The sequence below is a fragment of the Telmatherina bonti genome (genome assembly GCF_933228915.1).
Source record: "Telmatherina bonti genome assembly, chromosome: 24".
Classification (NCBI taxonomy): Eukaryota; Metazoa; Chordata; class Actinopteri; order Atheriniformes; family Telmatherinidae; genus Telmatherina; species Telmatherina bonti.
Genome location: NC_136633.1, coordinates 16,145,946 through 16,218,034, shown reverse-complemented (window position 1 = coordinate 16,218,034; position 72,089 = coordinate 16,145,946). Strand labels below are relative to the sequence as shown.

At 39.2% G+C, this 72,089-nt stretch overlaps 1 protein-coding gene across 1 annotated transcript; it reads left to right on the top strand.

Moving 5' to 3' along the window:
• Positions 1 to 32,520: 32,520 nt before the first annotated feature.
• Positions 32,521 to 71,093, top strand: LOC306773774 (prospero homeobox protein 1-like; the record flags this gene model as incomplete). The annotated part of the gene is made up of 6 exons (XM_079263676.1): positions 32,521 to 32,871; positions 33,093 to 33,698; positions 34,653 to 35,861; positions 40,134 to 40,241; positions 49,993 to 50,187; positions 70,908 to 71,093. The coding sequence occupies 6 exons, from the start codon at positions 32,521 to 32,523 to the stop codon at positions 71,091 to 71,093; spliced, it is 2,655 nt and encodes an 884-aa protein (XP_079119802.1).
• Positions 71,094 to 72,089: the final 996 nt, after the last annotated feature.

The following is a 72,089-nucleotide window of genomic DNA, read 5'->3' as shown; positions in this document are numbered from 1 at the left end:
AATGTACTTTAAAGCTGCTTCAACTATTTCTTCTTCTGGGATACAGAGATTGTAGTATAGTTTGTTTCGTAGAGACAAGGATGCAAGAGAATATCCTTAACTCTCACATGTTTATATACTGTGTTAAGACAGCAGAAAGCAAATAAGTGGAGGTCCTTTTAACCTGGGCATGTCAGCGTTCAGAAAAAGATCTGCTCACAGAAAGCTAAACTGTTAGCAGCAAAGTTTTGTTCTTAGTAACTTTAAACATCCAGATGAGGAAGGCTGGCTCTGTCCTGAATGCTCTGGAGATGAATATCTACTGAAGAAAGCTGCACACACTCCTCAACATAACTGACAACTCCTCACACGCACTACAAAACACAGTTCATGTTCAGACAGAGGCTTCTTCAAGTAAACATGACAGAAAGATAACGGCCATACCAAGCGGCAACCTCCAGCGGTTAAAAGTGAAACCTATGCGGAAGTGCATAAAACGGCAGTTCCCCCTTCATCCACTAGGGGCTCCAAAACAGAGCAAATCCCCATAGACTCCCATGTTAAAAAGACCAACTTCACAGCAGAAAAAACATGATTACAACCTGGTTCAAAAATACATTTTCGGTTTATAGGTCAGGTTTACCTTCATGACACCCGGGGGGGGGGGGGGGGGGGGGGGGGGTGTGAATTTTTTTTTCTAACTCGCCCATTTAAAAGTAATTTAAACTCTAAACTTAGTACATTTAGGGGCATGTCCTTTTGATTGACAGGTACCAATCTCCGGCTTCAAGTCAGAAGAACGTAGAACAACCGCGGGTTTTAGACGGTTAACAACGTGACTTAGCTTTAGCCTGCTTACCTCCGTTAGCTGGTTAGCTCCTGTTAGCTCTGAGTTATCACGGTTAGCTCTTAGCTACAGAAAGACGCTCACAGCCCCCACCTCAGCTCCACCTTTGCCCATATTTGTATTTTCTGGGCGACACGATGTGCATGACACTGCCAAGATGGCGATGGTTAGGAACCGCCCACCGAGCTTCAACTCAGCTCTTCAGAAACCTATGAGTGACGTCACGGAGGCTCTGTCCATCTCTTTATATACAGTCTATGGGCCATACCCATCTAGAACAATGTGGTTGACATTTATTTCTTTGAATAAATAACCAAGTAAATCCCTCATCTTCATGGCTGTTCATCAACAATTTGTGGACATATTGTCAAAATTAACATTAGAAAAAACTAACATCTATAAAATATTTTGACTACATATTAGTAAAAGCATCTCGATTGTAAAATCAGACCTGACTGAATCCCATTAAGCTGCTTCAGTTTCAGAATATTTTGCAACCTTCTTCTGGCTTGTTGGGACAAAAGAGCCATTGTTTATATTGTTAGCACGCATGAAACATCAAACCCTGGTATGAACTCCCTCTTCACTGCTTTCTGAGAAGAGATTTTTAAGAAATGTTGTCCCTTATTAGACTGCGTAGGAAAATGACTTCGTCTTTGTAGGAGCACACTGACCTTTCTGAGCTTGAAAAGCAGCGCAACCACGAAATGACAGAACTAATTGTTTCACCCCAGAGTCCATTCTGTCTCCCTCATTCCTCTTTACTTTGACCAGTCCCTTCCATCATTTCTTCTAATTTCTCTCAATTATTGTCTCCTTATGCTCCCTCTCTTTTGTGTGTGTGTGTGTGTGTGCATGTGTGTGTGGGTGACCTTTCTGAACTGTATGGCCATTTATGGAGATTAGATAAAGTTGCCTGACTCATTGGCATGCATTAAGCAAAGTACAACAACAACACACATACATCTAAACACGCACACAAAATGAGGTGCACAAGAAGACCATCTTAAATCAAGGATATAGGACCAAATTAAAGGTAAAAGCGGTCTTGGTTTTCTTCTTTTGTGAGACATCATCTGTTTTATAAAAAGCCATATTCAGCGTCCTTTTCCGTCTCACTAATGGATTTTTGATTTTTACAGAGCATGCAACACAATTAGCTCGTCTTTCTTTTTATTAATGACACATTTACTCTTTTCTTTTCCCTCGCTGTTGCTTATTCTTGCACTAAATTGGGGAGCAAAGAGGCCTTAAAGTGCATTTTGTGTGAGTGCAGCTGTGCGGCTGTATTTGAATAGGCCGTTTTTTATTCTTACTTTTAGAAAGCCTATAAATTCATCAGTGTTTACATTTGGTAAAAGTGGTTAAAACGTTATAAAAGCAAAACAATGGCACAAATTTGAGGAACAGATATTTTTAAAATATAATTTACAATCAAGGCATTTATTTCTTTGAATAAGTTTGAGAGACTGAAGTGCCTACTGAGTGTCTTCATACATGCATTCATCTCTATACATGTGTGATCACATGTGGCATTTGTTCAATGTAAAGTGATCTGTGGTATGATGAAACTTTATCTCATGTATACTATATAAAACACTCATACTATCATTCAAGACATTAGAAAAACATAAATCATTTGATCCATGCAGAGGCACATCATTCATTTTTAGTCAGTCCATATAATTGACAATACTGTTTAAATATCAACATTATTGTTATTGATAACAACACTGTTCAACTTAATTTTTACATCTTGGGCTTTAGCATGGATGATTTCACATCTGGCGAGGAAAAGGAACAAGCTGTTCCAGCTGGAGAGTACCATTTAGCAGTCTACAGATGTTCCTTAAGCTATGCCAGAAAGACGACACAGTGCCTGAGTGTCTTTGCGTGACATGAAAGCTACATTTAATGATGCTGGATTCTGCAGAAAAAACTACTCAGCTGCAGATGAGGTCAGCAACACCATCAGATTGGAACTCTGTGAACCAGAACAGTGGTTTTGGCTACAGGAGTCTGATTCAGGTGCTTAGGCAGATGTATGATCTTCTGCATCAGTCACACAGTATGTGTTGCCTTCATTTGACAAGACCATCTAGAGAGACAACCTCTTCTCCCTGCACATCGACAAAACAACCAGGCTGCGTCCACAATTTTCACAAAACGGCCATAAAACTTTGAAGTAAGCTTTGCAAAACAGGCGAAACGTCTCTGCCAGTTCAGCTGGATGGATTCAGCAACTGAGACTTTGTCTGTTTGCACTGTTTTGTCCCCACACCCCAACCTCATGATGTCTTTTCCGAGTCACATCTTTAGAATTGTGTTTTTACAAGTTGTAAAACTGTTCCCAAGATTGTAAAATTATTTTACATCAGTGGGTACGGTCACATGATGTTTTTCAAATTCAGCATTAATAATTGTGGTTTAAATAATTCTGAATTATTCTCCTACAACTTTACATGGAGATTATAATTCTGAATGGAGGTTTACATGAAACACGTCTTTACGTAATTCAACTTTAGATCAGTGGGTTTACCAGAAGTAAACAAAGTTTGCTTCCTGCTTCCCGTCTTTTTAGTCGTAACACAGAAAACTACATAATAAGTACAAGTTTTGCCATTATTTTGATTATAACTTTGAAATACCAGCTTGACACAAGCATACTATACTTCACTTCTATGAACAACTGAGAAAAAGGAAAATAGACGAAAAAACATGGGAGGCGAAACAACGCTCGGAATACCGGCGTTACCGGGACGGGACAAGGTAAGGAGCATGCACAGAATAATCAGAATAACATAGAGCATAATAAAGGTTTACATGACAGAGTAATTAATCAGCTCAGATTTAAAACGTGAATAAAACAGCCGCCTACCTCGGAATTAAACTTAATTCTGAATTAACTTTCTCATTTGGAATTAGGTGTTTACATGGCAATTTTTCACCAGTTTAAAGCGGATTTAACTTTTATTCGGAATTAAAACGGAATTAAAAGTCCCATGTTAACGTGGTCAATGTAAAGTTGCTTTGATGGTAAAAGAGTTTCATGAAAACACAACTTTGTAAAACTGTTTTGCAGATGCACATGTAAGTTTGCATCAAGGATTGTAAATGCGTTTCACAGTTTTGTGCTGTTGATTCTTTCTGACATGCAAAGTTGTTTTAACATAGTATTGTGGCTTTGTACATGTAAACATGTGTTCTGTAATGTAAATAACAACAATGTAACTGTTTTTTTGGTTTTTTTTATGTATTTGGTCACCGTGGCGTGTATTTATTTTTTTGTTTCCTAAAAAGCAAAAAAAAACAAAAAAAAAAAACAAAACAATAAAAAACAAAACAAAAAATAAACACTATTGTTCAACCTTTTGGAGGATTTTAAGGCCAGCGAGGAATAATAAGAGAATAAGAATAATAGATCTATACTTTTACTTGCTGTCAAATATGGCCAAATTTCAAAATAAGGTGCAGAGAAATTCTGCTATAGAGCTTCAAGTAACTGATCCTACAAAGTATTATACTTTAAGACCTCATATTCATGAAGTTTAATAATACTGCTCATGGTGATGATGTGCTCAGAGTGGGTGAATAGTTAGATCTGCCTGAATAAATACCTCCTCCACTTTAATCAAATATCAAAAAGCTGAAAAAAAAAATCTTAAACTATCAGCTTTTCCTCAAGGTTTCAGCAGCTTCACACGCTCTTTAACACAATACCTCACTTGGTCTTCATATTTAGCCCTTAAAACGCCAGTCTTTTTTTTTTTTACTACTTTTGCCTTGCCTTTCCTGTTTTATGTTCAAATCCATGTAGGAGCTCAAGCAGCTCCAGTTCTAGGATTATGAGGCCAAAGTAATAAATAATTAATCAATAGATGCAGCACCATAAAGGCCAGCCAAAGCGACAAAGCAGTATTATTACTATCTCTTATAGTACTAACGTTACACAGAGCAACACTGTCCAAACCTTTTCTCATCTGCATATAGTTGTCCCAAATCTTGACTTTCAGGATAAAAAATATTGACAGTGAAACAGACACACAACACAAATTATTCACATACCATTAGCCTCGTGGTGTAATTGCTTTTCATAGGGGCATTTAGGGACAGATTACACAATGTAAAACAATGTAAAGTCAAACTGAACATGAAATGAAATGAACAAATAAATACATTTTTAGCAAATTATGACATTTACCTAACAGTTCCTTCCCAAAACTGCTGATTCATCATGTATCATCATTTGTGAAAACTATAACAGTTTAAATCCCAACCTAAGAACAAGTAGAGAGAAAGTCTTTATTTGTCCGTTTAACAAAATATACGGCAGAAGTTTAAGAATTTAACTTCTGGTATGTTTATCATTTATTACTATGAGGGGGCAGTATCATATACAACAGGGTTTTGGGGTAAAGTTTCTACCATAAAATGATGCAAATTGTCTCAGAAACTGTACGTATTAAATATGATATGTTTGCCTTTATAGGTTTAAAATATGACCTCTGCAAATATGCTACGAGGATAAGAATATTACGACTAACGACACCTTCCTGGTGTTTTATTTGTGTATTTGCTATTTACAGTTAGTGATGCCACTATTTATCCATTATCTTCACAAAAAAAAACCTCCAACTCCTCTTTTTTCTGTGTATCAAAAACGTCCTCTTGGCTTTATTCCAGCCACAGAGGACCATAATTTCTATTCTTTTTAAAAGTTTTATACAACTTTATGGTCACTGGTGGATCTTTAGCCGCTTCTGATTGAACATTACCATCAATTTCAGCTATTTAATGGGTGGGAAGTTTGACAAAAAGTGGCTTAATCATAATTTCTAGGTCAAAATAAAGAACTGTTAGCAACATTGTAGTGATGGTTGTCTTTTTTTCCTTTTGAAAATGTGGTCATGTTTACCATATATTCTCTAAATATAGATTATGTTTTGCAGCATGATTGTAAACCTCCTGTATGGGATATAAATGCCTGAAAAAACATCATCACCTAAAGGGTAATCCATCTGTCACAATTAACCCCACAAAGTTCTACGTTATACTTCCTGAGGAACTGTTGATACTGTCAGCCTGGGCACCAAGGTGCTGGCGATCTAGTGAGTTTAAAGGGTTAAGAGTTTACCTTCATCTGCTGACTAGTAAGATTCTTTTGTTTCTGATCAGCTTTTATTCCTTCCTTTTAACATTCAGCCTAGCATTACAAATCCTTTCACTGCCCGATGCACCTGTCATACACAGTAGCTGTGCTACATGGAAATCTCACCGAGATACAGACGCCCAAATGAAATCAAGCAGAGCTTCCCTCTAGGTCCATGTCCCACTTTCTTGCCAGGCACTACATCGCCATACTGCCGCCGTGCAACTGATGGACTTCTGGCACAGACCAGCAGAGTGCGGGACACAAAACCCCTCTCAAGGAGCAGATGCTTGCTTCCTCTTGACATATGCCCCTGAGATGGAGCATGGTGGAAGGGAAATGGAGGGGAAGGCAGGAGACATTAGAAGGGGGGTGGGAAGGAGAAGGGGGAGGGTGTTGATACGGAAGAATAGTGAAAAGAGAATATCAGTATAAGCTAAATGTAAAAATGAAATTATTTAGAGTTGTCTCATAGTATGACTTCATGAAAAAACAAGACTAATTTTCCTTGATTACATCAAAGCCGTTTGAAGACCAGGGAGGATAAAGAGAAACTCTCACTTTCTAACAGCTCAGAGCCAAGGGCACGAGTCCAGGTCACAGTATCAGAGGATGAGTTAAAAAGAGAGAGCAGAAAAGAGCCAGAAAGGAAAGTGAGCTCCTTCTCAGCTCAAGATGAACAGATGGTGTTAAGCCACAGATGAGGAAATACAATGGAAGGAGCAAGTGAGAGAGAAAATAACATGGACGGAGAGGAAATACTGACACGTTTTCATCATCTTCATGATATTTCCACCTTTATATGAGAAAAAAAAAAGACATTAAGGAAAAACCAGAAGCTAAACTGGGGTTTCTTTTTCTTTTTTATTCACCTCAACGTTTAACATTTACAGTGGGAAAATAAAATCATTCTAGTGAGGACCGGTGTCTTGCAGGCTTTCCAAGTGTCCCAGCTGCAACACACCTGATTCAAATCAAGGTGTCTAAGCAGACATGTGCAGAGCTTGTCTGAGTCTGAGTCAGGTGTTATCCACCAGGGACACTTGGAAAATCTGCACGACACCAACCCTCGAGGATCAGACTTGAGGATCCCTGCAGTTAAGTGACTCCTTTGTGGCTCTTCTTTTAATTTGAGAATGTAAAATATAAAGAAATTTTGAAAATAAACCACGCCAGCTTATTAAAAATATTCAGTTTTATCGTCATGATTTCATTTTGTATGGATCCATGCAACTAAACTGGAATATTTGTGGAGCCTCCTAAAGGTAAGAGGAAATGGACTTAATTAGGAATGAACATATGCTAGCATCTGGTTCTTGAGTGCAATGGAAATAGTCACATATCCTCACACATCTCCCGACTGGAGCATCTCCCATGAAGACTGAAACTGCCCTAAGTCACAGGCTAAGAAATAAACATTTGAGACTGATTTTTTTTTCTCATTTACATTTTAGTTTTACCTGCTGTTAAGACAGCTGCTCCCTTGTGTTGTGCTGGAGTTCAGTCAAAAGACGTCCACAGATCAAAGATAAAACTGACGTGGCTACACACTGGGAAAGGCTTTAATCTGCTGAGATTACTGATAAATCTAGCAAACAACAGTACTTTTGGTGTGAAAACGATCCTTGTAAACAGTAATCGATCATTTTGGACCACTGTGTAATGTTTGTGCATAACTATACATTAACAAAAGGACAGGTTTGAAAACTTCTTGAGTTCAGATTGTTTTTGGCATTTTGATGTTTTTTGTTGTTTTTTTCTATGTACATAAGGTAACTTCTCTAAAAAACAATGTGATGTGTAAGCACCTGAAAGCCAGTTCAAAAATAGTGAAACATTTTAATTGGGACTAAACGGAGTATTTCAATGGGCAAGGTTAACATTAGGCATGTGGTCATTAAAATAAATAGTAAATACTAAAATGATGGAAACACTTGTGAGAGAAGCTATGACCTTTTGTCCATTTAGTAATCTGAACCCTGTTCCCTGTATTTCCTTCCTGACTGCATCAGAGAGAAGGATGACTGGAGTCTGATAATGCTCCGTCCTCTGCATGTGAATATCAGGTTGTAGATGTCCGACAGTGAAGACAGCAGGACACATCTGCAGTTCTGATGACTCTGCTCATGCTCCATGTCTCCTCTGCTCCTCTGTTCCAGCAACAGCGTTGAAACATTCAGTTCAGGGGTTTCTGACAGGACGTTAAATACATGTGTAGTTAGAAGACTTTACTTTCTTTTTTTTTTTTTTTATTGTTTCAGGGGAACAGGACTAGTGAAATTTAGATGTCAATGGAAATCATTAACGTAATTATTCATATAAATATTAACAAAAGAATATTCACTGCAAAGCAAGAGCGGTGGGAAAAAACTTAGGTACACCAAAGTATGTTTATGTATACACATCCACATATAGGTTTCATAACTTAGACCAACTTTCAAACAATCTTTTATTTGTGAAATTGTGCTGCTTTTACTCATTCTTTCTGTTATTTGTAATAAACTAACCAAGAAAATGTCACTCTTTCGTCAAATTTGCATGTCCTCTGAAGCTATGAATCAGAACATACTGTAAATGCAGATGTCACCTGCACAAACAAACATCCCATACAACCACTGCTGCTGCAAGATGGAATCTTTTCATTAAAGAAAGTAAACAACAAGAGCATGCTCATACACAAATTCATCCACACACTTTGAATGCAATATAAACAGCAAGTCTTTCATTAATATGCACAAGAATTTAATTAACTGCTATTGATAGGCTTTGCCCGTCTTAAGGACATGTTTGTTTGTCATATGGATATGTGAGTGCGTGTTTGTGCTCGTGTATCTTAAGGACACACTTACTATGCAATTACACAGTTACCTTCTTGATTTGTGGAGCACACAAACATTTGTGTGTGTATCAACAGAATGTGTTGATGGATTAGATGGGAGGTCTTTAATCATTTTAATTAAGTGTAACTGCTATTTGTTAAATATGTCGTACTTATGAGGTTCACAAGGATATAAAAGCGAACTGAAAACTAATCAAAGTCAAAGAAAGCTCTCATTTGATAAGAATCTTTCAAGAAGAAGATTATCCACATTATGAAGGTTCACATGTGTGATTAAAAATCAAAAATGATTTGATGAATTTAAATTATTTCCATGTTAATGGACTTCAAACTATTCCACGTGAAACGTATAGTCGGACGTGGAAATAAAGCTAAAAACTACTAGATGAAACAATCATTACGCCTTGACATGAACGTTCCATAGCAACAATGAATGGAGATGATGAGTGAAAGACTTATTTCGCGTGATCACCATCTTCAAGTAGTTTGTGTCATGTTTACCTGACAGTGGAGAGTGTAATCTAAAAATGAAACATATGCGTATGTATGTCAGACAGTGTGTGTGGATGATTGTCTGCTTCTTCTGTGGCTGCCAAAGACACTTCCTAGAACAGTAATTACAGACTAATCTCTCAGAAAAACAATCCTAGAGCCTGTGCATACACACACACATAGACACACAGACACAGGCTGCTGCCAAAAAAACAACACCCAAGACTCCCTTCCTTGATGAACCTGAGGAGAAAATCACTGTCACCACACACACATATGCACAGCCTTGCACCTGAGTACACTGATGCGCCAGCAAAAGGCCACATCGCCGTCTGTTCCTGCTACACACACACACACACACGCACACACACACACACACACACACACACACACACACACACACCACTTAGGTTGTCCTCCTACTTTTCTTTTTGTTTTGTGCTTCATCATTACTGTGTAAAATAATTTGCAATAATCGTCTTCAATTATGGAAACTCTTGAACCCCTCGCAATTAAAAATGTTCTCAATGTCAAAAATGATTAAGTGTCACGACAAGGTTAACTTATCGGGTTCATTTTAAGTAATTTAAAAGTTTTTCAAGTTAGAATTTTATGTTTTGCTACAGCCGTTTCATCTACATTACAAACACAAACTTCCAGTACTTTCAGGGTTAAATATATATTTAATTTATATAGTTACTTAATGACTATAAACTTTCATAGTTTTAAACAGACTCCATGAAACTCTATTCCTCCAGTGAAATAAACATCTGCAGTAACCTGATGATATGAAATGTAGCAACAACAGTCCAAAAGTGAGTTATTTGATGTTACTAATGAGAGTATATTTTCAAAATGCTCTTCAAGCTTACAGAGTTGATCTCCATATCCTCTTTTTGGAGCTCTAAAACCCAAATACAGGATATGTATATCGTGATTTTTTTCTGCCAATGGAATAAAACTGCACCACTCTTCATCAAGACTCTCCATTTCCCAAATAAATAGTCATGCGAAATCTGTTCATGCAAGACAAACTAGTTTAAAGTTCCATTTAGATAATACGAACTCTAGTGGTCATAAGAAAAATTCCAGATTAAGTGTAAAAAATGTGTAAATAAAGGTAATGTAAAAAGATTTATTCTAACTGTAACCAAAATTTTCCATTGCAACACCAGATTTCAGCTCAAAGTAACCAATTCATTGTAATGTGTTGAATTTCCATGTAACCGAGGTAACCAACAAAATGCCATTCATGAGGGTGACAGTAGTATTACAAAAAGTTGTAACAAAATCCCAAGTATATTTCAGTTTTGTCTAATCAAAAGGGACAAAGGTCTTTCAGTGAAGTTTTTTTTTTAATTATTTATTTTAAATAAGAACATATTTACCTAAATAAGTAAATAAATAAAACTGGTGTCTATTGCTGGCTTTGAACTCCTGTCACCCTCATTTCAAAAGCGCTTCTTACCATAGTTAAATCTACCAATCCCCCTTTCCTGTCAAGTGTTTAAAGCCACATGACTGAACTTTTGGCAAATTTTCACACTTCACTAAATTAAGGTTTTTTTCAGCATCCTTCTTGCATCCTGTCTCTTTTCTGAGCTATCTCAAGCCCATAAAAGTCAATCTGATGTTGAATCTCATCTTATCTCTTGCTCTGACATTTTCTGTTTCTTTTCTCACTTCATCTGATTTGCCTTTGAATTTCTTTGCTAATTCTGACATTGTGCACTTCTAGATGTGTTGATATCTAGTTGCTGGCATCTGCTACTTCAAACATTCAGGATTTAGCCTGACACATTTGTGGTCCAGGCTGGGAAAAAAAGTTATGAAGTGCAGTTACTCAGCCTTGTGATGGCTTCAGGAATGTGCATAATGAATATCCATGTACTAAGTAAAAAATACAGAGTTTTAAGGTACGATTTTTATATAGCGTTGCTTTAAGGAAACACGGCATCAATTATATTGTCTCAAGTTTACAATGAAATGCATTTCCCTTTGTGACTCATTTAGGATGCAAAGGCTATTAAACAGATTTTATGACCAAATAAACTTAATGATTTGTTGCCATATCAAAATAGTAAAGGGTCAAATCCATAAATAATGGTAGATAAATCAAAGAAGGGTCAAATTACCACTTGTTCTAATTCACTGTTGATGTCTCATGCCTTTGTTAAAATTTATTTATTTTAACATAAAACATCTCACTTTGCACATTTAGCTGGTGCTAGCATATTTTTGTCCCATTTTGTTCCTGAATCAACCCAGATTTGCTGCAAAATCATAATGCTCAGAGATTACATTTCTATATATACGTTACCTTAATCTTCTCTGCTAAATTGGGAATATAACCCTTAAAATTGTGTCTAATAATAAGCACTAATAACAGCCTTGAGGTCATGCTAGTAAACATACATTACAGGCAACATCTTAGGGAAGTGTGTTCATATGTAAGTTAATTGTTTCAGGAAGTAAAACATGTCTTCAAGCACATATTTAGCAGGTTGCCACCTTTTCCAGGTGGTCCACACATGCTGTTACACAAACTCACACACACAAACACACTTAACACCTTATAAAAAGGCCTGATGACCCAGAAGAAATCAGAGACAGATTGAAGATAGCAGGAGAGAAGGAGGAGGAGGAGTTGACATGAGGAGGGAGGAAGACACACCTGTTATTAGCTTTTCTCCAGACGGCTGATCAGATGGACGCTGGGATGGATGGATCTGAGGAGGGATGATGCGAAGTACGAGGGGCAACGCGGAAGGAGATCCTTGGAGAGAAAGATAGAGATTGTCTGGCATTAATAATGGATGACAGATCCTTGGAGACTGTGTTCAGACATTAATAATTGATCAGATTCAGCTGGAAGGGGCAGGGGAACACCTCAGTAGAGTTTACCTGAAGAAAGAGGATTGACAAGAAAATATTTGTTGGGTACTTGATTGATAAAAGATGTCAAAAAATCTGTTTTTTGATTAACACGACTGTCAATTTATCCACCAAAGAGGTTATGTTTTTGCCCGTATTTATCTGTCTGTCTTTTTGTGGGCAGCTATACGCAAAACTACCAGAGAGATTTTTGCCATTTCTAAATTGGATTTCAGTAAATTTTGGGAGTGATCTGGAAGGAATTGTGGACATTTTTCCGGAGAATTCTTCACAATTTAAGTGGAAATGAGTTGCTTGGCGGGGGTCTGCACTCTCGAAGTGCTTTTCAATATTTTTATTATGAAGCCTTGATGATATCACTCGTATATCATGTTTGGGGGGTTTACACTGCTGCAAACATTCAGAAAAAAACATCAAATCGAAAGACTGGTAGTCATTTCCATCAGATGCTTAAAATGATAATCATTCTGAATCTCTTACCGAGTCTGATTGTAAATGAGGTGTTTTCACAGACGTGTGATTACGCTGCAACCAACAAGGTAAAGCAAAATTACAGAAAAACATTTCCTGAAAAAGGCCAGAGGTGCAGCTGAAACATTCCCAGTGAGGGTAGTTATCACAGCCTGGAAATTAGACAAACGCACAAGTCAAACATTTTTGCATGAAGGAAGCTTTTGCAAAAATATGTTCAGGCATACAAAGAGACACACACATATACACACACAAAGTCCACACAGTTTGAGTGTTCTGCGACTTTTGATGCTACTTATAGAAATATCTTGTATTACACTGTCCTACTTTCTCTTCGCGTGTTTTATATCATCTCATCTTTCTTTCACACACTCACTGCCTCATTTTGTGTCAACACACAGCTGCACCTAAACACAGACACAAGCTAAATAGTCAACCTGATGGTGAATCGTCATTTAAGCAACAGAGGCCCGAGCTTGTTCCCCCTTCATCCCACTTTCTATTTACCTGTGTGGATTTATTTCTCTCTCTCTTTCTGGTCAGTCTTGGTGTGTTAATTGCTACTGACATGCCCAGACCCACAAAACACAACCACACACACATATAAACACAAAACGTGTCAGCATCTACTATCACATGCATGAAACACACACACCGTTATGGGTGTATAATTACAGTGAGCAGCACTGAGGAATAATTACAGAGGCCGGTTGTTGTTGTTTCCAACAAATAAACCAGTACACAAACAAGATGGAGAAGTGAGCGGCAGGTCAAGCGATATTTGTCATAACTCTGTAATGCACTAACATCTTCCTTATCTTAATGTGCTCATTTCACTGCAGAATCTGGAGACCTTCAAGTCATTCTTCTGCACAGCTTTTAAGAACATGGCACAACTTATCTGCAGAGAAAATACAGCTGCAATACAATAAGAAATCATTGACATTTTTATTTCTTAAAATTTTTTATATATATATATATATATATATATATATATATATATATATATATATATATATATATATATATATATATACTCTCACTTTATTCATATTCCTTGAAGCAACTTGCATGGCCATTCAATAGCAAACAAAGCGTGTTAGAAGGATAAAGGCTGAACTTTGAAGTAAACTTCTGAAATGTTTCTTTATAAATTATATTCATCAGAATTGTTTCCATTGACTGGTTCATGAATGAATCGGTCTACACAGTGTCAGTATATGCTCCGAGGTACAAGCAGCATCAACAGAAGGATGGAATGTCTTTAATATTTCTTTTCAGCTTGGTTGGTTGAATCAAGCTAATTTCACACAAGAATGGACAAAAGCCAAGTTATTCAAGACCAGCTTTTATTTATAAACATTAGCTGCATTTCCATTACATTTTTTTTTTTGCAAAATAAAAGCAATATTTGTAAGTTTCCATAAACAACAAGAGCAATTTGCGGGTGTTTCCATTGAACAGTATTTAGCGCATTAGCCTCAAGCCCCGTAAACTCTTATCTCACGAGATTTTACAAAAATCGTTGTTGATGGAAAGTACTCATGTAGCATTATTTTGGGTTTTGTACTTGCTGCGGAGAATTTGCTACGGCTTTTCAAACCCATTTTACTCATTTTCTTTTTCTAAAACTAGTGTTTCCATTACACTTTTGTGATACGTTTCTACATCAAAACGTCTGAAAAACCACCTAACGGGAGCGTAAAAACTTTTTAGTGTTTCTTTTTTGTTTTTTTTTTCATGAGCATTTTTTTTTAATTTCAGCGCAATTCTAGGTGTAATGGAAACACATCTATGGTCACAGTTCATGTGTCACTTTTGCTACAATATGACAGGAATATACACCATCTTACAAAGTCCACATTTGATTGTTTATTGAAAATGTTAATTTGGTCACAAACAAGCAGAAAGAGAAGGGTTATTTTGGATCATTAGCTGTAAACTCTGGAGATGGCTGTATGTTAAAATCCACTAGATTTCATCTGATGGTCTGAAATGCTCAGACCAGCCTGTCTGGAAACAACAACCATGCCACATTCAATGTCACAAAAATTGTATTTGTATATGTGAGAGTTTGTGTAATTTGTGTGTAAATTTGTAGTTGTCCGTGTATTACACGGTTTGTAAGCGCTATAAATCATTTCGTGTTTAACTTAGGGTACCTGACATGTGTCAGGTCACACTTTGAAAAATCTGGAGAACAAAATCAGATGAAAATTCAGACAACTCAGCTTTCCACCTGCACCTAAATGCACCATTTACCGAAAAGCTATATAGCTCTAAGATACTTTAAAAGTGTGTCACACCCCCCCCTGGCAGTTGTATGTAAACTCATCTGTGCATAATTGCAGTTTTGTCTGTGCACACTAGGCGATTCGCGCACATGTATTTAATGATTTGTATGCACAAGACCCTTTTTGAACACAAACATTGAAATTTGTAAGGCTGAATGTAAATAATATGCATGTAAATTATTATTTGAGTTTTTTTTTTTTTTTTTTTTTTAACTTTGTGCATGTGTAATTTTTGGGTGTGTAATTTTTACAATTTTAGGTACCAAAAGTTACATACAAATACAGTTTGGAAATCATGTATTACACATAGACACATTATATTGAGTTGTTTTTTTTCCCTTACATAAATCCCCTTTCTTCCCAGTTCTGATGCTCAGTTTGAACTTCAGCAAGTTGCTTCACAATGTCTACATGTCAAAATAGAATGACCAATAAACAATTTGTATGAACAAAGAGTTAAACAGTCTAATAAAAAGGCCAGTGAGTGTATATGTATTTGTTGTTTTTAATATTTAAAATTGTGCAAATCTAACGCAGTTTTTTTTTTTTTTAAATTGAGCAAGTCAACTTAAACCACAGGTTTAACCTAAATTATCTGACTTATGTTTTTGATGTGGAATGGAAGTTGGATCATTCTTGCACAACACATATATCCTGTGTGAAAATCGACCTATGTGTTACTCTGGCTAACATTGTCATGATTTAATACCGCAGGAGCCCAAAATTTGTTTAATTGGAAATTTGATGAAAATTGAGGACCCCCTAGATAAATACAAAAAAAGAAATTTCTTGAGATAGCCATTGTAGCGGCTAGACGATGTATTGCGGTTCCATGGAAGTCTGATTCCTTCCCGTCTCTGACCATGTAGTTTATAGAAATGAACAGTTGGCTGCCCTTGGAAAAAAATAACACTGTCTAAGAGTCATATAAAACCTTCGTTAAAATTTGGGAACCTTACTTAAGCTATAACTGTAAAGTAACCGGCCTTAGTATGTGTTTGTGTATTGTGCTTAACGTCAAAGAGATATGGTAACTGAAGGGTTTTTTTGTTTGTTTTTTTGTTGTTGTTGTGTGATTGTTTAGGGGAAATGTAAATAAAAATAAACTTAAAAATCAAATATAATCACAAACAAATAAACTTAAACATTAGACATCCAGGTTTGGCCCAAGTAACAAACCTCTGTTTTTGTACTATGCTTCCAACTCGTCCATACCTGAAAACCATCATGTTTGTTTAAACTTAAACGTCAGTGTTAAAAAAGTAAACTAAAGCCACAAAACACTCCACGATCTAAACGGTCTACTTTGTCTGAGATATTTAAAACCACGAGAAGTAGCGGCTGCTTCTGTTTTACTCTTCCCCTTGATTTTCCTTTTTTCAACAATTTCACTTCCTTCATACTCTCAGAAGTTCTTTAATCCTCATATAAGCATATCCACACACACAAACACACACCTAGTGCCCAGGCAGTCACCTGCACTGAAGGTAAATGGAGTGTGAGGTTTTACCGGTGCTGTGATTATGGGGTACGGCTCAGGAGGAAATAAGTGTTTAGTTTGTTTATATGCTATCAGACAGCAGGTGGCGAAGTCAGCACACCACCTCTCAACTTGTACCGGAGGGAGAGGTGGACCGAGGTGCTGATGGGAGGGAGTCGGTTTGGTGTGTTATAGTAAAACTTATGTCTAAACATAGCCAGAGTAGCTGCTAAGAGATAAATATGGGTATCAGAGTGGTAATACTGACAACTAAGTATATTTGTCACTGTGTGCGCGTGTGTATAATCCATGCATGTGTGTGAAGTTGTAGGTTGTGAAGTTTATCACACTGTGTCAGAGAAAAAAGAGAAAAACAGGTAGGCAGGAAGCTCTCTTGCATGTAGACAAAAAGAAGAGATGAAAAATGGCTGGAAAACGAGTACAGCATGAGTTGGCTTTGTTCTAGTGGAGGGCTGGGTTCACTGGGGGATGAAGAGCGAACTCGCACTGGGAATCACAGCTTGGCGCAGGCCTCTGCCTTTCATTTGTCCCGCCTTTCTTCTTGTTTCGAACTCAGTTTTTGGGGTTTTTTTTTCCATTTTTGGTCACTTTTCCAACATTTTTTCTCACGTTTCCTTTCGTCTCATTTCCTGTATTTATTTCAAACTCATTGTCACTTTTGTCTTCAAAACTCTACTTGTCCCCATCTTGTTTTAACTTTAGCTTTACCTTTCAATCTACACACATTTAGTATGTTCTGCTAAACATACTTTCAAAGCATATACTCTATCCAACACCTTTGTCCCCTCTGTTTTTATATTAAATGCACATATTACAGAGAAATACCTTCTGCCACACCATTTTTTTTCTTTTTTGCGATTCCACCCTGCTCATTGATCTGTCTGTCTCCATCTCCTGCTGAAAATGGCTAAAGTTCGAGCAATCCTTATTAGGGATGCACCAGATCTCATTGATCTTTTAAACCCAACTTTTAATACCTACATTTAAAGTATGTGCTGACACAGACTAAAAACAGAATGTAGTTAAAGCAGTCGTGTAGTATCCACTCCAGGGGTTAAAGGTAAATCATGACAATAATATTGCATCTGAGGGATTACACAGCTGAAACTGGTATTTTCAGTTCATGGTTATGTATGGATGAGTGTATTTATGTATGTATGTATGGATGGATGGATGTATGGATGTACGGATGTACAGATGGATGGATGCATGTATGCATGCATACATGTATGTATGCATGTATCCATGCATGCATGTTTGTATGTACGGATGGATGCATGGATGGATGGATGGAATGATTTCAAATGTGTGCTTTTTGTTACTGAAAACAACAACAAAACGAACAGTAAATATGTGGAAAAACTAAAAATTTAGCACTGGTTCTCACTGATAAAACAGGTGCATTAAGAGGAAAAAGTTAAGATTTAAAATTTTTAGCTATTTTATTTCATTTATTGTTGCCTAATGTCTTAAAGTGGACAGAAAATACTTAAAAGGAGATGCAGTGATCTGCTAATATTTGCATTTGCGAACAGTTTAACACTTTGAGCATGGTATTTTTACACATTTCAAGCGGTTTTGTGTCAAATTACAATACAGAGGGCACATTGTTAAGATAAAAAAAAACAGTGTCAGTTGTTCCCTTTTGGCTTGTCCCTCTGAAGGGGTCACTAATAAATGCACAGGGGAATTGGCACACGTTTAATGCTGGATGTATTTACCCAGGCTTGGGACCGGCCCTCAGAGAGGTTCAAGTCCAGCAGCAGCAGGACTCGAACCGCAGACCACCAGCTCACTGCCACCCCTCCTGAACTACATTGCTGTAAACTGCAAAAAAATCACTTGTAGTACTGCACTTGGCATGCTCTAACTTGTGGCTGTGGGTTACAAGGAGCTGGTGGTTGTGCAGTTTGGAACCATTAAATCTACAATTAAGAGATTTTCCAGGTTTAACAGCAGTCTGTCCCAGTGTGTGTCTGGTACGGTTTGCCATGAAGGTACTTGAAAGGACTGAAAACCTTTCCTTCAGTCCATTCATAGACAACCTGAACTCATAATGTTTTACTCCGTAGGTCCATCATGAAAACTTTGCTTTTCCTAAAGTTTATTTGTTCCAACCTCAGTCTAAATTATAAAAAAGTGTCTCCGGGCCGATTGAGTTTAATGTGACGTGTGTAGTAAAAAAAAAGCTGTTTTTTTTCTTTAAATTTTTTTTATTATTGTGAGTATTACATATGATGCTGCTTTTAGTTACATATAAATTGTCATTCTATTTTTTTTCCTGCTGCTTAAGGTTTCTTTTTTATTGTTTTTATCGTCTTTATATTTATCTTTGTGACAATAGTTGCTTTATCTTTGTGAAGACAGTGAATGAATCAGCACTTGTGCTCAAAATAAATTTCTTCTGGGGACAATAAGGCATCAGAATCTCGTGTTGCATCATGTCATAATGTATTGTGCTGCATCATATTGTGTTGTGTCATATTCTGCCGTATCATATAGTGTCGTATCATGATGTATGTACAATTTATTATAGTATCGTATTGTATAATATTGTAATTCATTGTAATATTCCATATCATGTCATATTGCACCATATTGTCTTGTGATGTTGTATCATCTCATATTCCTTCCTTCTACTTGCTTCCAGAACCTTTGATCTTCACATATAAGGAGGAACAGGAATGCTTTGTTACTTGATATTACATCAAGTAACTAGTTGGTGTGTTTAAATGTGTCGCATTTGACTAATCAGTGATCGACCAGAAAAGATGACTGACAATTCAGATGGTTCTTGGTCTTGATCTGAAGACCACTCAATGTCCAGCTGAATCAGCCTTTGTTCATATGCTGCATGTCGCCAACAGTAAGCAAGAGAGGATTGAGCTGCATAACGATATTTCCAGAAAATCTTCTTTTTTAATGAAACTCTGACAGCAGCTGGATGTGTAAAACTGTCCACTTGGTCCAAATGATTTTTGATCAAAATGCACAACTGTTGTAGATTATTTGAAATACAGGTGTATCATAAATACAGGTTATTTAAAACATCATCTGTCTTGTTCCTCCAAGCACCCAACAGAGAAAATTATAGAAATGCATTTTGTAGCCAAGATTTCTTGCACCAAATAAAAAGATGTAACAACTAAAAGCTGCTTCAATATATGGACATAATGTGTAGTAAACTAAAATGAAAAACAACTTAAGTAAAGCTTCCAAGTAAGCAGCTAGACTTAGAAAAATAAATGAATATGATATGCATTTTATTGTTTCATATTATTTGTTTTGTCATCTGTCATTGTTTGCATTTTGCAATTTTTTTGTTGTTACTTGTGCTGCCATGTTGGCCAGAACAAAAGTTCTTACTTCATATTGTTTGTATCTAGGATAAAAAAAAAATACAGATTAAATATAAATATATAAAGCAACTTCAATAAAGTAGCATCCTTACAATCAGTGCTGCCTTTAGTTATGAGTAATGTTATTGTACATGTTATATTGCGCTTAATAAAATATTGAATGTGTGACACCGTTTTGAATATTAAATTCAGAAAACTAAAAGAAGTATTAATGCTTCAGAAAAATGCACACAAAAATGTCACAGTGACAATCCTTGCAATTATGATATTGAGTGTCAGTATATTTACTTCAGCAAGAGTGAGCTTTACCATTTAATTACCATGTTACTTCAGCTTATATGTGCATTTTATATGTGCATGCATGTCTCTTGGTGTGTGTGGGTGTGTGTGTTATTGTGTTTAATAACCCAAACAACCCTATTACTTGCCATGACTTACCCAAAAGTACTTCATTCAGCCTCAGGCATTCCTTTACATGCTCAGTTTAAGGGACGGGAGGCAAACCTCTGTAATTCTAATTTAATTAAAGGAAAGAAGAAGACGAAGATTTAATTGATTGTTGTGATGCCAAAGCTCTTTGTGTGTTTAACTTTGGGTTACTGCAGGGACGACATGCACAGATGCCCTACTTTCTTCTACCTTGATTTTAAGATTATTTTACTTGTTTATAAATGCCTTAATGGTCTTGGGCCTTCTTATTTATCCGACCTTCTTTTTAATTATGAGCCTTCGTGGACCCTGAGGTCCTCTGGTACTGGCCTTTTAGTGGTTCCTAAAGTCAGAACTAAGACATACGGTGAGACCTCTTTCCATTGTTATGGTCCCCAACCGTGGAACAGCCTGCCAGAGAGCCTCAGGGCCGCGGAGACTGTTGATGTTTTTAAGAAGAGGCTCAAGACACACCTTTTTAGCTTAGCATTTAACTGAATTTTATTTTACTTTATTTACTTATCTTAATTTACTTCATTTATTAATTTATTTTTAAAATGTTTTATTAGATTTCTTATTTTTGATACATTATTGTGAAGTCCTTCTATGTATATATGTATATTTTCTTTTATTGTTGCTCTTATTTCTTACTGCTTCTTAAGGTTATTCATCTTCTGGTTTTAACTCCAGTGTTTTCCTTATGGGGATCCAGCACGCTGGGGGCCCTGCCTGTTTGGTCTGGGGGCTGTTGTCATGATGACCGCTGCTGTTTGGGTGGCGCGGGGTCCACCACTGCAGCTTCACGGCTGCGGGGTGGCCCCGTTGCTGCCTGGGAGTTGTGCGGTTGCTGTGGCAGCGGCCCCTATGAGCATGCGGGGGACTGGCTCCTGGTGTGGATGGATCCTGAGGTATTGTCTCCTCAAATCAGCACCAAGTCAGAATTTTTATCACTTACTTAATGTTTTTAGTTGTTTTATTAACCAGAATTCAGTTAAAGAGACAGTATTCAGGGAATGATGTTTTTCGGGGAATGTGGGTGGGTTCTTTGCTCTATGTCCTTGTGTGTGTGTGTGTGTGTGTGTGTGTGTGTGTGTGTGTGTGTGTGTGTGTGTGTGTGTGTGTGAGTGCGTGGAAATAGCTTGTGTCTATTTTTTTTTTTTTAAATGCCTTTTTATCCACTGTTTTAATCCTTATGACTTGATTTTATCCTGTAAAGCACTTTGTGTTGCCTGAGGCATGAAAAGTGCTCAAGAAATAAAGTTTGATTTGATTTGATTTGATTAGATTCAGCTTAGAATAAAGCGATATATATTCTTAGAAATACAAGAAAACCACAATTAGGCTGTTCTCTTCATAACATCTACAGATTTTATTTCCAATTTTTGGGGAAAAAAAAAAGGGTAAAGGTTATGCATATAAAGTTAAAGAAAACAATCCCAAGTTTAATTAATTTCTGTCCTGTGTGAGTTTCATTAAATAAAAATGTCAACAAAGTCAAATTGTTTGTTTAAGCTACTGTCCCTGTCCAAAGCTTATTCTAATGTGCCAAAGGCTATCATTATAATGCCCCGTGCAAATATGGCAACATTAAAGTGGGTATAGTTTGATCCCCAAAGTGATGGCCACTCAAATACATGCTGCCCCAAATTCTGCCTGTCATTTTGTGTACAAAATGACACGGGTCAGTGAGTATTTGGAAAAAATGGAGGGAAAAAAAAAGAGGAAAAACTCCTTTTACTAAGTTTGTATTTAGTGTTTTTTCTTTTCTTTTTTTTTTTTTGTCTTTTATCCTTTGTTTGTTTGCATTATTTGTGTTGAGCTTTTCTTTTTTTATATATTCAGCATGTCCTCGTCCCTCATCGTGCTTTTTTGGCTCGGCTACAAGGCGTTAATGGAAGCATTTCTAGCAAACATGTTGATTTTTGTTTCCATGGGGATCATGAGGCCTGACAATGTCACAGATGCTTCGGCCAACAGACTGCTGAGAAACACTGTTGCCTTTTCCCCCTCTTTTATTCATATCCCATCCTGCCAATTCTACTAAACTACTCCTTCTGCATGTTACTTCTTCTCATGTTGTCCAACTCTGCTGCATACCAATTTTGCCTTAGCCATTCCTATTTGTTTTCCCCAATCTGTCTTTTCAAGGTTTCCTTCATCTCTATTTCTCTTTGTTTTCTGCCACTTTTCTCTGTTTTCTCCTCTCCTCTGACCCTCTTATTTAGCTTTTGCCTTTTGTTGTGATCTATGTGTGAAGAGCCGTGATAAATAAAGACAAACAGGGCAGTATGTGTTGTGTGTTCTTTTGAGAGATGGACGCCAACTCTCTGATAGCATTGTTAGCCTCTCCACCTCTCCTCACTCCACTGCACATCCAGCTACAGGCTTTCTTCCCTCTTTCCATCGTTCCATCCACCAAGGCCCAGAGCCAGGAAGGCGACTTTGGGGCCAAGTCAGGCCCGTATTGAGGCTCGGTTGTGGGCTGGAGGGAGCATCAGTGCTGGAGGTTGAGGACCAGGGATCCAGGCCAAGCTCAAGACCCAAGACCCTGATCTGGCTTGCCAGCCTGCCCACTGCAGGGCCTTCATGGCTGGGCACAACATCAGGGCAAGAGGGGATGTAAAGGTCTCAGTAGTGGTAATGGCAATGGCTAGATTAAGACCTTCTCTTAGAATCAGCACAATGGAGAAGGTCTACAGCAAAGCTGCATGCATAAACACACACAGGAGGGGCCACATACACACTGCCTCTATTCAACTTCATACATGTTGTCCATCAGAGGCAGAAAAGCATGAATAAATACATGAGCAAAGTGGAGCTTAGGTCTGATTAAAAAAAAAAAACAAAACAAAAAAAAAACCACATGAATTTCTGAAAGAAAGAATGGTAAATTGAAAAAAGGAGCGGATGAATAATTTTGATGTTTTTGTACTACAGTAATTATGGTGGGGGGGTTGGGACGAGAGTAAATTATGAAAATCCTCCATTTCTCTTTTCTCAGAAATTGGAATAATTAGGAATAGTTTAGAAGGAGCCAAATGTGGAAATCAATTGGAAAAAAAAAACTTGCAGGTTGACGAGCTTTTGTAAAAGCTGTGTCAAGGTTTCCACAATAGACACACTCTGGTTGAATTTTAGTAATATCAACATGCTTTGCTTCTTTTTCCAATTCAAACCAAATCTTTATTGTCACTGTTCAACACCATGAAAGATGAAACAAAGAATAAATTAAAACAAGACTGGAATAATATATATATATATATATATATATATATATATATATATATATATATATATATATATAAAGGAGGAATGAAAACGTCCATTTAAACACCTGCAATAATGATTAAATCTTTAATAATACAACCACCTCCTATTTTGCCACATATTTTATCATCCCTGAAACATCTTTGTGAGCTTTTTAACTAATGCAATCAAATTTAAAACCACAACTTTTAAAATCGCCTTTGTACTTTTATTACTGGTAAAGATATCCAAACCACTTGACTTCACCACCACAGTCTAGCCGTTTCCCAACCAGAGCCTATAACGTCGCCCCCAGCATGCCAAGAATTAAACCAGTTAGAGGACATCTAGGCCAAATTCTCAAACCTGGAGGAAAGCTTTTCCATTTTCATTAAAACTGCAGGTTTTATATGAAGTTGTGTTTGGTGCAAAGCTAATTGTGAGTTAGCCAACGAAAAAAAAACATGAAATGGTGCGAAAGATTATGTTATGTTCACTTTAACACAACCACCAGGAGGTTACCATGAACTTCCAATGGTGTTTGGGATGAAGCTCAAACTTGGATGTCGCAAGATTATTACCACTAACCATTCTCAATTTACAAAAATAACTGGCAAAAATTATGCAAATGTAAAAATATAATGCAACACAGAGCTATGCAACAACAGTGCTCTTTATTCTGTGACGTATTGAGCTGAGTGGATCAACGTAACGGCTACACAAGCTGCGCTTCGATTGCATTTTTTCGCAAAATAAAAGTGATATTTGTAATTTGCAGGTGTTTCCATTGAAGAGTGTTTAGCGCATTAGCGTCGGATCTCGTAAAATCTCACTCGTCTCACGAGATTTAACGAGAATTGCGATTTATGCAAAGTTGCAACATAGTGTTATTTTGGGGTTTTCTAGTTGATGTGGAGAACTTCCTACAGCTTTTCAAAGCTTTTCTCCCCCATTTTATTTTCTAAACTCTGAAATTTGCTGTTGTTTGTTCCATACTGTGCCATCTTTACTGGAAATTAACTGGTCATGACCCCCCTACGACACGTCCGGGGACACGTAAATGCAAAAAAGAGTGTTTCCATTACACTTTTGCGATATATTTCTGGATCAAAACGTCTGAAAAACCACCTTGATAAGATCGTAAAAACTTTTTCACGATATATGCGACCTTTTAAAAAAATGTTTCCATTAGTGGCTTTTATTGCGATATTTGGTTTTGCGCAATTCTCGGTGCAATGAAAATGCATCTACAGTGTGAAGTGACTTAAGTTGGCAACTTCAACAGAACAATGACAAAGAAGATTTCTTGCTCTGCGTTAAATGAACGGCTACCAGTCAACAGCCTTTTCTAATTCGTTCAAAGAATATGCTCAATGTTTCTATGTTATGAAGGAAGGAGGATAAAAAGCAAGATCACGAGTATCAAAGGTCACAAAAATAAATAAACATCCAAGGACACGGAGCATGCTCAGTAGAGTGAAGTTTATTTTCCTCTGTGCCAGCCAATGTCCATGTTTTAGGTCAGAGAGGAGCCTCGGCATCTAGTAATGTCTGCAAGCCCACCACCCCCACCTCACCTTTTTTTTTTTTTACTTCTTCTGACCTCTTCACTTTTATCATGTACTTCTGCCATCTAAATGTATGTGTGCTTATGCTCTCAGAGAGGACCCTGGGAACCTCCTCAACAGTGAGAGCTTTTAGCTCTTCCTCGCTAATGTCCTGAATAATGGCATCTTGATGGAGACAGAGCAGACATGAGGAAAAAGAAAAAGAGGGAGAAAGGGACAGACGGAGCAAAAGACAGAATGAGAAACCTGCATCCATGTGTCTTTACCTCCTCACCTCCATCAGTGACAGGCCTGCCATTATTCCCTCTCTCAGCCCTTCTATTTTCATTATTCCCTCTTTGTGTATTTTTTCAGCAGGATGATGAGCCAGAGTTTTTACCTGCTCTTGCAAAACCCATATCTCCGTGTTTCTGTCCATGTGAAAGAGTCCTCACATGAGACACCAGCCTTTTAGCCATGTGAACTTTTGATGACACTGAAGCATTATTTGGAAGAAAAGAGAATATGATGTTTTAGCTAAATTAGCTGAAACTACTCACCAAATCTTATGGCTGTTATGACACCCCAGGCTGTTATGAGCAATGTTGCCAGGTTGCTCACACCCCTCATCTTGCCCTCAAATTGAACTACATGAAAGCCAGTCATGCTTTTCATAATTAAGTGACACTTAAATTTTGTTTCTGAACTGTAGCTCAGACTAATCTCCTCTCCATTGTTTCAGTTGCTAAATGAGGAGATAAAGGAACCATTTCCTAAAACATTTTGAGAACTTGTTCTCCTCAAGGCTGACAGATTCTTTTGAGTCATTTCACTTAGTCAGGAACCTTCCAAGGCATAATCACACCCAGAGTTTTCTTTAAAACAAGAAGTTCAATATTTCCTTCTGTAACCCAAGAGTTAGACATAAAAAAAAGGAGCTCTGATACACCATGTGTGTGTCCTTTTCAGTCTATGGTTGAAACAGAAAAGTGGAACTGGAATAAACTGCTCAAGACATGCAAGATATGCTAGTTCCTGTTTCGTGCAATCTGTTTTATCTGCACCTGAAGTAAATGACTGATCACGCACCATAAGCCAGCTGATCTTGTCAGACTTTTTCTTGTGTGTCTGTGACTCGTTTTGAACACACGATTCCCCTTTGAAGCGCTCCAAACTACTCCTTTTAAAACACCTTCATTTACTCTCATTTGTCTCTAGTCTGTTTGAAATGTAGCTTGTTGTGAGATTTCCCTGCATCGTTGCTGCGAATCACAAATAAAAGCATGAGTCCAGTCTGCAGCAACAATCTGATACATTTGCATCATCCACCTGATTATATATTAATATTGTTTCAGTAAAAGGTGAAAACTCCAGAGAAAATGACTTGAAAATGTTGCTTAAAACTTCAAAGCTTTGTCAAAAGCCTGTTATTTTCATCATTTTCTTCCCTTTTACCTTCTGTACTCTAGTGGAAAAGTGTATTGTGTAGTTTGACCACAGCGTGTTTGTACTTTCTCTTTGGCTAAAATGAGCAGGGGGAAGTCGATTAAAAAAGGGTTTTGTGGTAATCTGGGTTGTAAGGTCACAGTACGTTGGCGTTGAGTTGCACCGAGTAAATTGTAGGCCTGTTCTGGATCACTGATTCTAACTAAAACACACACACTTGCAATCCCACACTTTGCCCTTTACAGATGACACAACTTAAACACACTGACTTTTCGTGCGCAGGTGTTTGTGTGTGTTCACACACCGTCACACGGACCAGACACTGAAAGGGGTCATCGCCACATCAGGTAAGTAAATACAGCGGCCTCACAAAGTTAAACATTAAAGCTTTAATTTTCATTTAAAACTGCAGGTATTTGCAGGATCTCCCCCAGGATTTATATGAAAACACATCATTATGTGATTAATATCATCAAGCACACACTGGAGATTTTCAGGCCATGGCATATTTAGTTATGGCCCTGCTCCATTTAACATCTGTTGTGTTCTTTTTTTTTTATTTTATTATTTCTTTTTATGTTTTCTCTCCAGTTAATTTAAACAATTTTTCTTCTCACATCTAAATCATTTCCATCAGCAAAACCGTGTCAGAAGCACCACAAAGCAAAGTCCCCTCCTCTATGAGGTTATTCCTCCTCCTGTTGTGTGCTCAAATGGGCAATGCATGTTTAATAAATTCTAAATATATCCCACTTTTCCGGTCTCTTCCATTTGTCGTGCGTGGAAAAACATCGGTGTTTATTTGAAAGTTACTGATGTGTATCATTGGAAGTCCCACCGCTTGAACAGGTCAAGGTTTTACATCGCGCGTTATGGAGAAAAGTGGGAGTGTGACGTGGATTGTGGAGGTGCCAAAAACATGAAGGGATAATTAAAAATAGAAATAAAAAATAAATAAATAAATAAAAGAGAGAACAGGGTTTGTCCACGCGTGGCAATCGATAGGAGTGATCGCATCTTCGTCATTTTGATGGAAATATCAGCAGGTTGTTTGTGTTTTACAATGAAGCCACAGCAAGAGTTTAAAGGACTGAAAAAGTTGTTACAGGTATACAGGAAGTAATTCCAGATTAGTTTAAGAACTAAACTACAGAACATCTAGTTTTCTGTGAAATTTAGTTGCAAATTAAGAGAAATAAAAACTATGTCGGGATTTCTGACTTTGCTGACTTTGCATATTTGGCGCAAGATGAAAAGAAACACTTTAAAATCATACACCAATATTAACACACACACACACACACACACACACACACACACACACTTAAACACACGACGACACAATGGCATACCTCCACACTGATTTGTTTGATGTGTTGAGTTTTATTTCCGTTAAAGCTGCCACTGAAAACACCAAAAGAGTTGAGATTATCAGAGTTAAGATTCTGTAACCAGTAATGTGTTTTACTGCTCCGTGAAGTTCCTAATTTGCTGCGCGAATTTCAGTCTCTTTTACACCAATTAACCAATATATAGGCTATAAATATGATTATGTAGAATTCCTTTCGGATATGATGACCTATGGTCCTCATTAAAATAAAGAAATAAAAATAAGCAACATATCGCCAAGTGGGTTCGACAGTGCCGGAACGTGACATTTCCTCTACACAGCAGTGGACCCAAGACACTTCATACCTTTTTTTTTTCAGCTTCATTTAAGAAGTTTAATAAGGTGTGGAAGGAACTGAAGGATTTGGTGAAAAGTTTCAGATTTGGTGAAGAAATTGTTGCTTGATCTTCACGGCGTTTAATTGTGTTTTTAGATTTCAATCCAAATCGTAAATGCCGTTTTCTTATCTATTTAAGCTATTTATTATTTTATTTACAGCACTGTCTGTAGACGGATGGGCTGTGATCTGCTCCGCCAGGTGCAATCCTCCAGCCTGAAACCCGGTTCTGTTGAAGTGTCCTTGAGCAAAGCTTAGCTTCCCGGACTTGTGGAGTTGTCTGACCTCCTGTCTCTGAATATCAGACCCGTTCTTACACGACAAGTACCGTGTTATTTTTTCTAAAGGCCTATAGGTATTGGATCAGTAAAACAGACAGGCACCGTGTCGGGGCGCGTTGTGCCCGTTTCCACACATGCATACTGCACGAAAGCCTTCCTTTAACAATAAATCAATACATTATATTAAAAAAAAACAAAAAAAAAAACTGTTGAACATGCGAAAAAAAACAAAAAAACTGAGGATGAATGACGGCAAGCAAAGTAAATGAACGACAATGTTTATTCAAAAAGGAGTTACAGAGTTATACTGCGTTACTCAGTCATTTTAAACAACTTTTAATACCTAATATAAGTTGGCAAAAACATCAATTTAAGTATTTGTTTAAATTGAGGAACTGTTTGCGTTTTCTTAACACTGTTGTCGGCTAATTGTTTTTTTTTTTTTTTTTTTTTTGCTCATTAGATTCAGGAAACCAATAGAAACCAGTAAGGGGGCCATTATAAGCCTAAAACTCCGGATCCAGTAAAATAAACTTATTCTGTAATGAATTTTGCAGCTGTTACTCAAATAAAGGATTACGGCTAAACTGGCTCTCAGTTTACCGTCTACATCCTCCTCTGGTCCTCTTTCGCTCAAGCAGAGCTCCGTCTTTGGTTGGCTCCTTATAAATAAAATCCACCGTTCCCAGTTCCTCTTCCTTATTGGTTAGCTGGAGCTGTTACCTCACTCCGGGGCCGATGACGCGGCGTCTTCACGTATTCTTCACGTGCGTCTCTTCTTGTTTCTTATATCTTGTAGTCGGTCAGAGGGAGAAAAGAGGGACTCGCGACGCGTGGAGAGTGCGGGACAGAACGGGTGCGCTCGATACTAAACACGTCACATCCCGGGAGCCGAGCGGCGCACAAGAGCACTCTCTCCTCATCTCCGCGCCTCTCCTAATGCTCTCTCTCTCTTTCTCATACGCACTTTCTCTACAGCTTCCCTCTGTGTGTGTGTGTGTGTGTGTGTGTGTGTGTGTGTGTCTCCCTCTCCCTCCCACTCATACACTCACACCCGCGCGCGCGCACGCACGCCTTGCATACGTCTCCACTTCTCCGTAGTATCTACGGCACTGATCTCAAAGACGAGTGCGGATCTGTCTCTCGTGTTCGAGCTTTCTTCGACAAACTGACTTGTGGAAACGCTCGAGAGTGAAGTAAGTACAACTGTTTGTGTCTTCTTCTTTTTTTAATCCCACGGCCATTACTGTTGTTGCTCGTGGGGTAATATTTGACTGCGTGCATCGTGTGTAGTTGGTCCAAGTCAACTTCCACTGTTTCCAGTTTATGGACTTGGTCCATCCTCGTCCCTGATCCAGATGGTTTAGTTGAATCTTGGACTAATTTCCAAACAAGCTCTGCTCTTGTTGGCTTCATCTGTACTTGTTCTAAACTACTTCTGCCGTCTTCAAACTGGACTAGACTGACTAAACTTTACATTTTGTGTGGTGCCGTGCTTTAAATGAAGTCACATCGCCAGTGTTTGGTTTCGCTCCGACTGATGCGCGCACCTGCTCGGCTTTCAGATTTTATGGCAGCTTTGAAATCAGCCAAAGAGTACAACTCATCCAGTACATCGAGGGGGTATCTAAACCCGTTTGTTTTTCCACTTAAAACATACAAAGAACCCCGTTTCTCGCTCCTTTCGCTCCGGTTGTGTTCCACTCTAAAGAAATCTGTGAAACTTCGCATAAATAGAATAAACTGCATATTCACTGTGCCTGTAAGAGGGGTTCTCCAGTTGTGGCGAGGGTGTCGGTGTTTTGTTTCGAGCCTAGGCAGTTTGTTGATTTGAAAATGCCAAAGATTTATCGACGATATGAACCGTCAAGAAAGCAGAGTGTGGAAATAACACGCGGGGACAGCGGTGCTCCGCGCTCAGAGCGCACACAGCGACAAGTAGTCATCAGCTTTCAAACACTTCACATATCCAAGATATAAAACAAGAAAGCAATCCAAATAAACAACATTCAAACTAAAGGAAAAAAGAGACAACTTTTTATCGAAAATTAATAATAAAAAAAAAAAAGTTCATTTTTGTTAAACAAACTAACAGAGAACAAATATTTCTTAAAGTCTCACATTGTTGCCATTGTTGTTCTAGTGTCATTTCAGAAAGAAAAGCCCATTCAGCCACGACTCACCCCACTGACATTCATTTTAAACTTTATTTCCAGCTATAAATCGGGTACTTCCCATTTCAGTTCTGTATTGCAGAGAAAGTTATTCTTGCTTTACTAAATTCAAAACAAAAGTTTCAGTTTTGATCCAAAAACCACACACACACACACACACACACACACTATCGCATCTCCTTTTAACACTCATCTTTAACAGAGGCTCATTACTTCATCCAACGACAGTTAAATTCTCGAGAAGTGGTGAGCGCATTTTGACATACTGCTTCTGCATTAATGCAGCTTTTTGTTTTTACAAATGAATTATTTAAAAACAACTAAAATATCAAGCTTTTTGGGCCTCACAAACCTAAACTCTACATGTGTGAGCGGCAGACCTCTGGACAGAATAATGTTAGGAAAAAGACAGGAACAATGTGTGTATGAATAGTACGTTTGAGTGTGTGTATCTGGGTCACTGCCCAGTCCCGTGCTGAGGGACAGTGTGTTTTTTTTAAACACCTCTCATTTACAACAGTGAAATTCTGCGTCATATTCAAAGTAATCCTTGTAAGTATTTTTCTTGATGACAGTTGTGCCGCAAGAAAACTTTTATTGGCTCTTTTCTGCAAACGTATCTCATTTAGAGTCTATGTGTGTATGTGCGGGAGTGTGTTGACATTTTGTGTCTTTCGGTTTTAAACCCGACTGAAAAAGCCTCTGGTCATTGGACTACAAAACTGTTGCAAAGAGCAGCTTTAATTTGTGAGTTATTTTCCTAGGCTAGACCTTTAAATCCCTTGCAAAACAGATGCAAACATGTATAGCATGTAAAACGGTGCCTGTGTTTCATGTGTTTGCAGAGATTAATGCAAGCAGGTTTTAACTCACAGTATTTATCTGAATGGAAATGACCAGTGTGTGTTTTAATTCACACTTCCTTAAGAATTTAATATTTTCTTTTTTTTTTTTTTTCTCTGGTCTTCAAAATTTGATAGAGAGACACATGATAAAGTAAATTAGAGAACTGTTGAAGTTGTCATTTTAACTGTTGGCTTACAGAAGATGCAAAGCTTTGACAGTGTAGCTTAAAACTGATGGATTTTGGTACTTTTAAGCATTTCAGAACAAATTTGGCTTTTCTACGAAGATGGCAGCAAAAGAAAGCTTAAACATGCAACGAGTGGAAAACTTGGCAAGAGAGAGGATATATAAAAAAAGGCTTTCTTGCCAAAATAAATAAGTCATTAAAATCAAAAGGGAAGGGAAAACGGTTTTTGTCTTCAGAGCGAAGTGAAATGCTTCTGACAATGAAAAAGTCTGACGCTTCTTTACAGCTCCTCACAAGATGCTAAAATCAAGGTTACACCTCAGGAGACTCAGAGGAAATGGAAAATGATTTTGGTTATTACATGCAGGTGTTACTTCTCTATGGGAATATCTCCTTGAACTACTTTAAAGAGTGTGCTCTATCTCACCGTTCGCTTGGCTTTTGCAGTAAAGCAGTTAGTTCTTTTTGGTATTTTCTATTGTGTATGATCAATTAAAAGTTTTACTTCTAAGTTGCGTATTGTTTTTGAGTTGACCAATGCGGTGAGTTTTGTCCACCAGTTATCGTCTACTCCAAATACCTCAGTTTGTAAATGCAGATAAACTGTGGAGGATTATAGTAACTGACAGCAAGTCATTTTTTTCATTTGAATCTGTGTTTTATAATCCAAAACTCCATAGTTTAATAAATAAGTCATTTAGGTTACTAATTGTATTTTTATTTTACTTTTTTGTTGTTGAACAGGCAGCTCTTCTCATCTTGTGTGTCTCTGTGAGGACCCCTGGTCATGCCTGTTTAGCTGCCCTGCGTGATGCCTGATCATGACAGCACCACCCTCCTAACCGGACAGACCAAGCGCCGACGTGTTGACATCGGGGTGAAAAGGACTGTGGGTAGTGCACTATTTACCCGCAACAGGGAGACACTGCTCGACAGAATGAACCAATCGCACGGCCCCGATCAGGATGGAGACTGCTCTTTGGTCAGTCACAGCCATGGGGCGACCAACGGTGATGGAGAGAAGTCAAATGTTCTGAGGAAACTGCTAAAGAGGGCCAACTCCTACGAAGATGCCATGATGCCTTTCCCCGGCGCTACAATCATCTCCCAGCTACTGAAGAATAATATGGGAAAACACGGAGGGATTGACTCAGGTTTCCAGGTACACACCAACACATACAGTTAACGGTTCAAATGTAGTCAGTTAATCACAAGCAGATTTCATTACCAATGATCAACTAATTCATTCAACACTGAGAAGCTATTTCACCAATTTACCAACAATTGAGCCAAGAGTATTCAGTCTTTATTAAAGGATCCATTAACTAGTTCATTTGATAAATTAATGCTTTACAAATCCAGTGCTTTTGTACTTCATCACAGGGAAGTGGAGCTTTGTCGAGTGGAGGCTCCGAGATCCAGGCCGAGGATGCCTGTAGCAACTCCTCTCGTGACAGAGACAGCCCATCTGACTGCCTTTCTCCTGGGCCTCCCCTGCCCCCTACGACCTCTTCCTCCTCCTTCGGGCGGCCCATGCCGCCTTCAAACCACAACTCTCAAGGCCCTATTCAGCCCCTCCCCCTCTCCTCCTTTGACATGGACCGACTGTCGGACGAGCATCTCCGTGCCAAGCGAGCCCGTGTGGAAAACATCATCCGTGGCATGAGTCACTCTCCATTGGTCCGACCCAATGCAAGTGACCACGGCCAAGAAAGTAACCGCGAGAATGAGAACAGCAGCAACAGTAAGGACCACAGAGGAGACAACAGCAGCCACAATGCCAGCAGCCGCAGTGATTGCCCTTCTTCCCTGCTGAGCTCCCCAGGTTCACGGGGCGGGGTGGTCAGTGTTGGGGAGGTTTACAGGGAGAACAAGAGAAAACAGCGTCTGCCACAGCAGCAACAAAGCTTCACCCAACTGGTGTGTTCCAGGCAGGAGCACAGGCAGGAAGAGAGAAGACAGCTCAAACTACAGCTGGAAGACATGCAGGTCAGTAGCAGTGAGCAGTTTTTGACCACAAGCATTAGCCACATCATCCTCTTCAGTACATTTCAACAACTTATATGAGAGTTGATAAAACTGAACTCTGAAGATAACTTCTTTAGCAACCTAAAACTTTGACAATCCACAGAGCCTTTTATGTGAAGGTCGATACGAAGAAACCTTTCAAGAATGCATGTTTGCAATCTGATTGTTTGATTATCCAGAAACAAGGAGTTCATACAGAACTGAGGTGTTTGAAAGCTATAGTTGGGAATCTTGCTCAGACATTGTGGTTTCTCATCCTGATAGTCGTCGATACATTTTTTAATAATGAACAAAAAGAAATGTAGTTAGACACCTCAGTTTACTGTAAATCTGTAAAAACTCGGACCAGTCAAAATGTTCGGACTGAAATGGAGTTGTTAATTTCTTATATTTCGTAAGCTTCTTCTCCTGGCTCCCCTCCTTCCCCTCTTGCAGTGCATACCTGATAGCCACACCCTGCATATAAATAGCGGGTTGGGTTGAAAATACAAAGTAGTGAAGAAGAAACTAAGAAGGCAAACATAACTGAGAAAATGCAGGAAGGATTTCCCCGACCTGGCTCGGTTTATTTGCCTCCTCCAGCTAAATAGCTGAGAAAAAGCCTTGGATCGTGTGTCTCAAATAGATTATTGATTGGAGGGGGAGGAGCCAAGACAGGGTGCCACTTTTAAATCCTGCTAGCTCACCAACAATACTTACCCCAGCTTTAATAGCAGGGCTACAAAACAGCAGAATAGGACAACAGAAATGTGCTGCCTAGCATGAAAGTTAAAAATAATCAATGAACAGCAACCCTTCTCTTCCTTCACCACCTCACCATCCCTCCCCCCAGTTCTCCCCAAATGTTCCTTTGATTGTGTAAGTTAATTTATGCAACTCTTCATAATGGTTCAAGAGTCTCTTTCCTTTGTTCAGAAACAACTGCGGCAACTTCAAGAAAAGTTCTACCAGATCTACGACTCAGAAACAGAGGAAGAGGAAGAAAATGGTGAGTGTGGAGAAGCTGAGCGAAGTGGGGAGAGAGAGGAGGATGGGAACTTGTCAGAGGACAGTATCCGCTCTGACGGTCTGGAGGAGAGGCCCAGAGACAGAGGGCGGCATAACCATGATGACCTATCTGAGCTAGACCCAGGTCTGTTCCTGGACCGGGCTAGAGCTCTCCTCCGTGAGCAGGCCTTGATAGATGGAGAAATGGAAGAGGATGTGGACAGCAGGGAGGAAGATGATAGGAATGGAGAAAGGATGATAAAGAGGAGAGCAGCAGGAGGAGGAAGGCAGCTGGCTGAGACTCTGAAGCAGGAACTGAACTGTGCAGTGTCACAGGTCGTCGACACCGTTGTCAAGGGATTCTCCTCCCCCAAGCAGACTACCAATCACCATCATGGCTGCCAAAGCAGCACACCAGCTGCCCCCTCCTCTTCATCAAACTCATCCACTTCTTGTCCACCACCTTTTGGCCCCCTACCTCCTCTTACCCCAGATTCACGCTTCGGTGGTGGCACCTTGGCACTTAGTCTGAACGGTGATGCTAGTCCGACCCCCAACTACCACTCCTCCAACCAGAGGCTGCACTGCTTTGGAGATGTCATTGTCCCAAGCCCTCTGGATTCATTTGGTGGTTTAAGTGGCAGACTGAGCGGTGTGCCGACACCCAACGATCAAACAGAGGCGTTGCCACTGGTGGTGCGCAAGAGCGGAGGAAGCAGCGGTGAAAACGGCAACCCTTCTCTTCCTCCACCTCCACCACCTCACCATCCTTCTCTCCATCCGTCTCCCCTCACAGCTTCACTTGGGTTTAGCCCTCCGTCATTCCGCCACCCATTCCCTCTTCCCCTCATGGGTTATCCCTTTCAAAGCCCCTTGGGTTCACATGGGGGAGCAGGCTATCCTGTGGGGCCAAAGGACCACCATCGGTCCTCCCCAGATTCCATGGACATAACCCGGGAAAGTGTTAGTATCAGAACCAAAATGGCATCCCTAGGAGGCGGCCATATGGGTCACCATCACCACAGACAGAGTTCTCCAAGCCAACATGGACCAGAGGGCTTGTCACTGTCCCTCATTAAGTCTGAGTGTGGGGATCTGCAAGACATGGCCGACATATCGCCTTACTCAGGCACCACCGTATCCTTAATACTGTAATGTTTACCATCTTTTTGTGTGTTGGAGTGTGTATGAATTTTTTTTTTTTTTTTTAAATTCAAACACTTAAAAGATCAAACAAAAGTACTCACTTAAATATTTATCTAAAAGATGATGCATCAGGTTGTGACTACCATTAGATTCAAGCCAAGTCTGAAATAGATGCTACTTCTTACCTGGTTTTGACTAATCATTGCAACAAAACCAACAATACTCCACTTATTCAATGCTTCTTATTTCCAGTCAGAAGAAACCAACTTTGGAATGTGTACTGTTGTCCCATGGACGTCCCAGGTGAAAAACAAAAATAAGCATAATGTAAAGTTAGTCAATTATAAAACACGCTGTTTCATATTCACTTTGAAGATAATAAAAGTAGTAATGGTAAGTAATACATTACCACGTGTGAGCGAATTTAAGGATAGAACATCTATGCTACAATTCTGATTATTTTACATGGTCCACAAGTCACATTTTTCATACAGTCAAACAGTGAGCCATCAGAGAGGCAGCAGCAGGAGGCAAAGTGACAGAAAGTCTTTAATATCAATTAATCTGCATTAATTGGTTCCTGCTCTAAGGCTCTTGTTTCCTCGGTAAGTGGGGAAGATGAAAAGGGCGCGCCGGGTCTTGCAAGTGGGGGAAGATTAAACAGGTCGCACGCTGTTCTCTCAAGCTCTTTTAAGTTGGTGCAGCAGGTTGTGGCGTTTAAAGGTGCTGAGAAAGGCTCGTGAGCTCCCTCTTTAACACACACACACACACACACACACACACACACACACACACACACTGCTCCCACTGTCTGAGACACTCTTGTGCTGTTAGGTTCTCTTTCATCACAAAGACTTTGTACATAAACGCTCAAAGCAAATCATATTTCACTTTGTCTGTGTGCATGTGTGTGTGAGGTGAGACCTTGTTCACAGGAGCTCAAAGCTAATCATATTTCAAAGCGAACGGTAGAGGAGCAGGCAAATGTTTGGCTTCATTGATGGCAGCTTTCTAAATGTGTGTGTGTATCAGTGCTGCAGGCAAACATGAAGCAAAGTGTCATATCTATAACATACATGGTTTCCTCTTTAACATTTTTAACTCTTCTCTCTCTGCTCACATTTTGGAACACTGCTCACTTTCATTTGTTGGCCTTTGCTCTCAGTTGCTTGGCAGCTGTGTGTGTTTTGCTCCCGTTCGTGATGCACGCACACACACTCATGCTAGCACGCAAAAACTCACACTTCTTTCCACAGTGTGTGCGTTTAGACAGGTGTTTGCAGGTAGCTGTTTATCTTTTCGTTCCTTTCATATGGAGAGGGTTTCTCCCGGCCACTAGACTTTGACTCACACATGCACACAAACGAGTGCACAAAATGTGCACGTTTGAACAACAAAGTGAAAAGAAAAATAAGACTTTGAACCTGACAAACAGGGACTCCTTGCAGCTGCGATGAGTATTTGATCACAGTGTCATCTTCAAAGCCAATTTAGATGTTGCTTTATTTAAAAAACAAGAAATATTTGACACGTCTCTTGATCCCGCTGTTTAATTCCTCAATGCTCCGCCATTTATTTGATATAAACAGAAAAAGATCTTTGAAACCAGACATTAGTATTTCAAAGATAGTGACCACCCATAAAAAACAAAACAAAACATGGAACCCTGTTTTTTTGTAGGAATTAAAGAATAAATGTTCCATTATTACTAAGATAAATAAATCTATGAATTCCCGATTATCTATTAAATAATCTTGCAATTAATAAGAGCAGATGGACCAAAAAAAAATCCTCCATTGCAAATATGTGCTGCTTTTAATAATTTTTCCAATAATTCAGTGAAAAAAACATCACTTAGTCAGAGAAAACAAATTTTAAACACCTGACTTGTACTCCAAAACCCGAAACTAAAAGAATTAACTATTTGTCTTCTCTCAACTTAATGGCCTTTATGTTTTTTCTACATTAGAGAACATCACGGTGCAGCTTCCCAACGTTTACCGCAGGTTAAAGGAGTTTTATTTGTTCAACTACAACACAGTCACTGAATCTACTTCTTAAAATAAAACTAGGTTTTTGATCCATCTGTTTTTAATCTAAAATACTTTGTAACCTCCTGGACTTGGTGCAGTTTTACACGTATCCAGGTTTGTTGAACAAAGACGGAGCCACTTATCGTAGTTTTGCTGGTAAATATTTTAAATGATTCATTAAATTGCACCAAAACTTAAAAAGAGCCAGGTCCGAATGAATTTCACATTAAATTAATGTATTTTTCCTATTTTCTTAGCTTTTTATGAATCTCTATTTTAAAACGCACCTTTTACTGAGATGATGTTAGTAGTGGCTCCAAGGCTTTAAAGAAACCTGGCAACTACAGATGATTTCATTCATTGTTCACCTGACATAGTTTGCTCTCTTTCATACAAACATACACTCAGGTCTGTGTAGCTTTAATCCTTTGTACTGAGCTGAGCAGATGTCCTCCATTTATGAATTTATCCCTCCAATCCCCGTCTTTCCCTCCCAATCCACCCATCCCTTTCACACTCAAGCATACACACACACACACACACACACACACACACACACACACACACACACACACACACACACACACACACACACACACACCTGGTAACAAGGTCAAGTTACAGCTGATACAGTGAGCCCTGCACCACACATTCACAGCCGCTTTGACAGATATGCATTAGTTAGAACATGAGCCAATAGGAATAAGTGAAGGAAGAGGAATGGAAGAAAAAGAACAAAACGTCAGCAGCTGCATCATCTATTCACTGACTCACTTGAGGTACTTTTACACAAAAACAAACATCATTTGCCTTTTATCCATAATGATATTAAGTCGCACGTGTTTACACTGAGTCACGTTTGTGCAGTTTTGTACATTTGTGCTCACAGAAAACAAGACGGGCTGCAAATCCTGAACACAGTGTTTTATCTGACCTAAACACACACACACACACACACACACACACACACACACACACACACACACACACACACAGGTAGTGACAGGTTGGTATGAATGTTAACTAAGCGATGGTGTTATTGTCTGGTGTCCTGATGTTTCTGCTGCTAAATGAATGATGGATGACAGACTAATCGAGCTTAAACATGCTGCTGCATCAAGACAATTTGTACATATTGTTTGATTATGTTTTTTTTTTGTGCTGTGAACGCATTTACATTTTGGACAACAGTAAACATGATTTGAAAAACGTTAAAAGGTGGGTACTGTTTAAGCACATGAAGCCAAAATCTTCTTAGCACTTATATTTAAAATCGAGACAAGGGTGGACGTGAAGCGCTGCAGACTTGATGTGTCTAAATAATTCATCCCAATGTGAAGAAACAATTATCGAGAGAAGAAAAGCTAAACAAACATTTTACATTTCTTCTCCACCCTACGCCCTCAAGCTGCTCCTTCTTTCTTTTTCTTCACACCCAATTGCCGATGCTAGTCTTTCCCTCTTTCCAGCCGTACACGGCCCCTGGGGTTTACTTGTGTGCATGTGTGTGTGTGTGTTACTCTGTGTGCTAATTGACCTTGCAGGGGGCTTCATTGATTGCCTCATCTTCTCTGATAGATTATAGGGCTGTTAATGTGGTGGGGAAATGGCAGCGTGGTGGGGCACAGCTGTTGACACACACACACACTGCTGGACACACACACTTTTTGGCGCCCCTGCATCCGAGGCCTCCACAATCATCATTTTCGTTGCTGAGACAGTGGGACGGTCACTGTGATTCAGGAGGGATTGTGCGATTTGAGCAAAAGCCAGCAGGTGCTTGTATTTGTTTGCGCTTTGGGTAAAAAGCGCCACACCCACCATAAGACTTAATTCATCTATTATCTGTCAGTTTTTTCTCTGGTCTTGCAAGAAACCTAAAGCTTAGATTTAACCAATTAGTAAAGTGCACAACACTGGAAGCTGCGTCTAAACCGAAGCGAGGGATGACCCACTTCACTTTCCAACAAAAGCAAGCACGCAGATCGTAAAGTGATCCATTTGAAATGTCGGAACCACATTTTCCAATTGATAAGATCTAAATGTAGAACTCAGATGGCAAATGTACAGGCACTGATGTGCAATTACTGATTGTTGAAGAGGTGAAGCAAGAGCATTTTTTACTACACATACAGGGTTAAAAAGAGGCTGATAAGCTGGGCTGACTCGGAGAAGTTCCCCTCCCTGCGTCACTCTGAAGGTTTTGGCTCCTTAACATGTTATCACTCAGATTCAGGAGGGCTTGTCTCCAAACCATCTGAAGAAAGCCAAGCTGATGTTCTTCTACACTCGGTACCCTTCCTCCAACATGCTGAAAATGTACTTCTCTGATGTAAAGGTAAGACTGCTTCACTTTTACCCTCCTAGCAGTAACTGTTTCCTTGTAATCCTGTGTCTTTTCCTGTTCTATTTAGATTCCCTTTTCTTATATAATTGAATCATCTCATGAATTTGGGAAGATTTTTAAATAATGAACGATATAGCTGGAGGTGTAATGACACCAGAGCGGAGTAAGAGGTAAATCTGGCTGAAAACGATGTAATGTACAAGAAGTTACTGAAAATTAGAGACAAAAAAGGTCAAGTTTGCATTTTAATCACAATTCTCCCTCATAATGTAAAATCTGCAACAAGGATGTACACACAGGAAAACAACACAGAAAAAGGAAGAAAAAAAAAAAAAAGTAACTCATACCCTGTCTTGAGAGGTCCAGCAATTTAAAATCGTATGATGGTCACAGTGAGTGCAAACATAAAGCAAAGGCCTCTTTAGCATCAGTTCTCTAAAACCACATCAGTATATTTCCATCAGCAGATGGGAAAGATGAACAAACAGGTATGCACTTTTGTGGGAAGCGTTTGGTTACAGCTGGGATTTTACCGCTTATAATTATGGCCAACATTCGCTGCCAGGTCGTGTCGTGCTTATCTGCAACTTTTATGCATTCCATTGTCAGATATTACTCAGTTTTGTTACTTCATTATTCTGTAGATGTGAGAGTTTGTGTGTGTGCGTTTGTGTGTGTATGTGTGATGAAACCCTACAGCGCAGATGGGTGCTCCAGTCTGTCACGTCTTTTTAGCATAATTAGAGTTTCTGGCCTTAATCGGCATGGGGTTGGAAGGGGTGTGTGTGTGTGAGGCGGTGGATAACGCCCACTTTCCCTCTCACATCACATACGGTAAGACTCTCCCTCGACACACACACTCTCCATGACCTGAACCTTTGTGTTTTTTTTGTTTTTTTTTCACCCAGAGCACATGCATGTACATTGATGCGTTCACTGTCACTCTCAGTAATATGAACTAACTTGACAGAAGACAGTTGTTAAAAATCAAATCATCTGGCAGGAAACACAAGTATGAAGAAGAAAAAACGAAGGAAAAAAAAAAAAATGTCAAGAAGTGCCAGAAAAAGTTTAAAACAAAGAGGATGACAAAGTGTGTGCATGTGAATATGTTTGGATAAAGTGGTGGTGGTGGGGGGGATGACAACAGAACAACAGCTTTAAAACAAAGGCACTGATTGTTTTGTGTTTACAGGCTGCTTTGGGTTTTGCAAAGGAGCATACGGCTCCTCGACAGATTCAGGACGCTATATTTAAATGAGCAGCCACACACACACACACACACACACACACACACACACACACACACACACACACACACACACACACACACACACACACACACACACACACACACACACACACACACACACACACACGCAGACACCAGCTGCCCTTTGGCTCATATCTGTGGCGACCACTTCCTCATGGCAGTGCCACATCCTCATTGGCTGCCATGGTAACTAGGGTCGCCAGGACACCAGGTTGCTAGGCAAACACAAGGTTGCTAAGCCTACCTGCTGCCAGTGAGAGAGAGAGAGAGAGAGAGAGAGAGAGAGAGAGAGAGAGAGAGAGAGAGTGTGCATCTGATTTGTTAAGAGTCCATTGTCATTTAAAAAAAAATCCAAATATGCAATAAGAAACTGAAATGAGGAGTTGTGTCCAAAAAAGGTTTCTAAAACAATTTTATAAACTTTTTTTTCAGTCTATACCACACTAAACTGATACAATTCTTTCTAAATGAGAATCGCAGGCATTTCTTGTAATCGACTGGCCTCATGTCTTTTGGCTTTGCTTCAAAAAGAATTTTAAAACTTGTTTTTTTTTTCTGGAAACCTTATGCTATCCAATAAAACATTATATTCTGTAACAAAAAAAAAATAAATAAAATTGATGGCTTAAAAGAAATGTTACATCAGGCCATAATGGGTAAAATCAAGAGACACTGTGAACCACAAAGGAATCATTAAACGTGCCGCCAATTTCTGATTTATAACAAAACATTAGCCATTTTTTTTATGTCAAATTGGTTAAATATCCCTGAAATCTAGTTCAATTGGTTCTTACCAGCAGAAATACTTTGTTTAGCCACTTCATTAGAAAACTCAGGATCAAGTGATGTGTACATTTGTGCTCTTGTAAAGCTCCTCCGTAACGTCTTATAAATTCAACATTATGATGCATATGCACAAATACAATTACTTTGAACAGCCTTAAACAGCTATCAACAAATGACTCATTTACATTTTTTATGAATGTGTTAAAGTTATCAAATTAAATCTCAGAACCTCAACATTGCTACTGATAACCACTCAATTCAGAAGCCACTGTTAGCAGTGAGGGCCCATTTTCACTCCCATATTCTCACTTGCTAAGGGTCTGTGAACTTTAAACACAAGAAGAAAGAAGGAAAAATGACACAGTGTAAAACTGTGAAGATATTTGATAAATCAATTTGTCATAATTAAAATGATTTGCTTCTTTTGGTTATTGTAAGTGTTTTCAAAGTCGTTCCTGGCTTTGAGGTTTAGTTTGGTAAATAAATAAGAGCTAATGAGTAAATGCATGGGCTCAGTTGGTGAGTTTATGTTTTGGAGATTGATATTAGCTTTAAAAATTAATCTTGTCTCCAATCTGTGGGTTTATCCCCAAACAGATATTCAATTAATCTCTTCAATCTCGACAAACATGGATTTAGATTAGGAGACATTTGCAGTGCTTTGGCAGGCCACTTAGCTCAGCAGATGGACGGTGTTGCAGCCTCGATCTGTAAACTGCAGCCAGAACCACAAACGGTGGGATTTACTGGACTGGAAACATCTTTCTACTGGAATTTATGGTCTGAGGTTAAATGCCTGAAGCAATGTAGTGATCAAATGTACTGTCACATTGAATGAAAAAACAATTTAGAAAAAGATTTAATTACTTCAGCTTGTCTTTTTTTTTTCTTTTTGCAGTTTTTTAACATCCTGAAGTTTTGAGATTTCAGTCTTTGAGCAGCAACACTAATAGAGAACTAAACAATTCAGCAGCCCGACGAGCCATTATAGATGTAATATAGTGGAATATTACTCAAGCAGGAGTGGATTACTCATTTTGGATGGAAGTGAATTATGACGAACAGTAGTTTTGCAACATGTTGGACTGATTTTTAACAAACTCAATATGTGTGTTTATGGTTATAAAAACATGTTGGGCAGCATAACTGACTCGTTTGTTTTCAGCATTTTCTAGACAACACAACAGACAATAGTTAGGAGGAGCACTTCATTAAGAACATCCACAGCTTCACCCTTTAAGAAATTAAAGCTTCTTTTTAATTCATGTTTTATGCAAATAATGGTTTATAGTAAATTTTAGTTTTAATTGAGTCATAATCCCATTTAATCCAGCATATTTATGAGTGGGAGGAAGTCTGCAGATATTACTTTGCTTAATACAAAAAAAAAAAAAAAAAAAGATGAAACATGGATAATCCTATTTGTGATGAATGAGGTTGTTCTTTTCAAGGCTTTGCTAATGTGTGTGTTTGTGTGTGTGTAATACTAGAGATGTAGAGCACCCTCTTGCTGTCTGTCTATATGTGTGTCCTGTTTCATTGTCCCACTGCATTCATTAACCTCATCATTACCATATTTCCAAAATCCGGGTCAGTGTCTCTTTCTCTTTTTCTTTCTCTCACCCTCTCTATTACTCTTACCCCCTCCACCTCACCTACCCCTCCTTCCATGGGAACAATAAGTAGCATGTGTTAGCAGGATCAGGGAGATTCACTGTAAGGGAATTAGGCCCTTGAATGGCTTCCCCTAATTGGACTTGAATGGACTTGGTCTATGGGAAACTGGTTCTTAAAGATGAGCCTCTTACACACAATGGTCTCCGCGCTCGGTGTGGGAAGTGGGTTGAGCTGACAACTGTTTTAGGCACAGATGAGCAAGCACACACGTACACATGTAAGGCATCTTAATTGCGCGGTGAAACCTCTTGCCTTCTGACCAGACAATCGTACACGTTAGCACGAGACGCTGAGGTTGCTGATGTCTCGCCTTGAGAGAGTCAGTGAGAGTAATTAAGACCTCATTAAGACTGGAGGAGGATTAATTAGATGCTTGCTGGCTCGGGGAGCTCCTTCTAACTCGCACACACACACTTGCTCGCAAGTTTTTCTGCCAGCTGACGGTTTTTGCTCTCACTCACTGACACAAGCACACATTGAGCGTGGAGCTGCGAGGGGTTTCCGCCTTGAGAGGCTGAAATGACATCTCTATGCAGCCATCTCAGCGGGAATCAATTAGTGTCCAACCCGCCGCACACCTATCTTTTCAATTAGCTACACAATGAGTTACAAAGCCAATTTGGCGTTGTTAGGATATGAACATGTTACAGCTTGTCGATATTGGTTTAACGAGACTGAAGGAATCACCAGGTTTAAGTATTAAAATCTCTCTCAGGGCTTTGGATGTTCAATGTGCACCCGTGCGAGGAAGCACAAAGAAAGAATTTTTTTTTTTTATTACTTAAGCTTTCATGATTAAATCAGGATGAAAGGAATTAGAAAGTCAATATAACCCAATGACTGCGCTTAATTTTTGCTGTCATATTATTGTAGGAATATTAAGCAAAAAACCATTTAGGATGGAAAAGGTTTCTCCTGGTATAAATACATAATTTCACATATTAGGAGGAGATACCGCGCGACCGCAAATGAAGGATTCTGTGTGCCATCACAATCAAGTAAGAGAAATTCCCTAAAGCGTTGTAATGTAGAAGTTAGAGCAGCTATTCCTCCAGGACCCACAGAAACACTTTCAGACACTGTACAACAATTCCTAGATTTCCGTCGATTTTGCACTTTTAAGTTGTCCTCTGGAAAATTTGCAGAGCTGTGACGATTTTAGTTGAAGCGAGCAGATTCTTAAAGGATGCGAGGGTTTGCCCTTCCGATGTGGCCTAGGGGGCTGACAACACCCACCAACAAGAGAAGGAGAGGGGAATCAGGCCACCCTGACACCTTCTGACACTCTCTCTTTCCCCCTTTTCATTGTAAACAGAAAATGGCATTCCTTGAACTCAGCATTTTGCCTCCTCGCCATTTCCATTATCTTTGTCTTTTTTTCTTTTATTTCCCTTTTTGTTTTGTGCTGATGTGATGAGCGCTTTGAGACTAAACGGGACAGGAGGTTGTAGGTGTAGGCATTTATGTCTACGTTCTGTCTTTAGCTAATACCCCTTCTGAGTTTTTAATTTTCCTTCTCTGTTTTTAAAATAGACAGCTAATAAAAGTGAAAAATGCCTCATTTTCTTCAGCAGTGCTGTGCAAGTCTTGAGCCAGCTATAATTTCAATGGGAAATAGATTTAGTTGTTTATTTAAATGTGCAAGCACAGAGGCAGGGCCACAAGGCAAAACAATGATGGTTCGATTCTAATGAGCCTGGAAGTACATTTCTAATGGGATGGTTTGTGGTCAACACAATTATAAGCATTCCTGTCATTTGTAAGTGGTCTTTATGAGAAGCTCTCCAGGCTTCCTGAAGGACTTTTGAAAGCTTTCCTTTAGATATTGGCCAGCTTTTGTTCCGTACTTTTGTCAAGATGATTCCAGACTATTTCAGTAATGTTGAGGTCCAGACTCTGGGGGGTATTCATCACTCCATAAGACCTATTGCCCCTGATTTTCTGTCCAGATCTTGTGTCATTTGGCATTCCTCGGCCTTTTCTCACTGTTTTCCCTCCTTAAGAATGACTTTTTGGCAGTTTACCCACCACAGAGACCATTTCTGATGAGACCTCTCAAGTGTTGTGTCATTACTTTGCTATATATTTTTCCTATTGGTTAAAGACATCATCTGTTGTACTTTTATTTTATCTTTTATACCCAGTACGTCTTTCTTTTGATCTCTACTTGTCCAGTTTTCTCGAATTTTTAAAAACACAATTCATCACTACACTAAGGACACACTGAGTTTTCAACTACTAAACTTATTATGTAAAAATCTGATTCTATATTTATCTTTTATGTTTATTTTTGCAGTGTATTTCTGCAGTATACATGCATCAGACTAAATAAAAACCTCAAAATGACAATAGTTTCGTCTCCATGTTTAAGTCACAGGTGGATGAAACGGTTTTCTTCTTCATGCAGGTCTTGTCTTCTCTTTTGTTAAATACTAGTGCAGCGCCACCTTTGGTTTGGCTCGTTTTACCAAAGAGCAGCATGAATACGATCTCGGTATGCATGGATACACCCCCCTACAACTGAGCCGAGTCTCCAGTCCGACCGAGTGTAGCGGACTATCCTGAAGTGAATGCACCCTTAAGGTTTTTTGCACAGAAGGTCCATCATTCTAGTCGATCTTCTCCATTGTCAGTGGGAGAAGCTGAATAAATAATGATGCCATTTACAACAACTACGACTCTGTGAAGGCTTGCAACTGTATTTCAGTATAGAGTTTTGTGGGGGCTTTTTTGCTTTTGCTTTTTGTTTGTTGGTGCCCACCGAGTCCCATCTGACGGGGGATAAAAGCAAAAAACCTAGGAGTGCTGCTAAGCTTCACAATGCAGTGGTTTAGCCACTTTATGACAATTACTGTTTGCCAAAATCCCGCTGAAGTCATCTTTACGTGATTTAAATCTTGCTAAGATCAGTATTAAATGCTAACGAAAAGTGTTTCATCAGCAGTTCCACAGACGATGTGGGGTATTTATCAGCTCCTTCTCCATACTGCATCAATGGAAACGCAACATCCAATACTCATTCATGCATTCATTCATTATCCTAACCGCTTAGTCCGATTAAAGGTTGTGGGGAAGCTGAAGCCTATCCCAGAAGTCTTTGGGCGAAAGGCAGGGTACACCCTGGACAGCTCGCCAGTCCATCGCAGCATCCAATACTCATTAGATTTTTTACAATTTTCAACATTAGGGCTTCTAGAGGTGGCACACCTGACTTTTCATTAACATTAACAACTGAGCAACAACATATAAATAGATCAGGTCTCATTGATCCGACCTGATATGATCAAGATGCTTATTCAGATATGATGTCATGTGATTTGTTGAAGTCGGAAATGAAAAGCACAGGACATCAGAAGTAAAAAAAGAAAAAAAAAAATTTTAACCTTCTTGCTAGAACCAACTAACTTTCTACATATACATTCTACAAATTACTGCAGGTGAAATGAGCACACGACACGCACTTGGTTTGTAACAGTTGCTGTTTGTTTCATTGATGCGTAGCTGACATCTTGCGTTTGTTAAATGCTGAGTTATCATGTCCCTTTCATGCAACTCTTTTGTGGGTCGCCACCCCCTCCCCAGCTCACACACAAACACTTTCCTCTCCTGCCTCTCCTCTTTGTAAAACCAACCCCAGCAGACACACATATACCCCCCCCCACCTCCAGACCCCGCACTTATGCTCCATTATGTCACCCCTTCCGACTGCTCCTGAAAAAATATCTGTTTTCCTCTCTGTCGCTCATCTCTCCCTCTGTGCATTCCTCTTTCACACTGTCCAGTCCTCTTTCTGCAGCCCTGTCTGCCTTTCTTTCCCCATCTCTCCTCCTCATCCCTTGTTCCTGTGAGACAATGTCTTGTAACAATACCGAGCTTAATCTCCGTGTCAAAGCCGTTTTTCCCCTTCGCTGAGCACACATACAAACACACACATACACTTTCACTGGGCTGGCAGTGAGGACTTTTTTTTTTGTTGTTTTTTTTTGGATGTTTTGTGTCTTCTCAGTGAGGACTGAAAAAACCAAAAGACCATCGAGTTGTCATACATAAACAGCGTACTTACAGTCCTTTGTGTTGTTATGAAAACCTTTAATCATTTATTCAAAATCTGCAGCAATCAAATGCCTTTAAACACTAAGCTTCGTCTTCGTTTGTGTTCTTACAACTCAAAATACACTCCTCAATATATGATAGTTTATAATCTTTGAAAGTGGTCTTGAGTAGCATTTCCTGGTTTCCAGAAAGTTTTTAAATTCTTTTTTTTCCTTTGGGCATTTTTCTGACCTGCCTTTTCACTTGTCTTCAGTCCAGTTCTTATATTTCTCTACTTTAAGAGAAATGTGTTCATAAAAGCTGCTTCACTCTCACTTATGATCCTTTAAACACAAAAGGAAATTAAGGGATAAAACGCTGTGTATCAGTTAATAACGCATTTAAATGTTATCAGTGACCAATTTGCAGAGATAATATTGAGTTGTATTTATGAAAAATGCCAAATACGACACAAAAAAACAGAAAGAAGAAGAAAACTGAGCTTGTCATGAAGGGTGTTCTTAGAAAGTTTTAGAAAACTATTGTGGAGTTACAAGCCTAAAAATGTACAACTTTCAAATGGTTTCCTAAGGAAGTCTAAAGGTTAAAGGACGGTGGTATGTCAAATGGCACAAGAAATGGACTAAAAATGTGTAGCAACAGGTCTGATGGAGTGATGATCCCAGATCTCAACATTATTAAAGCCGAGTGGGATCATCTTGATATGGAGGACTGAACAAAAAGCAGCCGGCATCCAAAGAGCTGTGGGGTGTCCTTTGAAAAGCTTGAAGATCAATTCAAGCTGTCTGTAAAGCGTCTTGAGATGGCATTGCCGTGATTTGACGCTATATAAATAAAGTTGAATTGAATTGAATTGAATCAATTCCTAAAAATTTTATAGAAAAAAATGACAAGAAAGAATTAAGATGCTCATTCAAAACACTTACTTTCAAGTATTCATTGTTGTACATTACAATATTCAAACATCTCTGGAGTGTTGATGTCTTCAGACGAGTTTTTAAAGCAGTAATAAAAAGGTAAATTTAATAAATAATGCATTTAGAAAATAAAAGGTCTGCTAACTAAAATACTTTTTAATTAATAACACATTTTTTCTCCACCTTTTCCTTTTCTAAAGAAGCCATCAAAGTGGAGATGATGTTTAGTGGGTAATGAGGTAGATAAATGTTTTTGTTTTTTTTACCATATATACATTATTTAAACTGTGGATTTATTTTCTGTGGTTCCTGGTACTCTAAATGTGTTATACCAAGTGCAAACCAGTAGATGCTGTTTAGATTTTGTGCGTCTTTTTTCATCCCAGAAACAAACACTTATGAATTAAAGTACAGTAATTAACATAATTTACTTTCACTACAGCATAACCAGTAATAGTATGTATGTGTGCAGCAATTTTTCATTTTATCAGAGCAGAGCTGATTTTTGTTTTTGCGTAAGGAAACAAGAACATGATTTGCATGTAAAATCCATGCTGCAAAACAAAAAGCAAATTCCTTTATGGAAGCTGTGCCATAAACAGTCATACAGAGCCCAGTTCAAGGCAAATCTGATGACATGCTGTCATGCAAATAAACTCCAAAGCAAACATCAGGTTGTGACATGTTACATGATACAGCAGGAAACATTCAGCAGGCTTACTCTGACATTAGAATTTGTTCCTAAGAGATGCCTTTTGATAATCCTGGAAAAAAACTTTCAGTCATGTAATGCCCATCAATTTAATTTAAGATGAAACATTGTAACATTGACCGTCTCTCATGACTCCTATCCTCGATCACATCACAGTCACAGGAGCAAATCAGTATGAAATCATTTTAATGGTTTTGAGAATTTGAGCTGTTCTCTTCAGGAAGTTCTTCAAGCCCTGACAGTGTCTGCAAAAATTCACATGTACATCCATTACATAAGTAAAACTCAGTTTTCAGTGCATGTATTTCTGATGTTCCTCTGCAGTTTAACCGGTGCATCACCTCCCAGCTGATCAAGTGGTTTAGCAACTTCAGGGAGTTCTACTACATTCAGATGGAGAAGTTTGCACGGCAGGCCATCAACGAAGGGGTGACCGCTGCTGAGGAGCTGACGGTGGGAAGAGACGCGGAACTTTTCAGAGCCCTCAACATGCACTACAACAAGGCCAATGACTTTGAGGTAAGCTGGGCAAGAGAGGGAGCTTATAGTTGGGGTATGCAATGTCAATTATCCTCTTTGAATCTTCTCAAAGCATTTTTCTTCATTTTCATACTGTAAGTTTGACTCAACACTTGCATGCTTGTCTTTTACGTTGACCTTTCAGAAGGTTAAGATAAAAGTAAAGATTATTGTAAATACTTAGATTTAAATTAGGACATCTATATTCCCAAATGTTTGTCACTTAGCTGAGCTGAGTCTGAATTAAAACACAACTCTCTCCCATACACACTAACAAAAATGTCCTTTATTAAGTCAGCTGTTCGCAGCGCAACAATCACCTCATGATTCTGCTGAGGTGTGGATGTCGCAGTACATGTGCACGTGTGTGTGTGTGTGTTCGATGAGGCGAAAGAGGACGCTGCTGGAGGCACGGGTGTCCTTGTCAAAGCGATTTGCAGAAGTCACATTCCCTCCTTCACTTTTCCCCTCCCAGTATTGGTCTAAGGGGACCTGAGGGCCCCTAAACTACACAGCCTAACATCAGCAGCATTTAGATGGCGATTAACGCACACCCTCTCGCTGACACACAAACTTGTCTTTTTTGCTTAGGGAGATGAATGTTAAAGCGTAAATGCACAAAGAGTAAGATCCACCGACGCCACACACCCACACAGTTGCAGATACACACATCTTGGTATCTTGGTTTCCTATTTGGAGGAATGGATCGCAAATGCTTTGCATAGTTTGCATATTAAGAGTCAGGTAGCTTTTCACAGGTGTGTATGTAAAAAGCATATACAGGAAATGGGTGCACACACATGCAAATGATTGATGTGTTTATTTTGGCCAGTGATCAGACGGGTTATTTTGAGGGGTGCCATCGGGTTTAGGAATAAACGTGCCGTAAAAGTTACACACACTCTGCAGCCTTTAAACAATGAAAATTCTCACACTTTTGTTCAACTTCATTTCTGTGAGGTATTTCCAGACACCTGTCACCTATTACTTCTCTTTATGCGCTTTTTAAGCCTTACTTTGTTGTACATTTGCAGCTCTGAGTGGGACAAGTGTTCTTTGAGGGCCAGTCCCAAGCCCAGATAAATGCGGGGGTTTGCGTCAGGAAGGGAATCTGTCATAAAACTTGTGCCAAAACACAACAGTCAGCCGATGAATCGCAGTGTTGACCCGAAAGCTGAAAGGGGATCGACAACTTGGTTGCACATTCAGTTGGGAACTTTTGTTGATGGACTATTTCTAGCATTTCATTTCTGAAATTTATGTCAGTCATCTCAAACTTAAACTCCACCTCATCTCTGTAAATGTGTTTTCATTATTCCCCTGGAACAACCTAAAGTTAACAGTTAAATGCAGCATTTGGACTCAGACGTTTATGCAGCTTCCTTCCATGAAGAAGACTTTTTTTTCCACCGCAGTTATGTTAAAACACAAATGCAGAACAAAAGAAATTAGTAACTTGAGGAAACTGAGGAAATACAGTTGAAGTGCACTTCCTGGTTTGACCACTCCATGTAGACCACTGGGACCAGTGACCTCCAGCTGAGACACTTCACTCTTCAACTCACTTCATTTGCAGAATAATCCATGTAACATAGGCTACGTTCAGACTGCAGGGCTTGCTGCTCATATCAGATGTTTTTGTGAAATCCGAATTTTTTGAAAGTCCGTTTACATTTCCGATCAAATGTGACTTGTATGTGATCCCCTGTATGAACCTCATGCTCAACGGAAGCGTCCCGCATGCATAGAAGACACAGCGACGTGCAGTGAGCGTGCGTGTGACGTCTTTGTGTTTGCAGAAGTAAATATGGATGGCAGCAGAGCATTTGCTATTTTAAAATGTTTGTCCAACCGTAGCCACAACATTGTAAAATGGGTTCGTTTTAAGGAGTCGTTTACGGAAGAGGAAAGTAAAAGTTTTGGTCAAGGCCTTTGTGGAGCTGTGGCAGCAACAACTGCAGAGAGAAACGTTTGGGTACGGAGTTGCAGTCAGGATTGGTGGGAGAGTGATGTGAGCGCATTTACCGATAAGAGTTCATAAACAACAAACGCAAAATAATGACGTTTGTCGTGTGTCAATGCTACCTGACCGTTCAGACTGAAGTCGCATGGCAAAAGATCAGATACATATCGGATTTAGGACCACATATCCAAGCGGCCTGGGTCGCATTCGAAAATATCAGATCTGTGTCGTTCAGACTGTTAAGAGAAGATCGGTTACAGGTCGCATATGGGCAAAAACATCGGATTTAAGTACTTCAGCCTGTAGTGTGAACGTAGCCTTAGACTGGAGTGGAGTTACACAAAGACCCAGGGCTGTATTATTACTTTAACCCTTGAAAAAATGCGCTGAAGTGAATAAGTTCTCGATGGTGATGGTCAAAATGCACCTTGTATTAAGCCTTTAATATTTAGGACTGCATAGTTTCATAGTTGCTCCTTTTCAACATTAATTTGAAGTAAATGTTGTATACATGTGCTTAATTTCTCCAAAGTTGAAAGCAACCTCATGTGAAATGAAAGCTACATCGGCCCGAGCCTCATGCCAAACCCCCCCCCCCCTTCTCCTCTTCACAATGCAGCGTGTTAAGAACCTAACAAATATGAATGTTGTGGTTCAGATCCAATGTATTACGATGGAGATATACAATGCGCATTAAGTGGAAAAAATGGGCATAAATGCCAAGATGGCAGACACCCCATTGCCATGGCAACAGGTGTTTGATTAACTTTTTTTCATGTCTCGGGGTGTTACACCTGTCTGCCAAATTTCGTTGTCCTACGTCAAAGTAGACTTTTGAGAGCCAATTCATTAGGGCAATTTTTTCCTGTCTAGGGGGCGCCGTAGAGCTATTTATACATTGAAGTGTATGCAGACCATTGAATATAGAAATTTTTACCGGGCTTGTGGTGTGTGCCAATTTTCACAACTGTTCATGGGGGCTAAGGGGTCCAATTTGACAGAGTTGTGCTTAGAAGGAGAAGAACGAGAACAAGAATAAACATTTGGATAACAACAGTGTCCAAGCTATACGAAGTATACCCTAATAAATCGACGTCTCAATAAATCCTGTCAGAATGCAAACTAAAGACTGGCTGAAAGGTAGAAATCGATCCAAATACTTGGAGCTAAAGGGCTAATTTGCACTGCTACAACATATAATTGTAATCAGTAGATGCTAATAAGGACATATGAAAGGTTGTGTGTGTTTGATAAATTGAAGGTATATATACACCTTTCCTCCCCTTTTGTTCCCCTTCCATCTTGCTTTCTCCTCTCCCTTCACCTCCCTCCTTCCTTTCATCCGTCCGCCCTGAGGGAACATTACTGGCTAGGGACCCTTTCTCCTTCTCCTTCCCTTCCTCTCTCCGTCTCTCTCCCCCCTCCGTCAAACTCAGAGGCGTGAAACTGGAACCACGGCCGATTCAGCAAGTCTCCTAACATACACACACCTAAGTCTCCTCCTTTTGCCAAATTTAGCATCATCAGAGTTCCACCTTGGTTTGTCCCCCATCACACCTCTCTCCCCTCTCTTCTCCTACCTCCTCACTTTGCTCTTTCCTTCTTCCCTATCCTTCCTCCCCCTCTTCATGCTCAAAGTGTCCTCTATTGATACGTACTCTTTATCGCTGTTTTCTTCTATTTATCTTTGTTCTCTCTTTTCTTCCTTATTAGCTTATTCTTTTACAACCCTCAGCTGTCCTTCTGCTATTGCACCCCATCACTGCGTTCCTCTGAAGTACCAACCAAAATTAATTCATTCTGAAACTGTGAGAGCTTGGAAAAAAGTTTGGGCAACTTGTACTTTGAGGAGTATCACAGCTCGTACAATTGCATGCATTCTGTCTGCAAAAGGTCTCTTGTTCTTTGTTTACGGGCATTACTTTTTTGAGGTCCTTCAAAGTTTGATGAATGTTCTGGAACTTTGTGGGTCATAGAAAAATCTTAAATGTCCATGGGGGGATTGGACATTTATTTTAGGATAGTTTTCATCTCATAGAAGCCATCCCTTTTTTCTTTATCCCAAGTTAAGCTTGTTACATCCTCCGCAAGAAAGAAGAATTTTTATATTCCACTCATTTATATTCCACGAGAAACTTTGTAGTGGCGAGGGATCACTGCGGGTGGCGATGTCTGTTTTTATGTGTAATGAACCCGGTTATTTCATTTTTGACAAGCAACTTCGTCCACGGCAGGACGGTTTGTGCACGCAGCTGGGCCCGTGTGATTTAATGCCACATGTTGGAAAAATGTTCGAACTTTTTTTTTTTTTACCACCTTGATCAGCCGCTTTATCAAAACAATTCGTTTAACCCGCAACAAGAAAAATGCCAAAGCAGCATCTTTCCGCTTCATGCTTTTCCGTGTTAGCCACGCCCACCTCAAATTTCCAACCAATCACACGATACTTCTCGGAGCCCCGCAAGAAAAAACTTCTGCCAGCCTGACGTGACGTGACGTGACGTGACGTGACGTGACGTGACGTGACGTGACGTGACGTGACGTGACGTGACGAGAACTGTCTTCAAACACGTCTGTGGGAACAAAATGACGTCATTTTCTTCTTAGGGCCTCCAGATCTGAGAGTTCTCGCTTCTCATGGAGGATGTAACAAGCTTTACCCCTCCTTGCACAACGGTTTAATGTTTGCTTCCAGATATTATCATTCATTCATTCATTCATTTTCTGAACCGCTTAATCCAATTCAGGGTCGCGGGGAAGCTGGAGCCTATCCCAGCTGGCTTTGGGCGACAGGCAGGGTACACCCTGGACAGCTCGCCAGTCCATTGCATATTATATATATATATATTATGACTCCATTCATCCTTTTACTGGTCACAACACCAGTCCAAAGCATAACCGATTAACTTCCATCCTTACAAGATGGAGATCTCCTTTCCATTAGATATCTAACATATGTTTCTTTTTTGAGTCAATAAAAGTTTGACTTTAATGTCTACTTCATAGGACTTGTTTCCAAAATGCATCAGGCTTGTTCAGATGTTCATTTGCAAACATATGACGCAGAGTCTGATCCATTCTCCTGAGAGTCTTTGACAGGCAGATGAGGGTTTTTGCTTAAATAAAAAGTGATTCATAAATCAATGGCTAAACCAACTTTTAAACATCTACATTTGGAAATATTTGGAGTTTGTCGCGTTTTGTTTTTTGTTGTTTCACCAGTGAATCGTCCTTAGCTTCGGATGGGTTGAGAGAAAAAAAAAGCTTGTGTCATTAGTGAACATACATGGCCAGCATTTTAATCAGTTGTCGTAGAAAGGTGAGCGTAATCGTCGGGACTTTGTGTGTGTTGTCTTCCAAAGTTGGCATAAACAGGCTCCAATAATTATAGCAGCCTCATTAATTACCTCCTCCTCCTGCCTCTCCAGCCACATTCTTTCAACTCTTCTTTCTTGTTTACCTCCGTCTCTCCATCTCTCACTCCTTACAGTCTCCTCTCTCCTCCTCTCAGTCATCTCTGAAACAATTTTGTGCTAATTGCAGCTCTGCCCACTAATTAATGAGGAAAGGAAAGAAAGAGAGGAGGCTGGAGAAAGGGGAAGAAAATTGGGAATAGTCTCATCTTCTAAAAAAAAAAAAAAGAAAAAAAGTGGGAAACAAAAAGGGACAGATATTTTCTGTGCCAGGACACTCGGGGAAAGGTGTCAGGCTCCAGCTTTTGCCAAGAGGAAGAGGAACCTTTCTTCCTTCCATTTTATTTATTTCTTACACTGCAAACAGATTGATGTGTTGCTGCTTACATATGCCAGCAGCATGTGTGTGTGTGTGTCACATTTAGCTGTTGCTGTAGGATACTTACAACTGCGAGGCTTAAGTATGCCGAAGCACATGCATTATTTCAAACGCTCAAACCTTAAACACACTTTAAAGTAAACGTGAAGGAGGAAGAATGAAGTGTGCAGAGGGACAAAGCTGTCATATTTTGTTGCGTGTGTGTGTGTGTGTGTGTGTGTGTGTACTGGGTGAGGAGGGACAATGAGACATTTTTTTAAAGCCTTCTAGAGGACGTTCTCATCTTTCCAGTTCAAGGATCCTCGCTGGCTCTGTCAGCACCAAATGACGGCACAGCTGTGCCTCACGCATTCACACACATATATGTCAACACACACATACACACAAATACTCATTTGTGTTCATTTGAAAGTGCAGAGATATCCTCTCTTGAAGGGTAGGTGTGGCCGCCACCAAAATCTGCCCTTTGACTTTGAGAAACACACACACACACACACACACACACACACACACACACACACACACACACACACATCGACACACCTGGAGGCCATGGAGTGGTCACACACTCACATTTCAGGGCTATCTGGTTTCATAAGCTGTGTTCTTCATGAAAGGCTGAACTTCTCATGTCTTTCTCCGCCATTTTAAATTCTTTGTCATCCTTTCACTCTCCTTATTCATCTATTCACTCATCTTTTCCGCTTCCTCTTTATGCAAGCCCACTCAAACGGGGGCTGAACACGACTCCCAGGAATCAGCTCTGAAAGTGGGATTTCTTTCGGATTCTCTCTTCTCATGGAGACCGAAAGAAGAAGTGCCTTTATCTTTTTATTCTTTATCAAAGATGTGTGTGTGTGTGTGTGTGTGTGTGTCTTAATATTGTTCCGTTTTGCTCCGTTTGTAATGTTTGTTTCTTCTTCCTTAAATTACCACAACTTGTGGTACTGTGCTGTCCTCACCTCTTCTACTCAACCTACCCAGAAGGCACACACACATACTCACATGTGTATACTCACTTGGAGTAATGGATCAGCCTTTTGAGAGGAGGTGAACTTCAAAGACTGCAGCTGTCCTGCTTTTCTTTCCCTCTACATCCCTTTACTGCAGCTCTGATCGTCTATCTTTTTCTGAATTTTGAGTTTGGACAATAAATACATCTTTAGCCCTAGAACAATAATGTTGGATGATTAGCCACTCAAAATCAGTGTTACATGACTGAACATCTCTCAACCTTAATGTTTGAGGGTTAAGGTCACTGTAACTACAACACTGTGTAAAGGTCATGAACCTTCATTCTCTCTATACTGCAAGGAAAGCAGGAAATAACTGAAGCAATCATCCAACACACTGGTTTTCTGATATTAACTTACTTTATTGGTGTAAAAATAAAATTATATTACTAGTAAATGCAACTAAACAGGGTGTTGGTCAAAAAGTTTCTTTGCCAATTTCTTAGTCATTATTTTCCACATTGAGCAGTTTAGCAAACAAACAAATGGTCAGCTACCAGGCCTGGACGGAAAAAAAGGAGTGAAAAAAGTAGCAAATGTGCAAAGAAAAACTTTACAAGCCTTTCAGAAAACCATTGCTTCTTAAAAACACAAGTTTAGAAATACCCCAAGTGTTGCCTAGAATTAAATATAAAAAGTAAACATTGCAACCAAATTTTAATGCATCGTGTGGCGCCAAATGTGTCTTATAATAAATATTCATATTTAGTATAAAAGTGATATCCTGAGTTGCAGTTAAATTCGACAGCGTCACAGAGATTGCTGCAAACTTTGCAAAATCTTTGAGTCAGTGGGGGCGGGTGGACAGGCAGCACACGGCTTAAGACTCTGACACCTGACACTGGCATGGCAACATATTGTTAGCTGTCCACTCTGAAGATAAAGTGAGCGACAAGTTTAATTTTTCATCCTTAATGAAGACCAAATCTGTCTCAGATCCTAAGTCCGACCAGTGAATGGACTAAAAAGCTGTCTCCTTCTTCTTAGCCGACATATTCAGTGAAGAAGTTGCTTTTTTGTTTTTTGTTTTTTTTTCTTAGCAAAGTTAAACACACTCACCAGGCTATATTTCTATGTGAACACACACTTCTGAAGCTGCTGTCACTCTGTGACATCAAGAATGAACATTAAGTAATCAAGTCTTCTTCTCTGTCTTTTCTTGTTTGCTTCTGCTTGACAGAGAGCGGTATGTTTCAGACAATGCCACCTGCCAGTTTCTGTCACTATAATTATAGCTATCTGCTTGCAGTGCGGGTGTGTGTGTGCGCGCCTCTGTGTGTGTCTTAGTATTCCAGTTGAGAAGACGAAGGCATCATCTTTGTCACCGAGCCTGATTGGAGTCACAAGGGGGCGGCGTATGAATGTGTGTGTTCATGTGTGCCTGTGTATGGCCTTGCTGTAAGTGTGAGTGTGTTGTGCATGCAGTGATTCCCTTCCCCTGCCCCAGCTGTCTCCTTAGCTTTAACAATAGGCCTGGTAACAAAGACGTGGCCTTCAGCCTCTATCATGTGATACTAGTGGTCTGGAGCCTCTCAGTCAGATGACCCAGGCTATTGTCCTCTATGGGTGACACACATAAGCACATACAGAAGGAAGCACTGAGCGCACACACAAATCCAAGGAAGCACAGCACGTGTGTGAGCAGGAACGTGTAAAGTACAGCAGGCTGAGATGCAGAGACACACAGAATGAAGACACCCACACTGATGAGATAGTGAGAAACACAGACGCAATCTCAGGACGCAGACCCTTCCTCTTAGTCACATGCAGTGTGAACAAAGAGAAACTTGATTGTCAGCGTCCTGGTGACAGTGAGATCAGTGACTGATTGACAAAAGAGGAGCTGAAAAGGAAACATATTGCCGATGTCCTGGAGGAACCTTCCAGTCTTCACTTCTGCCTTTCGTTTCACACTAAATTCATAGATAATATTAAGACAGGCATGAGAAGCATCCATCTTCCTCAAACAGCTGATTATTTAACACACGGTGTTTGTGCTGCCAAAGACAACTGTCAAGGTGGCAGATCTTTCCAGCGCTGCATGTCCTGCTTCATGTTGGAATGGCTGCTATCTGCCTGCTGTAAATATGGGTGACTGTGTCAAAGAGCAGCCTACCAGAAGGCTACTATCTTGTGTTATTTATGTGCAGTATGTATGGTGCAGCAGGAAAACAGAGGAGCAGAACTGAATTCCCTGGCTGTCCAGGCGGATGACATACAGTAAAGCGGCTTGTGGTTCACTGTTGAAACGGTTGTCATGCTAATATTAAACAAGCTGAGGACAGCTATAGACAGTTGGCAACATGAGACCGAGCATGGCAAGTGTTGACAGGGAAAAAGAGCACACCTTCACGTGTTTAGCTACTAAAATCTGCAGTTTGACATCGGATCAAATTGATGGTTCAGACTTGTAGTCATTTAGGACACGGTGCCTTCAATGTTTCTGTTTACCTACAGGATGGAGGAGACACCTCTAAATGTCCACATAACACTTTATAAACCTAAAATACCCCACGAAATGGGTTTAAACTGAAGGATGCAGAAAAAATATCCTCGAGAACCAATAAGTTAAGTTTTTCTCCCTTTCATGCATGAATTCATAAAAAACAATGAAACATTTTTTAAATACAGTATTTTACCTCTACAGACATATGCAATCATACTTTTTTTGTTAATTGGTGATATTTAGAATTTATCATGATTTGATTTATTTTAATGTTTTTTAATGTTTTTTTTTTAAGTTGATAAAATAACATACGTAATTATAAATTATATTATATATATTTTAAAATTCATAATTATATTATGGAAATCTATAAAATATAGCTGTATCATTTTATTTTCCCATTTATTGCAAAGACAAACTTTTTGTAAAAATAATGTCATTACATTATGTTTAATTATACATTTCTTTATTCTCCAGTGAGTGGAAACATATTGGATGACTCATTAACATCCACTGAAGTGGCTTATTTACAAAAATACCATCCTCTTTCATGAATATGCAAGAAAAAAGCTTGTGTCCACTATATAGCCACGATGCATGAAAGGGATAAAAAGTACACTTACTTTCTTTATGCAGTTACATCTGGAGAAGTAGTTTAAAACTCATTCAGTCAATGTCAAGGTAAAAGTATTTCAATATTTATCCCCATGTGTGTAATTGTAACAAAGCCCCAAATCTTGCTGCTTATGAGAAGTTAGGAAATGGTGGAAGGAAAGCTTCAACAACCACAGGTGAAACATCCTAACGGGTGCTGATCCACCTGGTGTCATGTTGATGCTGCTCTGCATGAAGCGACAGCATATGGAGACGTAGTTGTACCCAACCTTTACTCTATGCATCTACAACGGTATGCGTTTTGTCATGACGGTGCTGGCAGGAGACATGAAGTCTCTGTTTTCAGAAAGAGGAAGCAAACATGAATACATGGCTGGCACAGAGTTAAACACAGGTTCTAGCAATCAGAGTTGTAAAGGGTTTTTTTTTCTTTATTCAGTTGAAATGAAGTAAGAAATGAAAAGCTAGCAGTGCGGTATGGTATGTGAAATATTTTTCACTGTTAGCGTAAATTTGGAGAATTTAGGGATATTTAGGAATCTTAATATAATATAGAGGCCTAAACACAGCCGTCACAATAACAAAAACCTGTGAAGGACAAAACATTGTGGTTTCCTTTTATTATCTGATGTAAAGTGTCAATATAAAGATGAAAACAAATAACTCATCTCTGGCAAGTGTATTTTTATGCTAGTGTAGTTTGACTAAAGCCAGGTCTGACAGCTAGTGATAGAAGGAAGAAGGAAAAAGGAAACAGATGCTTGTGTGTTGGTACAAAAATTCTACGTCCATTTTACTCCCTCACTCACATTTGCAAAACCTGCAGAAGTAGCGGCACAAAAATCCGTCCGTTCTTATCTCTCAGTCACTGAGAAATACAGACCAGCAGCAGAGCAGCCCTCAAGGTCACACAGCAAATGAGTGGGAATGTATCAAAAGAAATAAAAATTTAAGGGTGTTTTATGTGAAATTAAGAGGAGTTACACCAAAAAAGGCAAAAAAAGGTTTCAAAGAGAAAATTATATAAAAGCATATTAATATAAAAACACTACAAATAACTTCCAAAGCAAATCTGAGTGAACAGCAAGAGCATAGTTAGCAGAAACCTGCTAACAATCTGAATGTTTGTGCACCTTGAGAATTAAGTATATGGTGTTTGCATAGCAGTTTCTTAAGAGGCTTGTGTTTGTGTGTGTGCTTACCCTGCAAGACGGAGAAGAAAAGAGTCAGGACGCTGACAACAACATGAAAGGGAAACAGCAGAGGTGTCCAACAGTCTCTTAGTGACAGATCCAAGAGGAAAAAGCAGGAATTGTTTTGCATGTTGGGAGGAAGATGAGTGGCTGGAATGGTTTTGGGTGTAAAATTTAAAGGGAAAAGCCCAACTCACGGACAGTATGGACGTTATTCAGTCTCTGAAGTTTGTGTGATTTTAATTAAAGAAAAAAAAACCCATCAGATTCAGTGAAGAAAAAGGTCTAAAAAGTGAAATATCTCTATAGGCAAAGACCTTCATCTCTCCAGAGAATGCGGACTGAAAGAGATGGTAAACAAAGTGATGGCAGTGTGTGGATTCAGACTCATTTATGCCCGTTGAGGGTTTCTTTTGTACACAACTGTCTCAGAAAAAAAAAATCCCTATGATAACTAAAAAAGAAGTGTACATAAAGAAAGAGACTGCAGTGATGCTGTCAGTATAACAGTAAGCACTTTGAGGCTACTTTAACACTTTGAATGTGTTCATAAATTATGTTCATAAAGACATAACCTACTTTGAGGGCTCTTCTTTATCCTTAAATTATTTTTAGTGTAACCCTGCCCTTCGTTGTGTGTGGCCTGTTTTGTTAAAAAAAAAAAACAACAACAAAAAAACCCACTAAACTTGGGAACTAGATGTGTATACTTCCAGGTCCGAATCTCTGCAGGTGGGCTTTGCTCTAGAAACTGTGTTCATGCCAACAAAACACTTACTTCTGCTACACAAAGGATCAACTTCTCCTGTTGCTTGTAATTCAAATGTAGAAGATTAAATAGTAAAATTAATAATCATTTTAAAAAAGTGTGAAATATGGAAACTTCTTTTTTCTTCGTATAAGTCTCCTGTGATGTACTAAAGTAGTCCTGTAATAAAGATTTTCCCTTATTTTGCATCAGACTGCTTTTAAAATAGACCCCAAGTATTGTATACAGTATTTATAACTGATGTCCTGAATAAATAGAAGGAAAAAGATCCAGCAAAGACCTGACATAGGAACTGATAATTGCATCTGGACCTTCAGACCTGTGCACTCACGTCTCATCAGGAACTATCTCTGTGGAAGAGAGGTTGCTATGATGTAATTCCTAAGGAACTGGGCTGTAAATTGGGAGGACAGGTCTGATGGAGTGATGAATCCTCTCTTGTTAGGAAAGCAGTGTGGGATTATTTTGACAGGAAACTAAACAAAAAGCAGCCAACATCCAAAAAAAAAGGAGCTTTGACCAGCCTGGAGAACTATTCCTAAAGAAATTACAAGAAAATTTAGTCTAAGAGGGTCCAAAATGTATTTAACTATAAAGTCTCTCATGCTAAATGCTCGTTTTTAAAGCTTATTAGTAATGTACAATATTTCTACCTTATACATTCATTTCAACATATTGCTGCACATGTGTCTTTTTTCCTGGTGGTGTCTAAAGAATTAAGGGGTTCAAGACTTGTACACATTATTATAGGCAAAAAAGTAATGAAAATATCCACCGTTTAAATGCATTATAATATTTGTCATCGTGCCCAGTTAATGTTGCTTTGTGTTTCTCTTTAAGAGATAAAGGCTCCTTTCAGTGAGACAGCGATGCGGATGACAAAAGCAAGAAAAAGAGATACAGTAAATGAAAATTCCTTGCCATATAGTGAAATATGATTGAGGACAAGCAGTAGAAGCATCAGCTATAGTAAAAGTGGTTAAAAGGGCTTTAATGCAGGTGACATTTCCAGAAGACAATTTCCATTAGTCCACTAAAAACTTTGCACTTTAAATATCTTTAAGTGAGTGTGATGACTTTGCGTGTGACATGGGGGGGGGGGGGGGGGGGGGGGCAGTCTTATGGCTTCTTATAATACAAAATTTCTAAGAAAAGATCATGATGATGATGAAGGGAGTGAGTGGACGAGAGGAGGGAAAAACAGGAGGGAGGACATCCCAGTTGGCCTCTTTGTTAGGCAGCGATTTAGAGATTTACAGTCGGCTGTCCTTCTCTTTGTGTGCGTGTGTGTGCATGTGTGTGTGTGAAGAGGGAGTAATTGAGCTTCCCTTCATCCAATATTTACCCACCAAACTGAGCAATCATGCGAATTGTGTTTACTGGAAACAAAGTGTCTGCTCGCTTTTATCTTTCTTTTTCTTTCCCACTTTTTGCCTTCCTCCCTCGTTCCGTCTCTCCTGGCAACAAGATCCATCTCCAACAAGATCCTGGCCAGGAGTTAATCACACTCGCACAGAAAACAGGCCCATCTGTATTGATGATGGCCTAATTTAGATGGTTTTATTGGACTGATTTACAATGGCCAGACAAAATCTGAGCATCTGGAAGTAAGTGTGCATCTGAATGTGTTAGCTCAGTTGAAATGACACTTAACCGGACCCACATTATCCTCCCTGCTTTACTTCAGCCTTCCTGCTTGTGTTTTCCCTACCTCTGGGCCAGTCAGCGGTGTCCTCTTTGCAGTCTTGCTTCAGCACTTTGAGTCGTCTCATTGCTGCAGTGATGACACACGTCACCCTGAAACATTTTGAAAACACACTAATCATCATCCTGAACAAGGCAGTGACACAAAGACACCAACCGGGACAACTCTAGGTCAAGGTCTTTCAGTCTGTTTTTGTCCAGCTGTGCAAGTTTTTATTTCGCAGCTCTGTGCAGATTCAGATAATCAATCACAAGTACGAGACTGATGAAAACTTGCTCAATGGAAATATGTAAAGAAATATATATTAAGCTAGATTTAACACTAGGTCAGAGTAGGTCAAACATCTAAAGATTATTCATGTCGGTGAAAACATACATTTTTAAGAAGGAAAAAATGAAAGAGAGGTTTTGTCTTGTTTTAAGATTTGAGCAACAAAAAGATGAGGGGTTTTTGCCAGAAGGGAGAGGATGTCTCAAAGGCACATTCATCTTCAAGATCAAGCTCGGGTTTCAACTTTTATTTGTCCCAGTGGGCAGTTTCACAGCAACCATTAACCAGGATCTTGACTTTGGGGCTTTCTCTGTGTGCTGCAGCCTTTTAAAGATTACAGGAATATGTCTTAGGCACCGGCTGAGGTCTAATGATTTTCTTTTTTTTACTCCTTTTTTAGAAACAGTAAATATTCTCTTCATTAAAGCTGTGACCATTCCTCCTATTTCCAATGATAAAATAGTGGTTATATTAACAAGCCAGAAGATGTCCTTCTGTTTGCCAGGTTAGCCAGACCTGTGCAAGAACTGCAGACGGCAGATGCTAAATTAAGTAATTAAAGCAATTTATTTGCTAAATGAATAGGAGACTGTATGAAGGCCTCCATGGTTATGCTGATGCAAAGAAACCACTGCTAAGGGGATAGTCATAAAAGAGGACTGCCAGACAGGTGTATTACTTTACTTTTGTCCATATTAAGATTTTCTGTTTCATCTTGAAGTTTTCACGTGGAATTAAACAGGTGACACACACTGTGAAACACGGAGGTGTGATGGTGCAGCTACAACGAAGGTAAAGAATTCAGAAACCAAAACACCAACTCACAGGACTCCGTGATCTCCAGCACCAACAATTCAATCTTTCCTTAGTGGGACCATTACGCATTTTCTGGTCACATCAGTCAAAAAATGCATCATAAAGCAGAAAGAACATATTAATCCCCACCATCAATCACTCCAACCTTTCTTTTTTTTTTTGCAGCTTTATCGTCGTTTTCAGCTGCATATTTTGCTTCAGTTAAGTTTTCTCACTGGAACACAAGCTACATATACTTGTCACACGTAATGCCATATTGTTGCTGTCAACAGAGCCGTTGCATGGACTGTGCATGCCACGGCACAGGGCCACTAGGGGGCCTCACACTGGCAACAACACTGCTTATTCCCATTTTTAATTCACACATTAGTATTCTACTATGCAAGTTTGTTGGTAATTTGTTAGTTGCAGTGCAATAAAAATGTAGAGTTATAAAGTTATAATGAAAATCACTCCCGCCCCTATTCTTTCTTTTTTTTTTTTTTTTTTAAAGTTGTAAAAAGTCACAGCTGATACTGAGTAAGCTGATTTTTTTACTTGATAAAAACATATTGCAGTGGACTTATGCATGCAATAAAACCTCTAGGGCTGGATCTACGAAAGGTTTGTGTGTACTAAGACATGTGCAAACTAATTTCACATACAAACAAATATGTTCAAACTGGTTAACTAACAGTGCACAACATGTTTCACCTGCTACCTATTTACACAACGTTTCTAGATAATAAATATAGTAATAAATCATCCATGTGTTTTGGCCCTATGCACAAAATTCTAGATTGCACATGCAAATTGAGATTTTAATAGATCTGACCTTAACTGTGCCTGTGTGACTGTTAAACATGCACAATTGCATATCTATGTCAAATAGCTGGGCCTTTCACCCTTCATGCGACAGTCCTGGCTGTCACCAGAGGAAAAACAGCAGTCAAAAAATTTTATCATGAAAAGGAAAAAAAAAAAAAAACATCGCCAGACCAACCAAACCAAGCAGCAACCTCCGGCAGTAAAAAGTGAAGCCTATGTTAAAGTGCAAAAAATTGCAGTTCCAACCTAATCCACTAGGGCAGGGGTCGGCAACCCAAAATGTTGAAAGAGCCATATTGGACCAAAAAAACAAAAAACAAATATGTCCGGAGCCGCAAAAAAATAAAAGCCTTATATAAGCCTTATCATGAAGGCAACACATGCTTTATGTATCTATATTAGCTATATTAGCCTACTATCAAAATGACTAAGTTGGCTACAAATACATAATGGGCCTTAATGATAAAATGTTTATTTTCCCTGCAGTGCATCCTGTAGAGAATGACGCACCACGTGATTACTCTGTTGTACGATGCCGTCTCATGTTTAACTTCATTACTACATTAATGAGTTATGTTTCGTTGCTTTGATGAAATTAAAAAATGCAATATAGAAATCCGATTTTTTTTATGTCATTTTTATTTTGAGGATTCGAAAAACAAAATGGAATGTGCATAACGCGCCCCTTATCAACAAACAGAGCGCAATAAGACGCTGCCTGCATTTATAAAAAAAAAAAAAACAACCAATAAATAAAATTAATACAGTTTGATTTCTGTGCAAATGCCAAAGAAGTCAGTGCAAGGGTAAAATGCAGCAGCATCCTCTTCTCTTTTGACACGCAACCAGCGCAGCTATCCTCCAACCTGAGCACCAAAACCCGATTATATTACCAAGTGTCATTCCAAATATATACTGACAAAAATCAGAAATCATTTTATAAAAACATCCACTTTGTTAATATGTGTCTATGAAGGATGATGTTCTTACCTGTTTAATGTGACTTCTGTTTTCGGACATTACTGGTCAGCTTCTCAACATCGGGCATGTAAGATGTAACTTGTGCTGAATTAATGTCCTTAATTTGTTGATTGGTGATGTTGCCGGCCATTTTAATGGCCCTTTCCTTCACTGTCTTAGCGGAGAGGGGCATGTCTTTGATTTTCTGGATAATCTCGGTTTTGTTTTTGAAGTCTGGAAATACGTGTTCCAATATGCTGATGACTGAGTCCTTCATGTAGTCACCATCTCTGAACGGTTTTCTACGCTTTATTATCTCCAGCTGCAACAAAACTTGCAGCAGTAGTGGAGTTTGAAGATGCAATCCACTTAAATCTACTTTTGCGCTTCTCTAATTTCTCCAGAAGTAATGCAATTGCACTTTTTGTGTCACTCCCAACTGGGTACTGGCTGCAAATGTAGCATCTTTCCCTGGAAATGTCTTTCCACATTACTCTCTTTATTTGACAACTTCTTGCTACAGAGAAAACATTTAGGCAATCCTTCCGCATTGGCAATAAATGCAAATGATTCGGTCCAAGAAACGTTGAATCCTCTGTTCTCCTCGATTATTTTTCTCTTTTTCCCTTTGGGATCCATGGCGCATCACACAGCCGCTGTGTGTTGTGGTGGCACCTGCCTCCTCCCGCCCTGCTGATTGGCTGTGTGTGTCGCAGGCTATGACGCAAATCTTCCTTGACAGAAATGTTGACATTTAATATTTATTCTACACATTTTTACAGCATTGGAAAACGTTAAGAATGTTTGTGTCATGTTTGTCCTCCTACAGATCCAGATCAAAACAAAAATATAGATCTTTTTCCATTTTTTTTAAAAACATTTTTGAAAAAGCTCCAGGGAGCCACTAGGGCAGCGCTAAAGAGCCGCGGGTTGCCGACCCCTGCACTAGGGCCCCCAAAACAGAGCAAATCCCCAAAGACTCCCATGTTAAAAAGACCAACTTCACAGCAAAAAATAACATGTTTACAGCCTAGTACAAAAATCCATTTTTGGTTTGATAGGTCAGGTTTACCTTCATGACAACTGTGGGGGGAGTGAATTTTTTTTCTAACTCACCCATTTAAAAGTAATTCAATCTCAAAGTTAAGCATATTTAGGGGCGTGTCTTTTTGATTGACAGGTATCCTATATCCGCTTTAAGTGAGAAGAACCTAGAATAACCACAGTTTTTAGCTGACGTAACTTAGCTTTCGCCCACGTACCTTTGTTAGCTGGTTAGCTCCTGTTATCTCCGGGTTAGCTCTTAGCTATAGGCAGCTTGGAGTTCGCTCGATCCATCCCCACGCTTACGGCCCCCCTCTCAGCTCTATCACTTTTCCCATATTTATATTTTCCGGGCGAGACAACAAGCACGACCCTGCAAAGATAGCAACAGTAGGAACCGCCCACCGAGCTTCAATTCAGCTCTTCAGAAACTTATGGGTCTTTCTGTATACAGTATATGAACCTAACTAGGACAAAAAAGCGCAACTTACCAGTTAAAAAAACAAAAAATTAAATACATAAAATGTTCTTGTTTTTCCAGAGGATTGACACCCAAAATGCAATGGAGAATAATTGAGTTACAAGTGTGTAGCGCACCACAAACTAATGCCATACATAAAAATTAGTGCACAGAGGCCGTCTGAATACAAGCACAGTGCATCTAACAGCCAGGAGATGATAAAGCAGGATACTGCTTTATCCTCTCCCGGCACCAAAAAGTTACAGCTCATTATAGTCTTTTTTTTTGTTTTGTTTTTTTAACCAGCAGACAATGGTTGCTATACAAAAAAATAATCTTTTAACTTCTTAACGCTGAAATGGAAAATTTCTGTCTTTGTGATACATGGGCTTGAGAATTTATATGTGCTAGGAACCATATGTGAGACTCATCTAAACAGCAAACATACTTGTTGTAAGCTGAACGGCAGGTCATTTAATAAATATTCACATAGAACTTTTAATGGGTTCTATGTTTCTAACACTTCAGTGTGAAAAAAGATTTTGATTACTTTGTTAAATGCCAAATCAACCACTTTGTCTATTATCCTTCTGATTTAGTGTGTAACAATAAATGGGGTTTATAATTACCACAATGCACCACTTCATGTATGTCACAGGTGTCAAACTCCAGTCTTTGAGGGCTGGTATCCTGCAGGGTTTTTTTTTTTTGTCCTTGCTTCAACACACCTGACCAAAATTAATAAATAGGTTGACAAGAAGCTGTTGGATCCATATGATTTGGATCAGGTGTGATGCTGCAGGGAAACATCAAAAACCTGCCAGATACCAGAATGACTGAAACACACCAGCAGCGTCTGCCCCTAAATGAACAAGTGGAGAGTCCATACTTGGCCACAGAAAATGCCATCACTGTAAAAACCTCCTGTAAGAAACTTATTTTTAAGTAGTTGTGTAGAAGTGTGTAGAAAGTTTAATCCTGCTTTAGTGTGTTTGTACAGTAGCGTTGAAACTAAGACAATGACAGAGGGTCTCATTGAAATAACAGTTGTCTCAGGGGGCCTGCTAAAAAGAGAGAAAGGATAGACAGACTATATGAGAGTCCAGGGAATCATTTAAGTTGTGTGTGCAAGTCTGTGTGTGACTGCATGTGTATATGTGTGCACGGAGCGATTCATTCGTTCTGGTGGCAGCTAACCTTGCCACGTCCTGCCACGCATGAAGGGGTTACACCCAGACGGCCCTCGCTGTCCTCTACATGTGTGTGAGTTTGTTTGGGTGTAAAGGCAGATGTATTTAGACGGGAGGAGTCAGCAGTGTGTGTCTGCACATCTGCATGCAAGAAAAAGAGCCAAAGAAGAACAAAAAAAAAAAAAAAAAAAAATGCGACAGGGAGGAGGAAGAGGGGGAGTCAGAGTCGGGTTGTTTGGTGTCTTTGGATGATCTTGCCCCCGGGAGAAAGGGCAAAAAAAAGAATGAAAAATGTATGCATGTATGTGTGTGCCATTGTTCTGCTGTCAAAAACACACACACACATCATTAAAACCCACACACACTTCACTTATAAACACACAAATCCTTGTGAAGGAATGGAGTATATTTTTGCTTGCATCAGTAAAGACAATCAGATCCTTGCAAACCCCTCATTCTTGCACACGTCAATGCAGAGTCTGACAGCTCACCGACAGCTGTTCACCTGCCGTTGTCACTGACTAAATAAGTCATCTGTCTTCATGTGACATTGTGTGTGCGTCAGAAACTGTCACACCAAACACACAATCAGGCAGGGCCTCTGAAGAAATAGGAAGTATCTTTAAGGGAAGTTCTGAAGAAGAACTTGGTAACAGGAATAGTAATGTAGGGACACCTGAAACACACCCACGGTTAATTCCTAATCACTTTCGGTCACACAGTTTTCTAAAGAAAAAAATACTTCGACATTTGACCTTGTTACGTGGTTTTACATTAACATGATTCCGTTCTGTGTTGGCTCTCTTGTTGGGACCTTTTTGACACAGTGCTGTCTTTAGCCACCAAAGTGTAAGTAGTACAATCCAGGTTTTACTGATAAAGAAATTAAATCCGTCAGTAAGGTTATCATTTTTAATTGCATTTACATTCAGCTGATTCCTTTGGAGGACATTTAGTTTTAAAATCCAAAAGAAAGGGGGAAAAAAAAAATTATACACACACGCACATTATATATATATATATATATATATATATATATATAAATTTTTCCCTCTAGTAAAGTTTTACTTCATGATTATCAGCAGTATCTGTAGTATCTGTATCTGTAGTATTCAGTGTCAACTTTTCTAAATGTGGGGCTGAATTTGCCCAGTCACAACTGTTTCATACACATGTACTGAAGTTTTGGGCAGAAAATTTTTCTTGGGTTTCGGATGGGAAAAGCCGTCGTGCCACGACAGCCCAGTCCCTCTTACATTGTGGTAACACCTTGGGCAAGCCCCAGCCTTATTTACGTGCAGCTGTACCACCTTGCAGACAATAAAGAATATGAAGATGTTATTTACAAAGTTTCCGTGCAGTTGACAGATGAAAAAGCCTCTTACATCGTTGACAGCATTTGTGTTGGACTTGACTCATGTTTGGAAAGCCATCTCAGCACAGTGAAAGCTGATATAACAGCAGATGTCCGTGCTTTTGGAATTAGATATGACAGTCGGAAATTGCTGCAACGTTTGGCATTTTGAGCTGCAGTCTATAAGATGCTACAATGCCAAATATTATTTTAAACAGAAAATTAATGAAGATTTAAAAGAGTATATGAGTTTAACTCAAAAAAGGGAGGGCGTTTCCACTTTCACATTTCTTCTCTTTGTCCATTCCCCTTTTCTCTTTCAGGTTCCCGAACGATTTCTTGAGGTGGCCCAGGTAACTCTTCGAGAGTTCTTCAATGCCATAGTGGCTGGAAAGGATGCAGACCCGTCATGGAAGAAGGCCATCTACAAAGTGATTTGCAAACTGGACAGTGAGGTTCCTGAGGTGTTCAAATCCCCCAACTGTCTCCAAGAGCTCCTTCATGACTGACTAGGACGTGTGAGGAAACAAAGCAAGAATGACAAACCTCCAAGGACCATGAGAAGACTGTGAGAAAATGCCTCCAAAGGTGCAGATGTAGACTAGATTGAGGTCTGAGATGAAATGCGTTTGAAGGCGTTTAACCTTGATAACATGATGCAGAGTTTTGAAGTGGTTCTGTTTGGAAGATGCTGGAGAGGTTTCCATCTCTTGAAGTCAACACTGCCCTCAAGATGTTTTATAATGAAAAGATATTCCTCTTGAATGAAACAAAGGGCTCAGACTCAGTCTGACACGCTCAAGTTCATTCATTATGTTGAGACTTTTATGAATGAAAAGCAAAACATTGAGAAATGAAACCTCTTTGCACTTACAGAAAAGCTCCTCCTTGCCGACAAACCCTGTCGTTTCTTTCTCCTAAAGCATCCTGACTTTTTTTTCATCTTTCTTAAGAGGAAGAAAGGGGCAAGGAGGACAATTCTTCAGCCTGTGACTTAAGGTCAGGAGTGAACTAACAAAACAGAAGATTATATATATATATATATATATATATATATATATATATATATATATATATATATATGTACACATATATACATATTAAAAAAAAATCTTTTTATTGTGGATGTTTTTAAGTTACATGGACGTTTTTGGGGGAGAAAAAAAGTGATGTTTCTGTATTTTTTTCTTCTTTGTATAAGCTTACGTTCTCTCTTTTGTGAACCCCTAAATACACATACGTGCATAAAGACACATATGCTTGAATAGGAAAGCACAGTAGCATTCCCTCATCCTTACCTGAACCCAGAGAAGCTGGGCAAAAGAGACACTTGTTGTTGAATCCCACTCATTTTCCCCTCACTTTTTACTTCACTCTCCTTTTACTGTACTGAGGCTTTATTGAGTATTTGTTTTTACTGTGTGGCTCTTCCTGCCCCATCTCTCCCCGGCTGCCCCTCCGGTCTCACGCATTCAGAGCAGCAGAGACAAATCTTTGCTAATTCA